This window comes from Acartia tonsa, chromosome 6 (genome assembly GCF_053477335.1).
Source record: "Acartia tonsa isolate MP-2025a chromosome 6, ASM5347733v1, whole genome shotgun sequence".
NCBI classification, from domain to species: Eukaryota; Metazoa; Arthropoda; class Copepoda; order Calanoida; family Acartiidae; genus Acartia; species Acartia tonsa.
This window is the reverse complement of record NC_137265.1, coordinates 52682611-52754699: the sequence shown is the minus strand read 5'-3', so window position 1 is coordinate 52754699 and position 72089 is coordinate 52682611. Positions and strand designations below refer to the sequence as shown.

The following is a 72089-nucleotide window of genomic DNA, read 5'->3' as shown; positions in this document are numbered from 1 at the left end:
TCCTTTCAAAGAATGGAGGGGAAGAATATTTTATCCTCTATAATCTATCCCTCCTCTCTGAGTTACAGGCATGTCTCTTCAAAGAATGGAGGGGAAGGATATTTTATCCTCCATAATCTATCCCTCCTCTCTGAGTTACAGGCATGTCTCTTCAAAGAATGGAGGGGAAGAATATTTTATCCTCCATAATAAATCCCTCCTCTCTGAGTTACAGGCATGTCTCTTCAAAGAATGGAGGGGAAGAATGTTTTATACTCCACTAATCTATCCATCCTCTCTGAGTTACAGGCATGTCTCTTCAAAGAATGGAAAATGTAATTTCCGTTTTCTAATTCTATTTTCATATTTCAGGTTTATCAGAGAATCAAGGATAGGTGAATTGGAGATAAATATAAATTGGCACATCCATAGATGGATGTATTTTGAATTTGTCACAAGTAGCCGAAGAATGATTTTAAAGATCACCTCCAATTTTTTTCTACATTTCTCCTCTTCGAAAACCAACACTTTTTACACCATTACAACAACCTTTGTCAGTAAGTTCTAACCGTGTAAGGTAACTAAATGCCCCTGTTTTTGTCCAAAGCCTTCTTCCAATCTAATTATCACTTGACATAATAGCAAATGGAATTAACTTTTGACTTCTAGAACTACAAATCAGTTTGACAAAATATTCTTTTATCTATCTTTATATCCCTGTTTTCTTTTCCTTTCTATTTCAATATTGATAGGTGTGTAATAGAAATATTTTAAGGTGTGCAGCTATTCTATAATCATTTTCCTATTCCAGTTTCTCAAGTAGGGAACATTGGATAGTTAATTAATCTCGTACCCAAAGTTTTATTAACATAATATATCAATCAAGAATTTGGTTACTTTATTTAAATCTTGATTTGGGGGTACAAACTTTAAGAGTCCATCAGTATCTTTAATTTATAGAAGGTATGATTTTGTATATCTTAAATGGGGATGTGGATAGATTTATCGTCCATGGTCTGATTACTTAACACCCCTACTTATACTGGAGATATGGACTTGATATTTAAAAAAAAAATACTTTAACTTTATGATAACATATGACAACAAGTCAACTTGCATTCGTCTCTAATTATTCAAAGTGGAACTTGATATAATCACTAGCGGCTTCGCCCCTAGCCTCTAGGGGATTTGCCCCAAGAGATGGTAAAAAAAAGTGTAAGGTGAAATTTGTAAAAAAAATAATAATAAGAAGGACCAAGGAAATCTTCCACAAAGGAAATATTCCACAAAGGAATCTTCTACAAAGGATCTAAGATATTTCTTACAAAAAAAAAAAATGGGGTGGATTTTTTTTTGTTTTTGGGGGGGTTGGGGGTGTCCCACCCTCCAAGAAAATAGCTTAAAACCACCACAGGACCAATAGGTAGATACCCTGAAGAGTAGAATCCGATCGGTTCAGTGGTTACCGAGATCTTAAGGGACGGACGGACAGACAGACGGACAGACATCGTTCTACTTTGTATTATAGATTCGATTTAAATAGTTCAATGTGCTTACCTTATTATCTGCATCCAAAATAATAGTAGGAGACATTGAAGACATTGGTCTTTTTCCAGGAGCGGCATAGTTACTAAAACACAAATTATATTAAGACTTTGTTGTATTTTCCATTTTAAGGACAATGTCTTTGCAGAGCTATTTTTCTGTCTTCTATTTTCTTATTCCAATACAAATATTCAACAAACAAAAAAACGCAAAAAATGTATGATCATTATTAAAATCTTGAAAGAAGCAAAATACAAAAAATCAATATATTTGAAAACGAAATAACAGAAAGCGTACGGACATGCTAATATGTAACTATATGGCTTTTTTGCTTAGGTCAGGTTAAAACTTTTGGCCCCTCAGGGTTAGGGACCATCGTATTGATTAGGCATAGAAAAATAGAATAACAACCTCTTAACTTATTGTCTATCTATTTATATAGTGAGGGGTGTATCCTGGGGGGTTTCAGTGCTCGAAAGGCACTTTAAGGGAAATCACCAAATAAACATACATTGTTAAAATGTCAATATATAAACAAAATTGCACAAAGCTAGACAAAATTAAATTTCTTTACACACTAACAAAAAAGAAAATAAAGTTTTAATACCATTTTACTACCTTAATATTCGATTTTAAAAAAATACTAACACAGGATAAGAAAATGGAATAGTCCAATTTGTAGTATCTAAGGGGAAAGTGGAAAAGGAAATTATGGAATAGCCCAAAAAAAATATTTACCTAGGGGAAGGTGGAGATCAAACCAATAATTATTTTATAATGGAATAGCCCAAAAATAATATTTACCTAGGAGAAGGTGGGAGATCGAAACCATTGCTGAAGCCAGGATAAGAAAAATCGTCCATTTGATCATTTAGTATAATTCCTGTTGATTTAGATAATAGGCTGGCACCAAATTCCTAAATGGATTGATATACATACTAATATTATGTAGAAAAGTAGATATATAGATAGATAGATTTATAAAAAGATAGTTTGATAAATAAATAGGTAGATAGATTTGCACATTTAATGTATCTTTGACTTCAGAGTTGTATTTAATGAAACAAAAAAACACCTTTAATAAGCTTTAATAAAATAGTTAATCTAGATATTTATAAATTTTTCAATAAATAAATAGTTAGATATATATATTGAATTAATAGATATATACATGAAAGATAAATTGATTAGATTGATAGATGGGAAGAAGGTTACTTCAGCCTTCCAAAGAAAAATTTACTCTAAAAATTTACCCACCTCCTATTTTTTAACTTAAATTTTAAAACCCCTTTACTTCTCTTTTAAGGGGATTTAGAGGCGTCTAGATGAGCAGCCGTTTCAATAAATATATAGATACCTGGTTTACAGTGCTAGTGACTGCTACGGCATCACCCGACTCAGAAATAACAGTCACATGAGATGTTCCTATACAAAAGTTGTATGGAGATTTAAACCATCCAAAGGATTAAATCTAAAAATAAAATAGCCTAAAACCTATGTGAAGCTTTACTGAAAAGGAGAACTACATCAGTTCTGAAATTATTGAAATCTTAAGCTTCAGATGAAAAACATGATAATAGTTTGTATGTAATTAATACTTTAATTTGTATACATATGATGAAGTAAGCAAAACAAGGGTATTTATTTACATAGATAGCGCAGTAACTTGGATAAATAATAAAAAAGAACAGTAAAATGTAATACAGAAATAATATTGTAGAGAATGGGATGCTCTAATAGTATATTTTATTTTTAAAACAAAATTATTAAGGACATAAAATAGATGTGATTTGATGCAAAAAGAGCAATATACTGTGTAAACAAGATAGTTTAATGAAATATCATTACTGTTACTTAAGGACGTTCAGTTGTACCTTCATAAATTAACTGCTTCAATAAAACTATATAATTGTCCTATTAACTTAAAACTTACCATGATCTTCAGGTATGATAAAATTTCCTCCGTAAACATTTAAATCTTCATACGTTGATTCATCTTGAATTTTGTCAGCTATTGATCTACATTTTTAAGAAAAAGTTGGAAATATTTCAATAGAAATTCCTAGGCTTGCCTTTTAAAAAACAACTCCGAGACAAAAACAAAAAAAAAACTCCGAGGCGAAACCCATGGAATTTTATTAATATAGACACATTATTTGTAAAAATGAAAACTATATAAAGTGTGCTGTTATACTGATTAATCCAAAAAAAGAACAGATTAAGACAAACTGAATTTTCTTATGGTGTATTGAGAAAGTGACCTAGAATCTATTTCTTATGTCGGTCAGAAACACAGACGTAAGGATAATCCTCTTAAACGATAGCTACGCTACTTTAAGATATTTTTAATTTAGAGTTTACCTTGCCCAGGGCATAGATGTCATCATTTCAACTAAAATAATATATGCAAATAAGAAGGAATTTATGTAAAAATTTGTTTTTTTATCAATAGAAATGTTTTGAGAAAATAATTATTAAATGATAAATCTATATAATAAAGTAACAGGATCCGTGTTTGTCTATCTGTTTGTCTAACCGCTGAACCGATCGGGTTCTGCTTAACAGGGTAGCTTCTCACAGGTCCCGGCAAGGTTTATGACTATTTTCGGGGAGGGTATCACCACCCTCCCAAGAGAAATCACAATACAATCATTTTGTTTTGCCTAAAGAGACTTTAACGCAACATAGCAAGGTACCGTAGAGACTTGAAAGCAACATAGATAGGTATCGTATTATTTTAAAAAACAAACATTTAAAGTGCCACTAGAGGCCACTATTTGAGTAGCCGCTAGTTTTACATAAAAATCTACCTGTTTCTTCAATAAGCTCCTGAAATTTTTCATCCTAATTTTAAATAGTTATTAATTACAATTTTCAAACTTTTAATACTATAGATACCATACGTTACATATATATAGATTTGATTGGCTACTAAGGTGAGTGTCAAATCATTTCAACTACTAACTGTAATCTACAGAAGTAGTTATTTTGTTATCAGCATTTGGGATGTATATCAATTCATCGGCTATTGTCTTTCCTTTAAGATATCTGCTATATTTACTGTTATAAATATCTGCTATAAGTAAAACTAAAGAGTCTAATGCTGACTTCATAAATAGTTTTATGTTGATTTAATAACTTCAAGAAAGTAAGTGTTTACTTACATTGGGATCTCCCAGAAGTGTTCTTTTAGCATAGGCAAACTTGAATGCCTCCACCAAGCGATGATAGAATAACAAATCATCCTAAAATAATTAAAATTAGATGTACCAAAAAAAAACGTATTTTGATACTTATACGTTTGGTTAAGTAAGGGTTTGAAGAGCCTGGCATGAATAGTACCCCTTAGAGATCGGAGCCCAGATAGAGGCTATAAACATATTTAAAAAAATATAAATGGGGGAAGCAGGCCACATTTACTAAAATTGGGGCTCGGCAGCAGCGCGTCATTAGCCTGTGATCCTCAGGGAAATAACCTTTTACAATTTTAAATATCAGCTGGAAGTCAAATCTTGAACAAGAACTAAAAAGCAGGTTTTATATTTGACGCTTCAAATTATTGAATATTAATGGTTGTCTTATTTCTTGTTAAGATGTCTAATTAATGTTCTGTTTTACCTTTATACTCTGTATAAATTTTTTAGTGTCCACACTTTTGAACCAAAATTGTAGCTATTTTGGATAAAAGCCAATTAATTTTTATTTTTTTTGTACCTTAAGATAGCTAAAATTACCTGATGATCAGGAAACTGATCCATAATGTTTACAATTGATAGAAGAACTGCTCCGCTGCCAGGAGGTGGCACACTGTAAGAAATAATATAAATTATTTCATCAAACAGTAGACAAACATAATCTATTTATTAGTGGCTGCAACTCTAGCAACTACAGGAGGACAGGATAAATAGCATAAAACCGCACCACTATATTTATACAGCTTCCCCTAAAAGTTATATAAATTTTCCGAGATCTTAAGCTTCAGACAAAAAAAAGCTTACTACTTTAGATTATAGGAGGATAACACTAGATGTACACTGAGACACAATAATCCTACCAAATGTAAAAGTAATTACTTGAAGTCGAAGATCAATATTTACAAAAACAAGGATGACAACATCCATAAGTAGCGAAGCCCAAAAATTCATGGATGGGAATACGGTTGTTTTCTTAAAACGACAGGAAATTCATTTTTTATATCCTTACCTTAAAAGTTTGGAAAATCGGACTATATATGTACATAAGAGAAATGGAAAAATAGGGAAAAAATTAAAAATAGCAAAAAACCTGCAAAAAGCCAGTTTGACTGTCATGGTTGTTTTCTTTAAACGACAGGAAACTTAATTTTGATATCTATAACTGAAAAAATTTTCGAAATCGGACCATAAACACCTTAGATATGGAGAAAAATGTGAAAAATACAAAAATAGCCTAAAACCTGTTTAAAGGTAGTCTGACTGTCATAGTTGTTTTAATGACAGAAAATTTAATTTGGATTTCTATAACTGACAAAATTTTGGAAATCGGACCATAAACACCAAAGATATGCAGAAAAATGTGAAAAATACAAAAATAGCCTAAATCATGCTAAAAAGCGGTCCGACCGCCATTGATGTTTTATAGTTAATTGTGCTCCTTACTAATAGGAATGTTGTCAAAAAATTTCAGCATTCTATCTTTTACAAGAGCTGAGTAAATCCCATTTCCCCCATAGCGTTACGGACTTACTGACTGACGGACGGACTGACTGACGGACAGACAAAGTGAATTATAGAGTAGCTTCGCTACTAAAAATTTAAATGCTATAATTTCCTTTATTAAGCTATGAGAAATGAAATTCACATATCTTATATAGGTGACTAATAACTGTGTATATTATAATATATGTATTTAATGAAAAAGAATACATATTAATTAACAAAGTGGTCGGAAAATTCCTACTTTGAGTGTCTATTGATCCATATAAGATTTTGATTGCTTACCCGTTTTTTAAAAAAATTGAAGCACATATACATACATACTTTTGAATAGATTTGTGCATTTTTTTCATATAAATTAAAATTACCTGTAAATTGTAAGATTATTCTTCAATGTAGTTTTAACAGGATCTGACCATTTTACCGAATAATTAGACAAATCTTCTAGGCTTAAAATTCCTCCTATAATTAAAACCAAAATTTAGGACTGTTCTTTATTCAAATAATTTGAAAAGTATCTAATAAAATCCTTCTAATAAAGAAACAGGATGTCTGTCTGTGCGTATGTTTGTACAGAAGGATCTCGCTAATCGTTCAACCGATCAGGTTCTCCTTTACAGGGTAGCTTTACATAGGTTGCCCCCCCCCACAAACAAAAAATCCCATTAATTTTTTTTTTACTTTTTCTTTTTAAATCTAAAAGAAGAAATTGGGTTATCAAATTAAACTCCTCCCTCCTCAAGTGCACATAGAGGCCTCTAGGGGCGTAGCCGCTAGTTATGTATAAAATATAGTGTTTGAAACGTTTACAAACAACCTAATAAACCAACCAATTAAAATTCAGTAAAGTCCCCAAAGTTGGTCAACGAATAAGAAAACGTTATTATAAAACTTTAGGAACTAGTGTAATAAACAGCTCATTTTCCCCTCTCTTTCTCTGAAAATATTTCATCTATGTTTTAATAAATGATGCATGTTTTGATATGTGTACTTTTGATTTCACTTAATTATTGATTGTTATCATGATTAACTTTTCTTAATCTTTGCGTGTTATTTCCGCATGTATTCTTGTTAATTAATAAACATGAATGTAGGTCAGGTATCTTAAGGGATAAGACAATGAACGATACATTTATTTACATGCCCAGCTATGATAAACTCTCTAAACTATGGATTAAAACTCTCATTAAAAAGTTAGGAAATTGGTAGTTTGATCCAACTTATCAAAATTAAAGTACTTAATTTTTGAGAAAAAGTGTTTGAGTACCAATTTCCTTTCCTTCCTCAACAAAAAAGACCCCACAATCAGAAAAGAATATTGCCCCTAGAGGCTAGGGGCGCAGCTACTATTTACATAAAATGTCCACACTTGTTAAGATGTTGTAACAAGATGTCCAGGTTGGGTAAAATTGAATAACAAAACTTTAAAAACTTTACACTTTCAAATATTCAATTTACAAACAATGGCAATTGTTGTAAGGATACTATGTGTAAGTTGGAAGGGAGGGATGGGACATTGGACTGAAAATCACAGTGGTACCCATAGTTTGATAACCACATTATCTGATCCTCATGGAGGAATGGATACTGATATTGCCCTATAAATAAAACTAGTACCATATTTTTTATAACTTTTCTTTATCATATTTGCTGGCTATAAACTTTGGGTACTTTTATAAAATTTTGATTAATTGATTCGTTTTAGTATTGTTCAAAATTTTCAACCAAATGATTATCATTCATAGAAGGGAAGTTTTGTTTATCATCAATGAGGATGTATATCAATTTATCATCCATTGTCTTATCTCTTTAGATCCGTTGGAATATAAACTTACATAATTCTTTGTTCTGTAGGACTTACAATATAGATCTACTATAGTAGAGATACATTGATAAAATTGGATTTTTATATTTAAAAAATGACAATAAGACTACCATGAAAATGGGGACTAATTCAAAACTCCTTTGAAAATATTAAACAATAGTCCCATCAGTTTACAAAATCTTACTGTACATACAAAACTAAAAACAGACATACATTCTCTTTTTTATCAAATATACGTAAAGAAGAGTGCATGGAAATAAAATATGTACACTTTTATGTAAAATTTACTGCATAATTCTGATCAAAATTGTACAAATATTTGTGTAGTTTACAGGATTCTAGGTATTGTTTCTTAACAAATATTCTATAAAATTGTTAGGGTTTGTCAAGCCTCCATACACTGCATATGTATGGCTTAAGAAACCAATTAACAATATGAAAAATATATTTAACTTTTCTGACCATACTTTATACATAGCTAATTTTTCAAGTCTAAATAAAACTAGGACTTTTATGTCAGATGGTAGCGAGACTTTTAAAATTAAGATAAGGGCATACATACATGGTGTTTCAAAATAAACTGCGTTTTCCGGTTTTGAGAAACAACCAGAAGGAATATGTAAAAAAGGATTATAGGTCCATATTCTATGTAAAAATGTACATCGGATTTAATTAAGGTGTTTTTTGATATCTCTAAAAATGCGGCTGTACTGATTGGTACATGTAGGTGAAAAATGCTTGATGTTGAATATGAGATATCAATTAGATTGATATAACTTGTATATTTCGCAACATATTGTTTCAAAAGCACAATATCAAAGTAGTAAAAGGTTGAATCAATGTCCCCCTATAATTTTTTTTACATATTTTCTTTTTTGGCTCCATGCAAAGACCTTTTTAGGTTCTTTAGAATTTAGTTTTTTCTATTTCTCTATGGCAAAGTCATTTTTAGAAAAAAAATCTCTATTAATAATTATTTCATTTCCATATCTTTAAAAATAAGCAAGTTATCATGGTTTACAATTGTCGGTAAAAAGTGCGTTTTCTTTAATTACTCATGTTTTTTAAGATGATCTCTTATAATCTGTCAATCAAAATTAAGAGATTAAGAGATTAAAGGGGGAGGGGCGAGGAAAAAATATGAAGAATTTTAATACTAAGAACTAAAATCCAAGCAAAAAGAATATTAATTTTTTGTTTAAAAAAAAAGGCATTTTAAATTAAGTTTTAAATGTAATTATTAGATTATTTTGATGTTATGTTATAATGTTGTTTTCAAGTAAAAAAAAGATTTTAATTTAATGTTATAGCATAAAATTCTTTAAGAATACAATAACACACACACCTTTTGTTGTTTTAAGAGATATTAAAAACCACCTGTAACAAATTTGATGCATATTTGTATAGAGAATATGGACATATAATTATTTTTTTGTACTCCTAACGGTTGTTTCCCAAATCTGAAAACCCAGTTTTCTCTGATCACCCTGTAGATAAAAAAGATAGAAAGAATTAAAAGTATATTAATCAAGAGAGGAGGGGGAAAATAGGCTGTTAATTACAATAGTTCCAAAAGTCTTATTCCCTGGGACTTGTATTGAATTTCGATTGATTGGTTTATTTAGTTGACTGTCCAAGTGTTTCAACCAAAAGTAGTAATTTTGTGTATAATTTATGGAGAATACATCAATTTCTTGATCATTGTCTTATTCCTGATATCAATCCCTTATCCATGGTATACTCACCCATGTCAGCAATGTCTTGAGCCAAATTGTTTCCAATTTGTCCAGAGTAGAATAATTTCTCCATATCCCAACCTGCTGTGGATAGTTCCTCTATAAATAATAATAATAATTTGTCCAGAGTAGAATAATTTCTCCATATCCCAACCTGCTGTGGATAGTTCCTCTATAAATAATAATAATAATTTGTCCAGAGTAGAATAATTTCTCCATATCCCAACCTGCTGTGGATAGCTCCTCTATAAATAATAATAATAATTTGTCCAGAGTAGAATAATTTCTCCATATCCCAACCTGCTGTGGATAGCTCCTCTATAAATAATAATAATAATTTGTCCAGAGTAGAATAATTTCTCCATATCCCAACCTGAGGCTGATAGCTCCTCTATAAATAATAATAATTTGTCCAGAGTAGAATAATTTCTCCATAACCCAACATGCTGTAGATAGTCCTCTATAAATAATAATAATAATTTGTCCAGAGTAGAATAATTTCTCCATATCCCAACCTGAGGCTGATAGCTCCTCTATAAATAATAATAATTTGTCCAGAGTAGAATAATTTCTTCATATCCAAACCTGAGGCTGATAGCTCCTCTATAAATAATAATAATAATTTGTCCAGAGTAGAATAATTTCTTCATATCCAAACCTGAGGCTGATAGCTCCTCAACAAATAATAATAAAATCATTATACTAAAACACTAGAGAGGGGGATGGGTTAAATAACTGTATGTCTCCATCCCAAGGACCTTGTACCGTCTCTCAATTGGGTGTTTGAAAATCCACCTATAGTGTTGGGGATATTAACACAGCCAAGTAAAAGAAAACAACTTGCTAGTAGACGAAAAAGGTCCTTGGAAAAGAGGGGCAGGTAGGTAACTGTATCTATACTTTAGATCTGTTATAAAATCGACTTAACACTTTTAAATTTAAAATTAAAAGTAAAAGAATATGGGTTTCTCTTGGGAAGGTTGAGGTATTCTCCCTTAAACTAGTTGACAACCTTCCATTAAACTATGAGCTCCGTCACTGTATAGGAGAACCATATTGGTCCCGCGGTTATTAAGATCTGAAGCAAAATATAGACAAACAAAGACATAGACATCTTTTTACTTTTATGTAAAGATATGCACATTCTTAAGTAATTTGACATTTGATCCTTCAGATCTATATTTCTTTTAAATAATTTCTTCATATCCAAATCTTGAATATAACAAACTCTAACTTTAGAGTAGCAGCATTTCTAAACAATTAATATTAATACAACAGATGTTTTACCCCAGATGGCCAATCGCATATAATAAACTCTACAGCCTAATAAGAAACTCCTGGCAGATAAATATTTTGGTTTTGGTTTGTATTTATGTCATATGTCAAATAAATATATGATCAAATCCTATAATACAAGAGAAGACATTTTAGAGAGTAAAATTACGTCTAGCAAAGCTTTATTGTTTTAAATTTATCTGTTGGCATATATATGGCTAAAATGTAAAAAATACCCTTTTCATAATATAGAATGTGACCTTTTTCTAAACAGCAAGAAAGTCGGCATGATTCCATTGGTCCAATAAGAGGATTGTTCATCTAGTCTTTCTACATATATTAATTCTTATTACCTAATGTTTTAGCTAGCAAAGGTCGTTTGTATGTTTCTCCTTCTTTGACCAACTGACCGGTGGATAGATTTATCAACATTGATTTAATTTCTTCAGATTTAAACTCATAATCTCTAAATAAAAAGTTTATTAAAAAAAACAAGCATGACAACATTCATATAAACGAAGCTCTAAAATAAGAATAAAGGACAAATGAACAATGACTCTTGTAGAGTTTGTTTATCTTTATTCCTTTTGATTCCATAAATTGATGTGACAATAAACGATAATAAATTGATGTATCCTTCTAATTCTGATAGAACAAAATAATCCCTTATACAGTTTACTGTTACTTTGTACAAACTAATGAAGATATATCAAAAGTTTTAAAGCCATCAATTGAGAAAATGAATCTTCGATTATCAATATGATTTAAAGGGAGTGTGAACGTAAAAATTTCTCATCTGATGATCAAATCTTAACATTTTCTAAGCACATTTCACTACACTGATCAACCAAAAACGTCCTATTATAAAAAATATCCAGGAATAATGCCTTGATTTTATGGTATTTTGGGAGGGAAAAAGGAAAAAACAGGGAAAATCTGAACGTTTTTGTTTCTTATAATGTTTGTAGGGATATTTAACTTGTCATATATAGTTGAAACAATTTACTTACTGTTAAGGATTTATTTTATGATATAAAATTGCCAATTAGTTTTTTTATAACGTAGTAATTAGATAATAAAGACTTATTTTAACTTCGTATTATTGACAACAAAATACCTCACTGTCTACAAAGGGTTGAATCTCATATGTTATTTAAAATAATAATATCCTTTTTTATTGTGTTGGACGAGAGATGGGCCATCTAAAGTTAATTGGATACTAATAAAAAAAACCTGTTTCTAGCTTTGTTATTGTATTTGGTTTTCAATAAAAAATATTGCTTATTTTATCAATTTCTAAGTAACTATACATTTTGGTTTAAAGCAAGGATTGGGTTAAAAGTCAGCTTAACCATTAGGAAAATCAAGAACCACATGAAAAAGTTTAATTTTAGCTTTAATGGGAGAAAAAAGCAATTTAATGCACTTTTTATATAATACGGAAAATTTCTTCCTTTCCCTTTACCTTATAAAAATCGTCGGAAAAAGCCGTTTTTAAGCAAACAAAAGCGCGTTTTTGAGATAATGTTAAGATTTGATATTAAGATGAGAAAAATTTACGTTCACAGTCCCTGTAAAGTCTAATGTTCCCTGACTCCATGATTTTTTTTCACTGATGTGTTTTGGGAAAAATAGAAATCATATTTAACCTCTTTCAAAATTGTACTTACTCAATAGTATCAGCAAATGATTTTGTAACAGGTATCCCATTTTTACACATATCTTTACACAATAATATAAATGGACTATCATTATTTTATAACTATGTCTATACTGCATTTGATAAAAGGTAGTTGCTACTGCTGCTATATCTGACACTTGATACTAAAAATAAGTGTAGAGAAATGTATTTGCCTTCAAACAGGCGCAGATCTTCGAAATACTCAATTAGGTATTACAGACAAAGGCTATTTAATTAAAGGGTTTTTAGTCTTTTAAAATATTTTAATCCTACTTTTCACTTATTAGATATTAGATATTAAATTATTACTGTTTTACAGTCTTTTTTAATGCTATATTGATTTGTTATTGCTATATTACATACTAGCTGTTGAGCCCCTATCATTTAGGGCCTCTGTATTTTAAGAAAGTCTTAATTCTGAAAATGAAATAGCCTAAACCCAAAACGGGAACTATTTGAAGATTGCCTAAAATAGAGAACCCAAACAGCTCAGTAATTATGAAGATCTTAAGAATAGACTACTGAAACAGATCATCTGACTGGATTTCAATTGGCATTACAGAGTAGCTTTGTTACTAAAATCTTTAAGTCCATTTTTATATTTCCTATGGTAGGCTGGATAATCTGGGCCCATGATACGGATTTATTTCCAAATCTTTCTCGTGCCTAGACAAATATCAGGGAATAAGGGATAAGACAATGTAATATAAAAGATTATGTCTGTCTGTCCTTACGCCTTTCTGTCTGTCTCTCTGTAATGCTTTCTTGAATAATCTGGGTCCATGATACGGATTTATTTGCAAATCTTTCTCGAGCCTAGACAAATGTCAGGAAATAAGGGATAAGACAATGTAATATAATAGCTTGTGTTTGTCTGTTCTTACGCCTTTCTGTCTGTCTCTATGTAATGCTTTCTTATATAGTCTACATTCATGATAAGGATTTATTTCCAAATCTTTCTAGCACCTAGACAAATATCAGGGACTAAGGGATAAGACAATGTAAAATAAATTATAAATGTATGTCTGTATGTCTCTCCGTCCTGCTGTCTGTCTGTCTGTAATGCTCCCTATTTGGAACTCATTCTTGTATAGTATGGGTCCATGATACGGATTTATTTCCAAATTGTGTACCCTCTCTTTTTATATTTATAATATTGGCCCATGAAATTAAAAAGTTTTTTTTTACCTATGCTTTCCCCCTGCAGGGGATCCCTGAAGTGTCCATAATTAATTTGTCCTAATCCTTTGGGGCTTAATAGTACCCGATTTAAAACTTAAGTTTTTTGATGGAATAAGATTTATAATTTTGATTAATTTAGTAAACAGAAAAAAAGCTAAAAATATTTAGAAATTTTAATAATGTTTGATGCGTTTTTTAAACCCCTAAAACAAAAGGGAGTGATTTATATTCCATTTTGCTAGTAATACAATCATAACTGTTAATAGATTTTAATCATTTTATGGAGTAATATCAATTTTCTATTTATAAATCCCTGTATTTCCTGGCCAATACCTTTTATCGGAAAAGCCATAAAAGATAGAGAACAAAAGATTAATTTAACTAAAATATATCTCTTCTAGACTTATATGTATATAGAGACATAGGGAAAAGACAATGGCAGATGAATAATCTATATTTTCCCCCATTTTTTATATGCTTACAAAAACAGAATTTATAGGCAAATTAATTTATCCTCCATTTTTCTTAATGTCCTATTAGAAATTTTAGAATATATAGGTAATTAATTAATAATCCCTAATAAGAAATCTACTCTAATAGTCATTGTGTCTGTATGTAATGTGACTTTGTGCCTTTTCTAGATATCTTTTTCTGTCGGTCAAATCCTTAACTTTTTATATCTTTCTGTGTTTTTTCTATTTATCTATCTTTCTTTCTTTCTTTTTTCTCTCTTCCGATCCATCTCTCTCTCTCTCTTATAAGACTTTAAGATATAGATATGACCATACTAAAACGTCTTTTTAAATAAGTAAAGCTCTATAAGTTGCATTTGTATGTCTGTGTGTTTACCTGTACATAGCCAGCTATTTCACCAGGCACTGCAACTGATAAAGGTCCCTAAAATATAGTGTCATTTAGAACATATGATAATTTTTTCTTGAAATTAGTAGATTTTTAAATATTTACTTATTAATGAACTAAAGTTAAATGAAATAACTAATGAAAATGTAATTAACAAAATAAGAAAATTTAATAATTGTTATTGCAACGCGACAAAAAAAACCTTCTTGTTTTTGTAATCACCTTATAAGCTAGATCACTATTGTTTCCAAACATATCCCTACTTGTTAAGGCCGGTGCTGTTTCTCTAAAATAAGAAAAAAAGGTTTAAAAAGTTTTTTTTATATCTAATTTGACTTACATAAAAATAAAAGTTTATATATTCCACTTTGAAATTTGTTTATAAAAACCCTTGCTTATGAACAGACAGACAGACGTACAGATACATCCTAGTTATAGATTAGCTTCGCTACAAATGAATCTCTACCTAACAAGTACCAAATTGAGTAGGTAGTTTAAGTAGAGTAGCTTTTCTGTAACCCTTAACAGTCGGGCCCCTTGCCGCACCTTAATCAGTCGGGGGGAGGGGGGGGCGTTCAACGCCCCCCCTTATTATCTCAGTTCCTATTAGAGCTAGAGGGCTAACAAATTTTGTGCATGGCCCCTGTGTTATGATGAATTTCCGACCTTTTATAAGTCTAAGTCAATTTTCGCTTCCTTCACCCTTTTATTTAACAACCTTTGTTTTTAGGTCCTTTTTTACTTAAAAATTTCAAACGGCTGTAATTTTTTTATTTTTGAAGCTAGAAGAACAATTTTTTGCCGAAAATGTTTATTTTCATGTAAATTTTACATTTGAAATATTAAACATAAATGTCAGCGGCCGCAGCTGTACTTGGCAGCTGCCAGCCGCCGCAGTCAGCGGTCGGCGGGAAAACGGCGGCGGATCTTTATGAAATTTTAATACATTATCTAGACATGTAAGAAAAGCTTAAGTTTAAAATTTGAAGTCTCTAAGTCAAAAATTGCGGCCACAGGAGCCTTTTTAAGATTTCTGGAGACCTGGAGGATCAGGACCTGCAGGATCATACCTGGAACCTAAAATTGACTTGAACACCTGTATTTAAGATGAGGATGTACTACTAAAGGATATTTTAGTAATTTGGTAAGATACAATGCTTTGTTTAAGTCCAAAAAATATTTTTGCTCTTTACCTGGATGACCCTGCCAGGTTTGCTGGCATCCTGTGCCCGCCAGGATGGAGATTTTCAAAAAAATTCAACTCTCAGTTATGTGTCATACCCATACTTAAAAAGTCAAGCAGTTTGGGCTCTTTATCTTTCACACACAGAAAATGAGATAGAAAAAACCGGATGGGGGGGCGTTCAACGCCCCCCCCCCCTTCCCCGACCGTTAAGGGTTAAAATATTCATTAAAAAGTTTAGACATCTAGTTTTAAAGCAAGAGAGACGAAACACTATGAACAGACAGACGGACACATCCTAACTAAAGATTAGTTTCGCTACAAATGAACCTGTATACCTGGCATTTAAAGTGTAAACTTGTCCAGATTTAGAATCAAAGATTGTCATTAAAAATCCTCCCCCTAAAATCAAATATGCAAGGTGTATGAATAAGTAAGGAATCTAGAGGGATAAGACAATGGACGATAAATTGATGTAAATCAACAATGATGATGCACAAAATTCCCTCTTATGTAGTTTACAATTATTGGTTGAAACGTTTGGACAAAACTCATGAAAATTCGCTTAAATTGTTAATTCAACGAATAAAAAACATATTAAAACCTTGGGGACTAGTGTAATAAACAGTCCAATGGGAGATCTTATTGGTTAAGATGATGGACGATAATTTGAGGTTTATCCCCAATTATGATAAACATTCTATAAATAACAATTAAAAGTTTAGACATTTCTAGTTTGTACCAAACAAACAAGATTGAATATAGTTTTGAGTGGCTTATTTTAATTTGTGTATCTTTGACTTTAAAGAAGTGTTTGGTAATATTATAAATTCTTGGCCTTTGAATTAAGAGAGGAAATGGACACTGAGCAGTAAATTACATTGGTACCCAATGTTTTATATCTACATCAGCTTATTAATCAGCTGAAAATCTTTGGTTAGTTTTATTGAATTTTTAACATTTTGAACATTGGTTGGTTAAAAACTTGACGTGTCCAAAATTTGTTTATCATGATTGGAAGTTTCTTATAATTATCTTCAAGAATCTTATTCTTTAAGGTCCCTTTACCCAATATTTCAACTACCAAAGAATATAAAATGGGGTGAGTATTAATTTATTTCACAACTTTTACAAATGTTACCTATGCCCATGCTCTCGCTATGGACAACTCCATTACAGAAAAGCGTTGCCACAGCCGCGTCTACGGCTGTGCCACCAGCTTCCAGGATGGATACTCCTACAGGGGCGCAGGGGGCTGCGTCTGCTGCTACCATACCCTAGAAATAGATAGATACACTTGAGTAGATTAAAACAATAGATAGATATATTTATTATTTATATAAAATCATATTTAGATAAATAGATATATTGATACATCGATAGGTATATTAATTTATTGATAGATAGGGAGATAAAAATATGGACAAAAGTTATGATAGATAGATTAATAATAATTAGATTCATAAATGGATAGATATACTAATGGAAGATAGATATATGATCAAATAGATGAATAAACAAATGGATTGATAATAAATAAAGAACACTGATAGAAAGATAAGCAAATATATTAAATCGATCAGTCAATATATGGATATTTATAAGTGGTTGGATTTATATTTATCAATAGATAGATAAATTCACAGTAAAAAAATCTTCTGCAAAGGTATAAATAGATATATAAACATAGGTAAGCTTTAAGATACTTTTATGAATCTGCATTCAATTGAAAAAATTACGTAAAAAAGATTGTAGTTATCTACAAATTAGAAATTTTTACTCAATCTGATAATAGAATCAGGAAGAAAGGCAAATAGCAATGAAAATAAAATCAAATTTCTTGAAGATAAACGTAAAGTTTTGACATACCCCCTCCAAAACAGCTAAAAAATGTATAATGTAAAAACTGATTTATCTGTGAATTATGCATCCGTCTATCCCTTGAAAACAACCTAACCAATCAAAATAAATTCTGTTTAAGGTAGATAAAAACATCCTATAATGCATAGAAAACTTCACTAACAAGAAGAACAGAGCGAGATATATCTCCCATTTATGTATCCCTATATCCCTGGAAACCAACCTAGCTAACCAATCAATATAAATCAAATTCTCCTTTTGTTTGCAAAAAAAGTAGGGTTATTACAAAATTCATAAATATTTGCTAGATTAAAAACAGTTCTGATAGTAAAGAAAATGTATATAGCTTTGATTAAACTAATTCTGTTGGTTGATTAAATCAAATTGGATATTTACGAAATTGTAATATTTTGTGATTTAATGACATTACCAGCTATACCTTATATTTGCTAAATTTGTTTATCTGGATCTTGTTGCGCTACTTATGTTGACATATATTGTGTTAAGCCTAGAGAAAGGGTTTTATAGACCGATTCTTAAAAATAAGAAGTGCTAGCGGAAACGCCCCTTGAGTTATCTAGGGGTATTTAATATAAGAAACAATACATATTATTTTCAAAAAGAAAAGTAAAAGAGTATTTTTGGTGCCGTCAATTTTTCCAGTGGTTATTTTTCTTGGGTGGGTGGTGGTAACCTCCCAAAAAATAGTTTTTAATAACTATCTAGGATATATGCCAAAGCTTAACTGTAAATGAAAACCATATTGTTCGAGCAAGATGCTTTGGTAAAGGTACACAGATATCCTATTACCTTTAAATAAAAGGACTATAGACTAAGGTTTAATCAATATTTTGTTAAAATATAAGGATTGAACCATTGTAATTCTGAAGGAATATATTTTTAATGATGTCGTAAACCTGAGTAAGTCAAATAGTAAAGATAGTAATCCCAAACCTCTAAACTAAACTAAATACACTAGAGTTCTTATTAAAATTGAAATGATAATGTTTAAGGATCGAACCCTTGTAATTCTGAAGGAATATATATTTGATGATGTCGTAAATCTGAGTAAGTCAAATAGTAAAGATAGTAATTCAATATATTTAAAGTCCTGGTCAAAAAAATCAAACATATAAAAGTAACAGGATGTCTAATTTATATCTGTTTGTACCGAAGGTTCTCGATAACTGCTAAATCGATATAATTCTTCTTTACAGTCCCTAGTCTTTTGAAATCACAAAATTAGTAGAATACTATTACAGTAATGTTTAAAGTTGATGATAGTCATTAAGTTTCAGAAAATTACTGTGCTTAAATTGTAATAGAATTTATTTGTGGTGTGAGACGTTTTTTTCAGAAAGGGGAAGAAAATATTAAAGGGGAATAATAATATATTAATAGGAATATAATTTTCTTTTCAGATAAACAACTAGATATCAGTTGACAAATTATTTACTTTATCTGACCTTTAACCCTTGTATTTAATCCCTTTTAAAATCCCCTCTATCCTTTCTTGACATTGTTCTTTGGTTGAATTTGTTCCACTGGCAAGAAATTTTGGTTTTTTGATAACCCGTTTTACCCCATCCCTTATCCTCTACCCCACTTTCGCTTTCATTACAAAATTCTTCCATCCTAACTTAACAACGCTACTCAAAAATGTAGCTCACCAAATTTACACATAAGGTGACGCTAACATGGGAAATACATATAATTATGAAAATAATATATCCAAGTGCGTCTGTCGATAAAAAGAGAAAGACGCAATTCCTCATTTAGCTGTTTGTTTTTATTTTTTTTAGTTTAAAACTATTGTACTCAGCTAATCCTTGGCTGATTTAGGCTTTTAATTATATCCTGGCTGAGATAAATTTAGATCCGTTGACTAATCAAAAATCGGTTCAGTTAGAGGGATACCCAACATCTCATTTTATTGCTACCCAAGTCTTATAACTACGTTGTAATAATATGTAACCCCCTAAATTAAGTTTAGATAAATTGTGTACTATATATATTTAAATCACGCCCCTACCGCGTGGGTTAGTTTGGCACTCCTTTGTCAACAACCTGTTCTTTCCCTTTTTAGAATTAACCCTTTAACTAACCCCTTTCCCCTAATTACCCACTCCTCCTTCTGGACATCGCCATTCTTCCCTTTCTTTAATTTGCACCCCCTCCCCTGCTTTATCCACCCTTTCCCACCTTTATCCACCATCCCCCTTTTAGCCGGCCCCCCACCCTTTATTGACCCTTTTTCTTTCCTCATCCCTTTATTTGGTTCAGCCACCTTCCCTTTTTCCCACAGTTTCCCTATTCTCTAATTCCACCCCTTCCACTAAAAATCCTTACCTCTACCCTATTTACATTCATCCACACACAAAAATAAACAATTAACATATATCAAAATATATTTTTAGTTCAAATATTTTTAAGTATGTTTTTTCGCTTTGGAAAAGATTTCTATAACACATAAAAACTGATATCATTGGTAGAATAAAATCAAATTTTTCTTATACAAAAAGATATAGGAATTAATTTCAAGATGTTATAAACCATGATGATTGCAAGTTTTCACTTTTTTCATAACTATCTAAAGTTTACAAAAAAAGGAAAAACCTTTGAATAGTTGGTTTATATGCATTTATTCAAAAGTATTCTTAAAATTGTTGAAAAGCAAAATTGTAAAAAAAATAAATAATATATCTAAGTTACTTATTCTAAACTTAGATAACAATTTATAATTTATACACCTTTGCATTTTTAGAAGCTTTCATGAAGTTAATCATTTCTTTGTTTCTTTGTTTGAGATATCTTCAAAAATTTCTGTCTTCTGTCTTGCTATGTAAAATGTTAATAGAAAACTGAGTGAATCTAAGTCTACAGAGGATTTATCATAATGTTTAAAGAAAACAGCTAAAGTTTCCAATCCTAGCTATATAAGACCAACACATTTCAAATAAATTATAAACCAACTTTTTTATAATCTTAAAATGAAAATTTTTTTTAGATTACTAATTGAATGTAATTAAAAATCTTAACCATTAATACTAAAAATACTCAAACATTTTTTTTGTTGCATTGTAAGATTTTTTCTGGATATTGTCCTACCCCTTTTTTTAAAAAACCCCAAACAAATTGCTGTCTATCTTCTTTCTTTCTAGTTGACCGTTTGCATTCCCTTTTTCTTTCCCCTACCCCATCTACCCTCTCCCATAATCCACAATAAAAGGGTTATTCTTTCTTGAAATAGTATAGATTACTGAAGAATGGGAATGGGAAAGCAATACTTCTTAATGAATAATAACTTTTAATAAACATAAAACGGTTCCATTGGAATTCAGCCCACACGGGATTCAACCCACGGAATTCAGCCCAGCGGGATTCAACCCAACAGTATTCAGCCCACACGGGATTCAACCCGCGGTATTCAGCCCACACGGGATTCAACCCACGGTATTCAGTCCATACGGGACTCAACCCACGGAATTCAGTCCATACGGGACTCAACCCACGGAATTCAGTCCATACGGGACTCAACCCACAGAATTCAGTCCATATGGGACTCAACCCATGGAATTCAGTCCACACGGGATTCAACCCATTATATATGTAAAATTACCAGTTTGAAAAAAAAAAAAAAATTTTAAATTTGAGAACAAAATTTTTAGAATTTTTTTTTAAAAAGTTTATGTAAATTTTTTTTATTTTTAGAAATTATTTTATAAAATATGCTTTATAAAAATTTGAGAAAAAAGAATTATTTTCTAAAAATTTGTTTCTCAAAGAAGTTGTATCAACTTTTTTGCTTTTTATTTAAGATAGCTAGCCGGTCCTTTCAGTAAGTAGTAGATGTAAAATTTTTCATAGAATTCAGATATGCAATCGGTTTTTTTGTAGACCTCTTATTTTTTAAGTAATTTAAGTTTTTTTAAAAAATAATTTAGTCGGTTTTAAGGTACTAAAACGCAACAAAATAAAAGAAGAAAATAGCCAGTATAAACAAAAATAGTAAGATCTTTAATTTGACACCTTACTTTTAAAATTCTGATGAGTAATTGTTGAAAAAATCTATTTTTTTAACCTCGGTTTAATCAAAACATTAAACCTAAATATTTTCTCATACAGACATAAAAAATATGGGTTCATATATACCATTAGAATGAGAAAAATAATATGAATCCATTGTAAGCAAAATTGAAAAAGTTTAAAAAAATTGTAATAAAAAATAGAAAAAATAAAAAAGTTATTTTAAGAATTGTAACTACTAAACTAGCCAATCACAAATCGCAAAAATTGACGAATCGGGAAGCTTAATCTATAAAATTAACCTATAGAATTGCCAGAAAAAAAGGAGAACGTTCATACAATATATACAATAGATACTACAATAAATATAGTCATATTAAAGAACATGTAAAGAATGAAAAATTATGAACAAATATGCATCAGTCTGTTTATAAACTTCAAAACAATGCAGTTAAAAATACATTATTGTTTCTTGTGTTTAAAAAATATCTGCTACATTGCATTGTCTTTTGTTTAGGTTTTGTTCAGGTTTGGTTCAAGCTAACCCTTTAAAGCCGAAAATTATGATTCTTAAAATAAACTTATTTTTTTTTATTATAGTTTTATAAAACTTTTTCAATTTTGCTTAGAATAGATTCGTAATATTTTTCTGATTCTAAAGGTATATATGAACCCATGTTTTTTATGTCTGTTTGAGAAAATATTTAGGTCTAAAGTTTTTATTAAACCGAGGTTAAAAAAATAGATTTTTTCAATAATTACTCAACAGAATTTTAAAAGTAAGGTGTCAAATTAAAGATCTTACTATTTTTGTTCATACTGGCCATTTTCTTCTTTTATTTTGTTGCGTTTTAGTACCTTAAAACCGACTTAATTATTTTTTTAAAAAACTTAAATTACTTAAAAGATAAGAGGTCTACAAAAAAAACCGATTGCATATCTGAATTCTATGAAAAATTTTACATCTACTACTTACTGAAAGGACCGGCTAGCTATCTTAAATAAAAAGCAAAAAAGTTGATACAACTTCTTTGAAAAAAAAAATTATTTGTTTTTAAAACTGAGAATTTCATATATATTTGGGTTGAATTTCGTGTGGACTGAATTCTCAGTTTTAAAAACAAATAATTTTTTTTTCAAATTTAAGGAACAAATTTTTAGAAAATAATTTTTTTTTTCTCAAATTTTTTTATAAAGCATATTTTAGAAAATAATTTCTACAGTAAAAAAAAATTACATAAACTTAAAACTTTTTTTTTAATTTTCTAAAAATTTAGTTCTCAAATTTAAAAAAAAAATATTTTTGCAAACTGGTAATTTTAGATATATAATGGGTTGAATCCCGTGTGGACTGAATTCCGTGGGTTGAGTCCCGTATGGACTGAATTCTGTGGGTTGAGTCCCGTATGGACTGAATTCCGTGGGTTGAGTCCCGTATGGACTGAATTCCGTGGGTTGAGTCCCATGTGGGCTGAATTCCGTGTGGGCTGAATCCTGTGGGTTGAATCCCGTGTGGGCTGAATACCGTTGGGTTGAATCCCGCTGGGCTGAATTCCGTGGGTTGAATCCCGTGTGGACTGAATTCCAATGGAACCACATAAAACATATTAAACAATTATGTTTAATAACTTTTAATCTGTAATTAAAATTAACACTAAAATGCAGCGTGGCTTATCTCATATGATTATTCTATATTCTTTTTAATTCTGAATTAGTTTACTAAAACATAATCTATTTAATGTGAATGTTTTCTTTAGATTATATCCTTTTTAATAGATTATACATAAGCATAACTATAAAATATAAGTTTATGATTTAAACCCACACTTTACATTTGGACAGCTGAAGAATATCATTAATAACTCTCTACATGGCCCATATGCATTTGATGTTTTTACAAAATTACAAAAAATCAAAATATCTATAGCTAATAATTTCAATATATTAAAAAATACTTCAATCATTTTATTAAATTTTTAACCAAAAAAGAAAACAATTTAATAATTTCTTTAGTCAATAAAAGAACTGAGAGTAAGTTTTGCTGTTTTATGACACCATCATAAAGATTGTACTATCTAATTTGAAATAATACTTACTTGGGTGTGAGGGGACCTTATCATTAAAGAGTATCTTCCCTTTTAAGCCTTTGTTTGTATACCCCAAAAATGTTTGTTTTTAGAAGATTAAGATATTCTAAGTAAAAGTATAAGGAAGAAAAATGCTTCTTTTTATTTCAACAACTAGGAATAATTTTCATTTTCTTTAGGGTATTGAAAAGTTTTTTTCTTTAAGTATTTCCTCATAAAGTTAACCAATTTTGAGATTTTTACTTTAAAATACTAAAAGTCTGATTACTAGTGGAATATTTTACATGCACTTTTCCATGTAAATTCATATTATAACAAGGATGACAACATCCATAAAAGCGAAGCACTGAAACGGTAGGACAAACGGACATTAATACTTGTATAGTGTCTGAACTGAATAATCAGAATATAAAAGTATAAGATTCGAAGCAAAAATGTAAGTAAATTTGTTGAAAAACTGCTTGATACAGGATAATGTTTATCATACTTACACTTTAGGGCTTGATTATAGAGTTGCTTCACTTGAAATATTGTTCTTTGTTGTCCCAGGAATCAATATACCAAATATCAGATCAAACGGATAATTAGATCATATAAAAATTTGTTGTTAAAAAAGTAGAAAAATCAACATGTTTAAAATGGACGTACGGACATTCTGGTAATGATTATAGAGTTGCTACGCTTTCTAAATCGTACCTAACTATTACAGGAATTACCATGCAAAATTTGAAATCGATAGGACAATTCTAATATGCCTAAATTAACGAAAAAAGCTATTTAAAAAAGTAAAAAAATCAACATGTTTAAAATGGACGTACGGACATTTTGGTAATGATTATAGAGTTGCTACGCTTTCTAAATCGTACCTAACTACTACAGAAATCACCATGCAAAGTTTGAAATCGATAGGACAATTCTAACATGCTTAAATTAACGAATAAAAGCTAACTATCTCGAACGGACGGACGTACGGACGGACGGACCGACCCTAATTATAGAAAAGCTTCGCTTTTAAAAACACGATTTCGGACTAAACAACTAGGGGTGTAGCATCCTTTAGGCCCTTAGAAGTTTATAACTATTTTAGGGAAGGTTACTATCACTCAAAAATCTGAAAAATCATCCTTATAAAAGGGTCGATCGATCCCCCCCTAAAGGCCTCAATAAGTTTATCCGATAGGTTAACCTAAAGTATTACAATTTTTTTGGAAAGCGAAGCTTTTCTATAATTAGGATCGGTCCATCCGTCCGTAACGAATAATTTAGAATTGTCATATAGCTTTCAAACTTTGCATGATGATTCTGACATCAGTTAGGTACAATTTAAGAAGCGTAGCAACTCTATAATCTTTAACAGAAAGTCCGTAATTGGAAGGTAAATTAAAAAAAAACCTCACCTTTGCTGAAAATTTGAAATCAGATAATGTATCTGAACTTTCATCTGGGACAAATTCTTCTGTGTCGTCGATTATCGTCAAAACAAGAACTGTTATCCTATTATATAGTAGTAGTAGGGATTTTTTTTGATCTACTTTTAGATTAAGATAACTACTGAACAATTTATGCAAGCTTTAAAAAAGGGTCCGGGTTGGTTTTAGGCATTTTTCTGCTTTCGAATACATACCTCCTATATGATATGGGCGCAGCCGCTTGTACTTGATAAAACTTTTTATATAAATCAGGTATTTGTCTTTCCTTTCTGTCTAAAAGATCTCTAAACCGGCTTATCAGTAAATTTTTTACTTCATAAAAGATTGGGGGAAAAAATAAAAATAAACATGATTTAAATGGACTATCGACTTTTATATTTGTAATGATTTTTTAAAAAGTTGATTCTATTTCCAATTTACAAATAATTGAAGAAAGGCGTTTTTTTATATCGAATTATTATTTTAACATTTATACATTATCTATTAAAGCTATCCGTTATGGACATACAAATAGATCGTAAATGTAGAGAAGCTTAGCATTCTAAAAATGACTTACCCTAAAGTAGCAAGAACAAAAATGCACAGTCCAGCCACAAACTTCTTCAGGGAAAATGCTTTTACAAGCCTGGATAATACAGAACATTAAAAAGCTAAGTATAGTGTGCAACGTAGAAATATTTTTCATATATTAAAGTATTAGAAACTTTACACCTAGTATAAGAGTAAAACAATAGAGAGGGAAGGGGTTAAATGATTATATGACTCCAACTCGTTGGTCTTGTGCCGACTATCAATTGGGTCTTGAATATCAACCAATAGGATCGTAAATATCAACACAGCCAATTTGCTACAAAAGAGCAGAAAGCAATTTGCTAGTAGACGAAAATGGTCCACAAGATGTGAGTTATATATCTATACGTATTACATTTTTTCCCCTGGCATCTAAAGACTCTTTTAATTGAATGAAATAAATACAAAAGCGTTTTCTAAAACTGTCAAGGACCCATGAAAAGCTTCTCTAAAATGTAGATCTCGATAAGGTCAGAGATCTTAGTGAACTTATAAAATACCTTATTGTCTTATATAAATGGATAATCAATAATATTCTTAACTCAAAAAATATACTCAATATTTACTATTAAATTTATTTTGAAAATACCTAGTGTTTTCTGATTCATTTCAAAGATGTATAACAATTTTAATTAATTTTTTACCATATAAGTTATTTATTAATTTACCTATTTCCCTCTGTCTTTATTGTACCATAGCTCGTCATTTTTAATCATTTAATTCACATAAATTAATATATTTTACTTTTTTATACAAATTAAGTTTGAATTATTATAATAAACTAAAGTATAAATCAAATAAAACTTAATGAAATGATATTGATTTCATAATATCTTTCAAATAACCACAAAATAATGTTTTATGATAACGCTGTTTAGATAATTAGCAGTTTCCTATTTTTTGTGTGTCGATTAAAATGCCCATTTAAATTTGGACACTTTAAGCTAACATACAAATTCATTGTTTTATATCGACTTTAGGGTTAAAAAGAAAAGTATTAATGCAGGAATAAGGTATAAATAATAAGCGAAATAAATCTAAAATAATGTTTGGTGGGCAAATGCAGAGGTTGTCAATTTTACTATGTGTTGTCCCCCATCGATAGCTGAATACACGTAGTTTTCGTGATTTTTTTTCCGAATTAATTTCATTGTTGGTATCAGATGGTATAAATATGAGATGATTGATGTGAACTAAACGTGGTTATGACTGACAAATTATAGATAATAGGTATTATAATTACAATCTGACGGCAGTCTTATGTTATAACTTCGTTGTCGGGAAGGTGATAGGTTCGAGTCTTGGCGAAACACCACGTCATAACTAAAGACGATAACGTCAGGTGCGCTTCAAAAATAGTAGGGGGAATGCCTTGGTCCAAAACAAACGCAACTTGTTTTCATGTATTTTGGACTTCCAGACAAAGGTTGTGCAATCACTTGGTTGGTTGTCTAAAAGGGCGTTTTTCAATATAATCATGCACATCATTAAACAAGATTTGGTTCATGGATACATTAAAATAAGATCTTTTGGTATATATATATCATTTATCTTATATGTAGGGAGTCTTAGAATAATATGATAACAGAATAAAAAAAAAGTAACGTTTGTAAGATATTTAAGAGGTGGGCATTATATTGGTTCACTTCTAAAATAAGGGGATACTGGAGTTAATCAATGTATTACAAATACGCTTTTATCACTTAATATAATAATGTACGTTTCTTAAAAAGGTGTTTTAATGTTATGAAATATATTTAAGTAGCGACGCTACTTAATAAATCAATTATATCTAAGAAGTGTCCTTTTTATCAGCATATTACTAGAGGTTCGTCCATACTTTTAGTAATGTCTTATTTTTATTACAACCCCCCACTAAATAGCCAAAAACTTTTCGTGGACCATTATAAAACATTTTAATCTTTTCATCTATTTTTATTTCCTTATAATATTCATTTCCAAGCAACAGGTATTCTGTATGTCTGTCTGTAGCTTAACAACTCACTGATCGCAGGACCAATATGTTTTTTTTTACAGTGAAGCTTCTTCTTATATGTTCATAAACTGTTTAAGACTATTTGGGGGATGGTTACAACATCAACAACCTCAACCACAAACGAGAGAAATTGCAATAGAAAAAAATATTTTTGCTAAATTTTTATACTTTATAATAATACTAGCGGCTTCGCCCCTAGCCTCTAGGGGCTTCGCCCTATGAAGTAATGGGAAGTCAACCCTCCTAAATAGAAATATTGGATCTACTGCAGTTCATGGTAAAATATTGCTGGTAACGAATGCTTCCTGGTTCCTGGCAATATTACAAGATTCCTGGATCCAGCAGCACGCAAATTCCACTAAATCCTAGGATCCTGTTAGCTGGCAATCTGCAAATTTTCCAAGTTACCAGCAATGACAGAAGATTACTGGCTTACAGGAGTTTTTACCCCATACCCTTTTTCACAATTTATTAGGGGGTAAACAGCAACAATTAAAAAGGGACAGTAATTTCAATTATTTTATGTGCATTCCTAATAGAGGTGGGGGAAGGATTTAAGAGAGTGGGATCTTTACCTTTAAATTTAACTGTTTCTATCTTAATATCCACTTTCGCGCCAAAATTTGGGCAGTCCTCTATATTTTTATAATAAATTAAAAAGGGGAGATATATTTGTAATTTTAAACATATTAATTAATAAATTAATTTTTTCTAAGTGAGACTCTGAAATCAAACAGTAAAACCAACGATTTTAAGCGCCTATGGAATGCAAAACTTAATACTAGCCCCTGTAACCTAAACTAACCTAATTATAAAAAAGTGCCGCGGCCAGGTTTGATGGTTTAGTTGGGGGGGGGGGGGGGGGGGGGAGGAGAAGAGAAGGTTTAACACTTGCGCGCCAAAATTTGAATGGCATCCCAACAACCTCACAACCAATCCCGTATCTTTATTTTTATAATAATACTCGTTATTGTTACGAATTAGTAAATTGAATCTTAATTTCGTCTTATAAAATATGGGGTTTTAATTGGTGGGTAATTGAGTTAAGATAAAGTAACCTCTTGACAAAAAAGCTAATTGGTTACCCATTTTTAAATTTAAAACGCACATTTATGTCCTGAATCTCTGATACTTTTGGCGGGTTTTTTAAATTCAAATTCTCTTCCCTCCTTTTTATGCTTGTAAACTCAAGTAGGCAAGGTTGACAATATAGCAATATTTGTTTGTTTCTCAATTAAGATCTCTCTAACCACTGATTCGATTGAGTTCTTAATTTTAGAGAAGCTTCACAAGGTCCTATAATGATTTTAGGCTATTGTTTAAGCTATTTATTGCCCAATTTCTTCCAATTTAAAAACGGAGCTTCATGATGCTAGGGGCGCATCTGCTATAATCTACAATATAAAGTAGCGAAGGATTTTAATTTAAAGCAAAATATTTAGGAAAAGTAAGTTACAATTTCATAATTAGTTTCATACTTATTTATAAGTAACAAAGTGTCCGTTTGTATGTGTGTTTGACTGTCTGTGTGCACAGAGGGATCTTGCTAAACGATAAACGATAATATTTTTTTCTAGTGGTGGTTTATCTTAGAAGGATTGTGGATGATACCCTCAAATCAACTAAAATAGTTGAAAACCTTCCCAGGACCTATTACCCTTAAAGTTTTTCCTGACTACTTTTATATTGTTACTTTTTACGCCTACGTAAACATTGTATTATTAACTGTTGATAAAAATCAGAAATACGGAATATTTAACATATTTGTCTTGTCTCACCCCCCACCCCCTCTCTCTCTAATTCATTATTTACATTTGATCAGTTTAAGGTTTTTAATTTACTATGAATTGTTGTAGAACAGAGCAAAATTTATACCTTATCCTAACTCCCCCAATTATTACATAGAAACACCACTACCCTCCCAACCCCTACCACATCAGACAACCATGCCAAAAAAGCCACTTCGAGTAGAGTGAATCTTATCAACCTCTAATTGTGGGGTAAGTGTAATAAAAGGGAAATGGGAATTAAAAAGGGAAATATTGCTTTTTAACAGGAATATTTCAAACATGCCAGTGGCCAGGAATATGCATAAATTGCCAGCAACCAGGAAAGTTAAACATTGGTAGCTCCAGAAATATTTCTTGTTATGCTAGATCCAGGAATCTTCTAATATTGCCAGGAAACAGGAAGCAATCGTTACCAGCAATATTTTACCATGAACTGCAGTAGATCCGAAATATTTAAAAAAATTATTCTTAGTTTAATTACTCTGTGGTAAAATTAAACCCAGGTTGTGCGTTTTATGCACAAAAATTTTAATTTGTACAAATTAAACCCAGGTTGTTTGCCGTATACACAAAAATTTCAATTCGTAAAAATTAAACCTAGGTTGTTTGCATACACAAAAATTAAAATTGCATTTGGGTTCCCCCACCCCAATTACTGGTTTTTGTTTACAAAAATTTAAAAAAAATAAAATTTTTGGAAGTGGGGATTTTTTCATTTTTTTGGGGGGTTGGGGTGTCCCACCCCCCAAGAAAATAGCTTAAAACCACCAGAGGACCAGTAGGTATATTCCCAGAAGGGTAGAGCCCATTTTGATCAGCAGTTACTGAGATTTTACAAAAAATATAAAAAAAAAAATTTTGGGGGGTGGTTTTTTTTTATTTTTGGGGGGGTTGGGGGTGTCCCTGAAGAGTAGAATCCGATTGGTTCAGTGGTTACCGAGATCTTAAGGGACGGACGGACAGACAGACGGACAGACGGTCAGACGGACAGACGGACAGACAGACATCGTTCTACTTTGTATTATAGATAACTTAATATTCATTTTATCTAATTGGATTGAAATATTTCTTTTATTCCAAAATATAAAAAAGATTTCTTTAAATTCTATCAGACAACCCTAAGAAAATTTGAAAAGGAATTTTGTGTTTTCTTTAATATCATTCTCAGATACAGGGATAGCTCAATAAAAGATTAATTTTTCTTTTATTTTTCAATAATTCGAAATAGCAAAGCTCTTCTACAATTATGGTCAGTCCGTCCACAATGAATATATCTTATCGTTAATTTAGACATGCTTGAAATGTCCTATCGATTTCAAACTTGGGATGAAAACTCAATTAACAATTAAGTAAAATCAAGAAAACATAATTGTATGATATTAACCTATTCCTTTTATACCTGTATCCAATATGATCAGGGATCTAAAGGGATAAGACAATGGCCGATAAATTGATGTACATAACCAATGATGATACACAACATTATCCTTTCTGTAGATTACAATTAGGGGTTAAAACGTTTGGACACTCCACTAAATAAACCAACCAATCGAAATTCAATAAAAGTCCCCAAAATTGTTCAGTGAATAAGAAACTATTTTTACAAAACATTTGGGACTAGTGTAATATACAGCCCATTGTCCCCTCCCTCCCTGTATATAATATAGTTTCTATATATATAACATTAATTTATAATCTAAATTCATAAGAGCATACCTAATTATATTCTATTATACTATCCATCATATATCTGTGTATCCTATATAATATAGTTTCTATATACAACATGAATTTATAATCTAAATTCATAAGAGCATACCTAATGGATTTTGCTCTGGGAGGTAAACACCAGTCTGATATAGGGGGAGGTGTACTATCATTTCCGCGCATTTAATAAACATCATATATAGGATTCGCTCACATCGTTATAACTGTATTTAGTTATTTAGTCAACCCACCTAATTATTTATCTTTTTTTTTTATAAAATTTGTGAAAATATCTTTATATAATACATAATTTGTGTAATTCTAAATATAAATAAAATAAAATTTGTGAAGTATAAAATAGATTTAGGAAATTTTATTGATATAAATAAAATTAAAAAGATAAATATCTAATGAACGATCAATTGATGTACACTCTAAATTACAATAATGATTATACAAATTTACCTCAACTGTAGATTAAAGTTATTGTCGAAAAAGTTAATTAAATGAAAGCTTGTACAACTTAATCAAAATTTTATAAAAGTCTCCAAAGGAGTTAAAGCTAATGAATGAAATAGCGTGTGCCCTTTTTTACAGTACCCAAAGTTTTATAAACATGGTTTCTAATTCGTTGGCTTTAAAACTTTCGGTACTTGAATTGAGAAAGGTTAATTCCAAACTGTTCAACCAATTAATTTTTAAATATAGAATGAGTAATTGTGTTTATCCTCCTTGGTGATGTACGTCAATTTATCGTCCATTGTCTTATCCCTTAAGATCTCTGTGCATAAAGTCTTAATTCCCAGGGATATAAGAAAGAGAAAAAAAATTTCCCTTACATTTGTATGGTAATCAAAGAAAGAGATGTAGATTATTTAGACACATTCCTTTCCTTCCCTGAAATATTCAAAGTTTTGTGTGATAAACAATGAAAAGAAAATTTATTTGTAAAAAGAATGAATGTTTGAATCTGGCATTATTAAAAGTGAAGATATTCTTTATAGGACGTTGTCAGTCAGTCTTTTTGTTCTTTTATCTATCTGATACGGTTCTAGTGTTAATTTTTTACATCAATATTGTCCAAATTTCTTTTGAATTTATTCCCTTTATATTGAATTGGTTTATATCCTAATACATTGTAATAATGAATGGGTTTATGATTGACATATTAACAGATCTGAAAATATTTCGAAACTATGTTAAACAAACAGGAAATAAAATGATTTACCAAGAAATTTGGCTATCCTAGTTTTTTACAACATTAAACATTAGTTTGCTTTGTCAAAAAAAAAGTTGTCTAAAACTTTTTCACATCAAGTTTTTTTTGTTTGTATGCATATTTCAGCAAGAATATAAACATCCACGAATTTAAACAAATCAGAAAAATAAGCATGCACGCCAATATTTTTTTTGGTTACAATTTTCATACTTTTAAAGAGGCACAAATATACAACTATTGGTCAAGTTTTTGTAATTGAACCATAAATCCTTGCGGCCTAATCTACTCCAAGTGTTTTAAAAAGTGCCTAAACATTATCTAAAGAATATTCTGTTTGCCTTTGACATGTACATGGTGTTTTTTTTAATGGAAGAAAATCTTAATTTCTTCATTGGGTTGTGGAGTTTTGTATGTGATAAAGAAATACTTGTCGATTTTCAACAAATTATGCCTTAAAAAATGGTTATTCCAAAGTAGCTATTTTTGGAAGATTTTAGGATAATGACCAATTTAAAGAGTTTGCAAAAATGCGTATATTCTTAAAATACGTTTAATAGTAGAAAAATGGTATGCATATTGTTAGAATCGTCATAAACTCAAGATTTTGGGAGTTTAAGAACTATTCCTGTGCTATGTATGGTCTAGAAGCTACGTGGTAAAATGTCCCATTTACTTAAAACTTTTCAACCTTTCTCACATTTTCCATCTTAGCTTCTATACTACAAATATCATGAATATGATACATATATTTCCAAAAACTAGAGTTTATGACAATTCCAACGGTATGCGTAACATTTTTCTACTATTAACACAAGCCACACAATTTGATTTTTAAAATGTACGCATTTTTGCACACTCTTTAAATTGGTCATGATTCAAAAATCTTCCAAAAATAGGTTTTTTGGAAAAACCGGTTTTTAAGGCATAATTTGTAGAAAATCGCTAAATATTTTTTACTTATACAAAACTCCCTAACCCAATGAAGAAATTAAGATGTAGATTATTAATTTCTGTCAATTGCAAGTGGGTTATATTAAGCAATACTTTTGTATTGGTGATAAAATTAATTTTGATGTGAATTTTAATTTTTTTATATTTGTGTGGCTTCCCTGTAAGCAATATTGTTACATTTTAGGAATTTGCAAGAGACAAAAAAAAAACAAGAAATAATTTGATAATTATATTTCAAATATTTTTACATTCTAAATTTATATATGAAAATATAGATGACAAGGAAACGACTTTTTAGTAATTTAGAAAAAAAAATTAAATTTGGTTTTTAAATAATTTGGAATTTTAATACATGAAGCTTACGATTTTCAGAATATATAGAATACATTTTAAAAGAATAAAATCTCATGAATAAAAATTATAATATAAATTAGAAATAAAATTTAAAGTATGCTGTAAATATCATGATATGATATTAACTAAACTTGAGAGATGATCCACATATTCAACAGTTTTTTTTACAGGCATTAGCAGCCGATTCCATACAATCAAAATTATCAGCTAATCCATAATAAGAACAGATCGATTGCATAGGTCCCCTAAAATATTCTCAGGATGAAATCAAAAATTAAAACTTTTATATTTTTTTAATATAAGTATTATGTTTGATATAATGAGTTTTAATTGTAAAACCCAATTTCATTTTATCTATAAATATGAAATATTGTTGAATTTCTTACCTCCTTGGAGAGGAAAATGCACAATTAAAATAATTTTACTTACACACATCCAGCCTCATCATAAGGATTAGTGTTATCTGTACAAAAGTAGTTTTTTCCTAAGTCATGACAGAAGGTGTTGTTTTGTCCGGCAGCACGGCATACTTCGGGTATTGATCGTCTATAACAAAAAACATAAATCTAGGAAACTAACATAAGAGATATGTAAAGTTGTTCATTATTAAAAATTTTGAAATTAAGTTTACCACCATGGCACTGCTTTTTAAGTAAAAAGTTGCATAATTTTGTCATTTTAATGGTCAGAAATTTTGTAACTGTATCTTTCATACAATTAAAACGAGTGGCATAATAACTTTACTTTCGGGAGCTTTGCCCCCCCCCCCCCCCCCACCCCACAATGATACAACAATAGCTGACTAAAAACGTTTGCACTTTTGTTATATATATTTTTTGCAGGGATTATTTTGTAAGAATGTAATTTTTTAATACTTACAAACAACAATTAACAACAGGTCGCTGGGGAAGGCCTGATCTTTCTAAAAAATAGCAAATTTTATATTGTTTGACCCTATACAAGTGTCTGTGGCTTTGGATCTCTGTCTGTTCTGTTTGTCTGTACCGAGGGTTCTCACTAATCTCTCAACCCCCCCCCCCCAAAAAAAAAAAAAAACCCTAAACAAACAAACTTTATGGTATTTTAAAAACAAGTTGGAGGAGGGTGGCAACTTTGCCCTTTTATCCCCTTTCTGATCTACAAAAGGTATTTCTTAGGGGCATGCTATTTAAAATTAAAAATATTTTACCTCGAAGTATGCACAATTTAGCTATCTGGATAAAATTTGACGTCATACAGTTTTTATTCTCCCTGCAAATCTTTTGGCATTCTTCTAGAGACTTGGCAAAAACAACCTTGGTTCCACCAAACACTCTTTGGCTTTCCACTAAATCAATTCAAATACTTTTACTTCTTTTATTACATATCAAAAGTTTAATAAATGTTGATATTTAAAATACTAACCTTTAGATAAGATCAACATTACTACAAAAGCACTAATAGTAGATGAAATCCAAAACTTTGCCATTCTGACATAAAAAAAAGTTAAAATTATGTTTAATAAATGACAAATAAAATCTAAACAAAGGGCATCCTGACTCCCTAAATAATATTTTTATGAATCAACGAAGTTACAAATATAAGAACAGACTAACAGCCATGTACAAGTACATGAATATTATTAAGCAAAATAAAAAGAACTTACCTTGAATTAGCCTTTGCTGATTGAGAAAAACAACTGATGTATAATTCAATAGCATATCGATATTTTAACAAATATACAAGTGTAAATTATAAGAAAGGAAAAAAAGAGTACATAAATTATCTCGATCCTATAAGATTATTATTAATTATAAACTGGATGCTAATCAGCCACCTATAGTTAGACTCAGCTAAGAAATTCAACCCTAACGGTTTCTTTCGGACATTCAGCCATACCCTTTAATTATAGAGTAGCTACACATCTAAAAGATATACAGTAATATACACAATGTAAAATGTTTATAAATCAAAATTTATGTATTATAATTGCAACTTGTGCTATAGGCGTACTAAACATTTTAAATATTGCATGGATTTGCATTACTATTATTCTGTCATAAAAGAACATAATCAAATATTTAAATTCTTAATTTTTGCATATCAAGCAGATCTTAACGCATTGTAAAATAAATCATGTGCACCAATAATTCGCTGGATGTTGACTGTTCCAAATTAAACTTGTGGGTTTGAGCTTGGTTATTTTCTCTCATTTGATGATCTATATGTTTTTACTTTTTTTTCAGTGCGGTTAAAAAAATATCAATTGGATTAGAAATGGTACAGATCCATACCAAAATTACTCAAAAATTAATTCCAATTTTGTAAGCCCAGGAACTTGGCCTCTTAAAGTTAAAAAGCTTATGTTTTTTTTTATTTATGCGATAAATAACCCTTCTTCTTTTTTGACAAATTTGATTTTTGTTTATTATACTTTCAATGAAATCTAAATAAAGTCTAGCAGTCCAAATAACTATATTTGTTAATCAATTGACAATTAAAGTTTAAGCTTTTAAAATATGATATAAACAATGAATATTTGTGTAATAACTTAATTTTTTATAAAATTTTGTACATATTTTAGTATTTTTCATAAAATGAAATACACAAGTGCAAAAATGTCAATTTTTATATTACACAACTACAAAAAGATTTATATCTTTAACCCTTAACGGTCGGTTTTTTCTATCTCATTTTCTGTGTGTGAAAGATAAAGAACCCAAACTGCGTGACTTTTTAAGTATGGGTATGACACATAACTAAGAGTTGAAATTTTTTGAATACCTTCATCCTGGCGGGCACAGGATGCCAGCAAACTTGGCAGGGTCATCCAGGTAAAGAGAAAAATATTTTTTGTCTAAAATATCCTCTTGTAGTACATCCTTATATAAAATACAGGTGTTCAAGTCACTTTCAGTCTCCAGGTATGATCCTGCAGGTCCTGATCCTCCAGGTCTCCAGAAATCTTTAAAAGGCTCCTGTGGCCGCAATTTTTGACTTCAAATTTTAAACTTAAGCTTTTCTTACATGTCTACATAACGTATTAAAATTTCATAAAGATCTGCTGCCGTTTTCCCGTCCACCGCCGACTACGTCGGCTGGCAGCTGCCAAGTACAGCTGCGGCCGCTGAAATTTATATTTTGATATTTCTTATGTAAAATTTACATAAAGATAAACATTTTCTGGAAAAAAATTGTTCTTCTAGCTTCAAAAAAAAGAAAATTACAGCCGTTTGAAAATATTAAGTAAAAAAAGACCTAAAAACAAAGGTTGTTAAATAAAAGGGTGAAGGAAGCGAAAATTGACTTAGACTTATAAAAGGTCGGAAATTCATTATCAAACAGGGGACTTGCACAAAAAAAAATTTGCCCTCTAGCTCAAATAGGAACTGAGATAATAGGGGGGGGGGGGGGCGTTGACTGATTAAAGTGCGGCAAGGGGCCCGACTGTAAAGGGTTAAATGAATGTGCATTTTTATTTTTCCTTTGATTAATCTTATTTTATTCATTTTTTCATAGAAACAAATAAGTACCTAGAAATATCTACGTAAAATGTCACAGAAAATAAACTATAGGGAAATGATAAAATAGTTAAAAGCTGAATAGCTCAGAAATGAATAAATCCAAGATGAATTTAATAGTGTCTAACCATAACTTAACTTTAGCTAAAGATTATTGAGTTTGCTTAAAAGCCTTGAATCTTTATTGCTGAAAATTTTTTATAAAAATTCACTATAGGATTTGATTATTAATATTTCTTTATTTTCTTATGCTTTCCTATCTTATGACTAGACTTGGCTACGCTGCTAAAAGCCTCTAGAGGCACTTTGGTCAACCACCCCTGAATTTGTAATTGTAGTTTTAACAAGGATGACAACATCCATAAAAGCCAAGCACATTTAAAAACGGAAAAGCAGTAACACAGTTGCGCCGCCTAGATAGACTTTGAATTTTTGGTATCCTTGATGATTTCTATTGGGAGGGTTGATGTAGATCCTGTTACTTTTATAAAGCATAAGGACTTGCGGTACGCCCCAATAGGCCTCTAGTAGCACCTTGATTGGGGAGGGAGGGGTGTCAACCCAATTTATATTTTAGATTTTTTTAAAAGTAAGTTATAACCCTTCCAAAAGACAATCTACCCTATACAGGAGAACCATATTGGTTAAGTGCTTAGCAAGATCCTTTGGTACAGACAAACAGACAGAGATTCTTTTTAATTTATTATAGGGATATTATTATATAAGATACACTCAACTCAAAAGAAAATTTGCTCATTATTCAAATTCAGAAAATCATACATATTTTCTATACGCGCCTGTTTTGGACCAAGGCATTTTCTCTGTTCTGACTGTTTATGTCGAGCACCTACCATTGCAGTTGGAACCAATTTTAACACCTTTAGTTATGATGCAGTTTTAGTCCTTAATTTAAACCTATCGCCTACCCGACAACGATTAATTTCAGTCACAAAAAGTAAGAAATAAGGCATACAACAACAAAAATTTTACATGTTGCTTAGAATAAAATACTTTTATATATTTATTGTTATGCAACTGTTTTTTTTTTTTAAATATTTTTTTATTGAAATGTCATTCACATGGATTTACATAATAGCAAATAAATACATAAATATATTATAATTTCTTAAATAATTATCTATCTTTTAATCATATGTTGGTCTTTATATTAAGGGATGCTTAATAAATATAGAAAAGGTATAAGCAAATTGACTATTGACTCTAAGGGCGTGGGGACGCTTTGGGTACAAGTCCTCTCCACGTCACCATTGGTCATTTTCTGCATTCTAAATTGCAATGTAAAGCTCTCAATCGCCTAGGGTATCAAGACAACCAATCCTTTGATTGCACGGCCTTTGTCTGTAAAGTACTAAGTGTGCATGGTACTGAGTTGCGCCTGTTTTGGGCCAATGTATTCCCCCTACTCTTACTATTAATGTTGCTCACTTGACAGTAGCAGTAGCAGTAGGAGTAGGAACCAGTTTTAACGTCTTATGACATGATGTTAAGCAAAGACTCGAACCTATCACCTCCCTGACTACGAGCGAGTGCTCTACGTGTTGAGCCACAATCATGAACTACTTAACATTTTGTAACAGAAAAAAATATTTCATAGTTTTCAACAAGTTATGCCTAAAAATAGGTGCCTTTAAAAATCTTGGAACAATGACAAAATAAAACGGTATGCAAAAAAAATGTACTTATTTTAAAATTCAAACTGCACAGCTTGTGTAATAGTAGAAAAATGTTATGCATAACGTTAGAATCATCATAAGCTCTAGTTTTTGGAAATTTAAGAAACCTTTTTGTGATATTTAAAGTTTAGGAGCTAAGTTGAAAAATGTGAGAAAGGTTGAAAAGTTTTAAGTTAGTTGGAACATTTTACCACATAGCACCTATACTATATGTGGCACAGTGTATTAATTTGTAGTAATTTGGGAAGCATTCTTTTAGTGTGCTTTCCATATAATATATAGATTTAGAGATACTTGTTAAATTATTCCTAAATTCTATAGAAATTTCCATTAGAATGTATAATGTTAATCAAGAGTTACTTAGCTTTCAAAATCCCTGATAATCCAGAAAATACGGACAAACTATAATTGTAGCATTGCTTTGTTTACCAATTTTGAAGTATGTCTGTCATTTTAACAATTAGGGGCTGTAAATGTATTATTCAAATTTATAGTTTAGTTTAACTAGGTAGGTTAGTTTTGTGTTTGGTCATTTCAACATAGGTAATTATAAAAAAAACCAGTCATATTGTATTTTAAAAGAAGGCTATCGGCTATCGAGGAACTTAATCAAAGGTATCAAATAAAACAAAGATGATTTCAGGATTGTATTTCAAATATTGGGTTACATATTCCAAAATTTAATATGTATGAAATAAAACATACTTATAATTTATACAGAAAATATGAAAGTAAAATTTTGCAAGGCTAAATTGGAGAAAGAATAGATATAATACTACCATATAGTGTTTAAAAAAAGATTTTAGGGAAAAATTTGATCTTTATTTATATTATTAAAAGTATGCCATACATATTTAACATTAAAGTGTAGTTTTATTTTAGTCCACAAGATTTAAAACAGCTGTTCCATATCAGATTCATTTGATAATGACTACATGGTTTGTCACCTTGGATAGTTGCACAAAGCCGTTGCAATGCACTCCTACGGTAATTTTTTTATTATTTTAATATCAGAATACTAAAACTAATATTTTAAAACATTTCATAATTCATTCTATGTATTTATCTGCTTTTGTACATATCGTCACTTTCGTCTAATTGAAAATAATATGAATTTTCTGCATAGGATAGAAAAATTGTAAAGATTTCAATCTGTAAAATATATTTATTTTTTAAATTGAAATTTAAAGTATCAAAATGAGAGACATTTAGTAAGATTGACGAGTATTTGTTGCAGAATTCATTGAACTATTATTAAAAAGAAAGTCTTACATGCAACCACTGGACTTATTTGGATTAGACAAATCTTCTGAACAATTAGCATCACCACGTTGTTTGCATATCATTTGGACGGTTGGTGAGATTCCGCTGCAAAAGGAGTTTACTGCATCACTATAAATTAAATAGTTATTAATTTTGAAAAATATAGATATCTTTTAAATAGAGATAATCTAGAGACATACTCTCTAAATCAGTCAATATGATAACAGTGGAGGTTTAAATTGCGTTGAGATTTTGGTAGGTAAGGGCAACATTGTTTCATTTCGTATGCATAATGAGTATGCTATTGTGGTATCCGCCGAGGATAAATGGCAGACACCGGAGTTCAATTAGATTACGGCAGTGTGACAGACGTGAACACCTTACTATAGAGAAGCTACGCTTCTCTAGCTTTCACTAGATAATGATCAACATCTATTTTCAGTTGTCACTTTATTGAAGGTTTAAAAGATACTGAAGCTATATACAACAAACAATAATTACATGGATAGGAATAAATAATCATAACATAAAAGCATAAATAATACATATACAATGGTCAGTTTGGGCAATAATGATCCCCCATCCCTGAAAAGGGTGGGGGAGAATTAAGAATACAGTTAACCATAATAAACATGACAGATTCAATCATTAATTCTAAGCGTAGGGAGGGGGTCACTAGACCCCTTCCCCAGGACTCGGGGGAGGGCCATTGACCCTCCACCGAACCCCAGATCAGGGGTGCCATAGGCATGGCTCACGGTTGCCGAATACCACAACTCTCCCCTCGGAAGGCTGGGAGGTGGCTTCCCTACCAGACTTCCGACAGTGGTTGAGGCCTTCGGTCCGCTCCTTAGGGCTAAAATATATACAAACGATAATGATTCAATGGAATCCTAGTGGTGAGTATCTTCTTAGGGTTGATGGGCTCCCAATGTGGGATAGAAGGCAGAGGCTGGCTTGGGTTGGACACGTTGGTCAGCGCCGGCAGGTATCAGGTTTGCTGGTGGCACAGTTGTTGCTGGAACAGTCAGCAGTGGGGCCTGCTGGTTGTTGTTGGCAGCGGCTGGGGCACTGGCTGCCAGGTTGATCGTCTGAGCAGCGGCCTGTCCTCCTGAGGGGCCGCGGGGTCTGCCAGAGGGCGGTCCTGGCCTACCTGGGCGGTCATGCCTGCTGTCAGTTGATTTCATAGACACCATTTCCTCGGCTGCTTCCCTGCCGATGGGAATGGCATCCCAGTCCACTGAAAAGTCCCGGGACTTGGCATGGTTGAGCCTGGCTCTAGCCAGCGCTTTCCTATATAAAGCTGGATGGTACAGGAACACTTGTGATATCGCATTCAGGGCTGCCCGGACTCCTCCCTGTGCTGCTGCCAGGGAAATGATGGTTAGGTCCCCCAGCAGTTTGAGGATCAACAACAGCAAACACAGTATGGCTGCGCCATCTCCCCACTCGTGGATGGCTTGTCTAAATCCAGCCCAGACATCCAGGGCTGCCTCTCCTTCCTCCGCCAGTCGGTCAATATTGTAGGACACTATCCCATGGTCTCCTGTGGCCGAACAGCTGCCTTGCTGAACGCAGGAGCCATAGGATAGGCCGGTCAGCATGGCACTCTTGTATGCTGGGAACGCCAGCAGTTGTTGCCAGTCGTTCAACTCAGCCTGCGAATACAAGCCACCTGAACTGAAGTCATCTAAGGGTTCTGTCAACAACTGCTTAGGCGTATCCAGCGGGGGTGGCCTCTTCTTGGGAGCGGGGGTTAACTCTATCCAGCCTTCCTCCGCGTGCACAGTCAGGGGGTAGGTGGAGGAGCAGGGAATCTTGGTGGCGTGTTCACTGTATACCCGTGTCACAGCGTCTACAAAACCTGTGGGCTCTACTGGCACTTTGTCCCAACACTCCTTGTGTTCGCGGACAACGTACTTGTGACGTTGGCAGGTCAGCTGCAGCAGGATGTCTCCCCTCAGTACCGAGAACGTGCTCCCCTGGACACGCACCGGGTGGGCCGGGTCTAGTTGCTGGAGCTTCCAGCAGTTGGCCGCTACTTCTTCTGCTGCGGTGCTTTTCATGCGCGTTTCCAGGGTAAACCCAATATAACCTGCATGTATCTGTGCTTGAAGGGGAACGTCAACATCCCTGGCCGACACTCTGGGCAGCGCAGCCGCGGCTGAGTCAGCTGCCACGAACAACGCTGGATGGTTTGTGGCATGGGCCTCGAAGTCGCAGTTCACAATCGAGGTGGGGTTGGTCATGTTGATGAAAAACTGGGCCTGATGGTCAACCAGATATGCATCCATCACCAGGCTGGGCTGGAGGCTGCGGATCAGCCTCAAGGGGCAATCTCTTCCCAGGTGGTCCCACACGTAGGTTGCTTCCCCAGTGATGCAGGACAGCTCAGAATGGGGACACTCTAGGGTCAGGTGGTCAGACTGGGACTCCACCCGTCCATCCTCCACCACATAGGTCTCCTCCTTGACCAGCAGCCGTCGCTCCTGGAGCACTAATTCGTTGCGGTATAGCTGGCCCTCGAAGTGGACGTCCTCCCCCTCGCAACCCACCCCCTCGGGGCTGTTGACGAGGGCGCCCACCATATCAATGGTGAAGAACAGGGGATGGTTCAGCTGGAACGTCAGTGGCTGGGTCTTGCCTGGCAACGTGTAGACTCGGTTCCTGGCCAGGTCTCGGCACGCTTCTGGGTCTATCTTGGTTGGCCTCATGAGGGTGGGGACCGAGGTCACCTTGAGGTGACCCCATACCCCACACCTGAATGTCCACTGGGACACGGTGAGCTGACAACTGTACCCAGTGGTTTCCCTCACCTTGACTTGCTGCAGGACGTGTACTTCATGGCCCAGGGGCACCTCCTGGTGTAGGGGCTCCGTGTTACACATCTTTTCTTTATTGTAAGACGTGACATGGGTGGGGTTGGCACAGTCCCACCCCACCAGGACGTAGCTGGTTGTAGGCCACACGGCTGCCAGCAGGAGGCCCCACAGGACCATCCACCAATGGGAGAGGCTTCCAGGCAACCATCTTCCTCGTACACGCGGCTGGGGATCTTCAGCTCTGGTCACGGCTGCTTCTTGGGACTGGACACGGCTGGGCTGCTCCTGGCTAGATACAAGTTTCCATTGAGCGTTATCTGTATGCGGCCGAGGCACCCCGATACCCTCCCCAATGACAGACTGGCAAGCGACTGGCACTTGCCTGGGTGTCGGCTCCCCTAGCCCTAAGTGCTCCCTTCCCTTGTCCAAAGCATGCCCAGTGGCATGGGGCTGAAGTGCATGTGGCACAGGCTCGCCCTTACTCACTTCCCTCCCCTGCCCTAGGAACTCAGGTGCATGTGGCACAGGCAAGTCCTTATTTTCCCAAATTTCAATCTCCCCAGCCTCTGGTGCAGGGGGCACAGGCAAGGCTGGGTTTTTACAATATCTTGGATACAACACATTTAACAAATTCAACTTATCCTGATGTTGAGCAGCTGGGTTCCCTTGGCTGGCAGGGGGCTCTGGATGGCATGTAGCTGGGCTCTCCCTGCAGGCTGGTGGCGCTGGCTGACTGGGGGTGACGGGTGTCACCCCTTCCTCTGGGACCGCTGGCTCGTTCCAGGACTCAGGTCTCTCGGTGGCGGCGACGGTTGTCGCCCCAGACATCAGGTTGGAGGCTGGCTCGTTCCAGGATCCAGGTATCTCGGTGGCGGCGACGGTTGTCGCCCCAGGCACCAGGTGGGAGGCGCTGGATAGCACCCCCCCATCATCCCAGGTGGCGACGCCGGGTGGCGTCCCATACATCGATGCAGAGGCGCTGGCTAGCACCTCCTGCCTCTCTCGTTCGGCGGCTGCCAGGAACTCCCCATACACCGTCTCAGGGACGCTGGGCAGCGCCCCTCCACTCTTGCTGGGTAGGCTCAGTCGGGCAGGTTCCATCATGTTGAGGCTAAAAGGCTGGGGCCTCAGCACCTCTGGCTCGGCTATGTTGTTGGGCTGTATCAGCTCTGGTCCCAGATGGTTAAGACTGAAGCCTAGGCCAACCCGGTTGGGTTCAGCCGCGCCGCCCAGTACGTTGATCCTAGCTGGGACAGTCCCAAACTGCGGCATCCCATCGGCTCGGTCCGCAGCTCTGGGGGCGGCTGCTTGCTGTGGTGGTGCTGGGGGCGCGCTCCCTTCCATGTGGGCCACTCTGCTGGGCTTCCCTGGAGGGGCACCCTTGTCGGCGGTGCGCCTGCGGCTGGCTACCTGGGCCCAGTCAGCTCTACAATCGGCCGCCGTGTGACCGTCATAGTGGCAACGCTCACACTTGGCAGAACGGTCACGGCGTGGCTGGGTGCGTCTCTCCTCTAGGCTAACTTCCACAGGCGTTGGGCAGTCTCGAGCTCGGTGGCCTCTCCCCTGGCAGCGGTAGCAGCGGCCTGGAACCTTGTCATCTGGAGCGACCTTCCCCATCTGGTGGAGACCCGGAGCCAAGGAGCCAATCTCCATTGGCTCCGACTCGTCATATTGGGGCAACTGGATGCAGGCAGATCCAGTCAGCCCGTCGGTCGAGTCCACTAAGCACACACCTTCCTTCAGTTGCTTAGTGACCATGGTCACGGTGAACATGGCCTTACGAGTGTACTCAGGTACACTCGTAATTTCATGGTTCATCATGAGGCGTTTTACATTGGCATTACGAATTCCACGATTTAATTCGTCCACCAACAACTCAAGATCCTCATGGTTGTAGGCGTCCCTATACAAGGCGCACTTAGTTGATATGTACGCTTGTATAGGTTCTGTCGAGTGTTGCTTGTAATCCCTAAACGCTTGTTTAAGCGTTTGGGATTCAAAAGCAGGGCGAAATAGCAATTCACACTCGGTCTTGACCTGTTCGTAGGTCAAGGCTTGGCCTGCCTCGCCAAACAGATGGGACGCCATTTCCGCCGCTTGCCCTACCAGTGACAGTAGGAGGGCGTTGCGGCGGTTGAGGGAATCATGAGGTGGCACGCGGTAAGCCGCCCATGACATCTCGAGTCTGCGGATATGTGCCGACCAGGATTGCTTGGGCGGCCCTCTAAACTCCGGCAGATTGCTCAGCATCAGCTTGCGGTACTCGGCTGGGGCCGGCTGAGGGTCATCCTGGAGCCATCCTGGGGCTTGGTCACCTCCTGGGGCTTGATGCTGGTCCATTGGGTCAACGGTGCAACGGCGGGCACAAAGTTATACAGTACTAAAATTAATGGTTTGTCACTTGAGGCTTCCTAGCCTAACAGCCAACACTGTTTGTATCACTAGGTTGGGAGTTTAGTTGCAAAGATATAACTTAGCTGTACTTATCACTAGTTAGGTGTTGAGGTTGTAGGGTAGGCTGGTAGAGGTAGATAGATGTTGAGGGTCTGAACTGCTGTCAGGAACTGATTGGGTTTTCCTTTATCACACTAGAGCTAGAAGGAAAGAAGCTTGTAATTCTGTATTTGCTAAAAATACCCCTGTTAAATGCTATGGAGTAGCTCCGCTCCGGTGTGAGTGTGTGTGTGTGTGTGTGCGTGGAATCTCCTGTCCTTGTAACGCGCGTCCGCGCCGTCAAATCCGCGCACACGGGGAAAACGCGCTCTCACCCCTCAACTCGCTCTCTCATTGGTCCGCTTCGTCCGTTGGATTTATGATATTTTCCGCACTCTGTTGCGCTACCCGTGAATGGCGCTCTGTGTGTCCGATCGCTAGCCCCACACTACAGACGGACTTAGTCTAGTGTGGGTAGGAAGGGGGAAGCGCGTGAGGGGACGGGGGTAACTCCGTCCGTTCCCCCTGTGAGGGAGGGGGGTAACTGTGTGCTGGTGTAATAGGGCCTTTTCTTCTTAATCCTAGGCTTATCTATTATATCATCCTGATTGTATTTGCCTTCAATGGAGAGGGGCTCCTCCCTTTCCCTTGGAATAAGGGGTGTATTGTTGTTGTGCTGTGGGCTTGAGATGTTTTGATTGTATATCAGGGTCTTGATTATATTACATCTAGCTTCTATTTTTGTCCTTATCACAATTGCATAACAGATTTGTTTACCAACTCTGTTCTATTTTTAGCTGTTATCACAATACACAATAATCCAAGCCTGTTCTATTCTTAGATTTATCACAACACAACAATTTGTTTGCCAAGCTTTGCTCATAAATCTATTGTTTGGCCATCACACCAGGGTGGTAATCCCTGCAATGTAACATAATATCTGTTTTTCTAGATGGGTGGCTGCGTTGTAGCTTCTCAGGATACTCGGAGTTGACGTAGTTTTTCTCTGTTCTGGTGCACTACACTCGTATGTTAGCTCGCAGCTTGCAGCTATGTGGCATGTTTCAGCCTATCGGCGGCAGGGAATGTCCCGTCCTGCTAGCGCCGCTGATCCAAATCCGGCTGATGGCGGCAGGGAATGTCCCGTCCTGCTAGCGCCACTGGTTCGGATCCTGCTATTTCTTGCAGTAAAGTTGGCCTATTTCCAGCCGTTTACACTTATTTGGCTTGTTTCAGCCGGTCCGCAGGCCTGTTTCAGCCCTTTTGGCGCTCAATTCTCCGTTAGATATCAGCGCTGCTCGCGGTTATTCGTCAAATTTCGCTGTCTCGCTTCCACAACTGCCGGATGCAGAGTTAAACTTTGCTGTCCAGGGTGGGTAATTCAGGTTGCTTGCGTCAGTTTTGCCAGATTCACTGCTGGGAGTACCTTAGCCTCAGATGCGCGTCTGCTCTACACTTGTGGTTCGCCGTAATCTCACACAGCTGTCACCAAAGTTGTGGTATCCGCCGAGGATAAATGGCAGACACCGGAGTTCAATTAGATTACGGCAGTGTGACAGACGTGAACACCTTACTATAGAGAAGCTACGCTTCTCTAGCTTTCACTAGATAATGATCAACATCTATTTTCAGTTGTCACTTTATTGAAGGTTTAAAAGATACTGAAGCTATATACAACAAACAATAATTACATGGATAGGAATAAATAATCATAACATAAAAGCATAAATAATACATATACAATGGTCAGTTTGGGCAATAATGATCCCCCATCCCTGAAAAGGGTGGGGGAGAATTAAGAATACAGTTAACCATAATAAACATGACAGATTCAATCATTAATTCTAAGCGTAGGGAGGGGGTCACTAGACCCCTTCCCCAGGACTCGGGGGAGGGCCATTGACCCTCCACCGAACCCCAGATCAGGGGTGCCATAGGCATGGCTCACGGTTGCCGAATACCACACTATAATTACCAAATTCTCAAGATTAGGCTTTCCTTTGGTAAATTATATCGTGTAAAATTTATTTACTTATATAGTGTGAATCACTTGCCATAGCCTATTAAAGTTAGCTATGAATAGTTAGATGCCTTAAGATAAAGTCCTCGACTTAACTCAAAAAATAAATAATGGTGTTTGTCTGATTTGGAATCCCTTTTTAGGTTTAACAAATGCGGGGTCATATGCATCATCTAGTTATATTATGTCTGATATCTTTTACTACCCCAACAGAAAAATTACTTACTAACAGCAAGGTTCCACATAAGCAGCAGTAGGTCGATTTTTTCCAACTGATTTTACTAATATCATAAAAAAAATTAATATGAATATAATGAAATGACAAATTAAGATAGTTTTACCTGTAAATAGGCATCTCTTTATTTTCTCCTGGAACCTAGATCCCCGACATTCTTTATTCTCAGAGCATAGCTTATCACATTCTTCTTTTGATACGGCAAAAACAGATTTGCCTCTTTGGCATTCCACTAGAAATAAATTATTTTTATTTAAATATAAATGTAGTAAAACTTTATTGTATTTAAAAATATTATGTATTTTTTGCTGTAATTGATACCTTTCTGCTCTGATATGTTTCTAAATTATTATATCAATATTTAATAACATTTTAAAATTTGTAATGTTTACTTTCTTTGTCCATAAATGGAACTGAGAAGAGAATATTTTTATATAGAAGGTTTGCCATGTGATCACTTATTGCCAGAATATTTGGAATACCCATTCCAGCATGTACAATTTTACGAAAATACAAAAAAAATAAATATCATCTAATTCCCATAAGCAGATATTTCATTTGATGTTGATATTGAAGATAATAACCTTTAGATAAAATCAGCACTAGTACAAACGCACTGACAGCAGTAGATTTCCAAATCTTATCCATTCTACAGTAAAAAAAAAATGCCTTATAACTGTAATAATCAAATTTGTATTGTACTTTTTAAATATGAAAATAATTTTCTTGTTTTTCTTTCATAAAAATCATTGTTTACACAGAGAACAACGCCCTCCCCCCTTTTAAAATAAATCTTATGAAATTGGAAGAGACAACCATCAAACCGTGGGGGGGGGGGGGGGGATGTACTCAAATTTTCAAAATTCAAAAAAAAATTTTAAGAGAATAATAAAAATAGTCCCCTAAATATTTTTTATGCTCAAAAATTGGTATAGTTGTCACAGATTAGGAATTAAATACTAGAGCACCTATTTCCACAACTTTGCTGAAGTAACTATAAAACGATTCTATATAGTTAGAGCAGGGGGGGGGGGGGAGGAATCCCCTAGAGGCTAGGCTGAAGCTAATAATAATTTTATAAAGTAAATTTAGATAACTTACCTTGAATTGTCCTTACTAATAGTGGGAAACAACTGATAGATCAGTTAAAAGCATTACAATATATAAACAAGTGTAAATTATTTCTAGGGAAGACAAAATACGTAAATTTATTATCTCCTATATAATCAATACTAGAGTTGGCTCAATATAACTATATCGCTATTGGCTAGTTTTCTATAAGTACATAAATATTTATCTATTTCTCAATAAATCAATTTTCCTCCCTCGCCATTACTATCTAAAAGAAAGAATTAAATATTTATTAATTTGAATGTTTTTAAAATTATTTTTTCAATTATATTTTTTTCACATTACCATCACCAAAGGGTTAATATTATTAAATTTTAGTTTTAATATTTTGACACAAAGGAAGTGTCATCACAATCGAATTCTTTTAAAATACAGTTTTCTTAGATTTACTCTATTATGAACGTATATTTTTTATTTATGAAAAAAGGATTAAATACTTCAATGTAATTCAAATATCTACATGAAGTGAAAAACTTAATTCATTCCATAAACAAATAGAATAAAGGTCTTATCACTTTTGTCAATGAGAGTTTAATGAGGATTATTGGAGCACTATGAGTTTTAAACACTTTACCATTGGAAGACTCGAGCTCATTTATAGACATTTATTTCCTAAATAGATCCGTCATGGATCTTGATGCAATAAAGCAGGCTGTTTTGTAAATGTTAAAAATTGGAAGATTTCATTAAATAAAAGTAATCGCAAATATACTTAGTAATAAATAAGGAGACTGCAGAAACAAAACTAATGGTGTCTGACAGTTTTTGTGGTATCAATTAATTTGTGGTCTATCCTAACACACATCTTGACAAACAGTATTAATTATATATACTAATAATGATGAAATATGGAATGGCTTTGTAGATCTGAACTTTTTATGGGTCAGTTAATTTGCTTTTGGTCTTTCTGGTAGCTTCTGCTCTGAGAAACAATTAGGCTGTGATTAAAAAACTCGTCTAAGCAACAAAGCGAACCACCACCAGCTAGTACATTTGAACAAATATTATATTTCATTAAATGCACTGTAAATCCCGTTTTAGGACTCGAACTTCAATAAATAACAATAATTTGTTTTAGGTATTCTAAGTGACTAAGCTTTCTGGGAGGAAAAATTTACTTGTAAAATTTAAAATATTTAAACTTACTAAATCATCAAATCTTAGATTGTAGAAATTTTTAGATTTTAGATTGTCCTAAACAATGCCCCCCCCCCCCCTATTAAAGTTATGAAAAATTAAACACAGCATTCTTATGCTATTAATACTTAGGTTATAATTTAAATTGAAAAATGTATTATAATCGATATATATAAAATAATCTAAAAGTAAAGAAACATTTAAGATTACCTAAGATACACAGATGCAACAATTGTTTATTAATTCTAAGAATATTTGCGTCAATTGCATTTTTTAGCATTTCTTTTCATGCCTTATTCAATAGGAAGGCAGAATCTTTTATATTGCCAAAACATACTACTACAACCAATTAATTTGTGAGAGGTGAGGGGGTTGTAAGTCCCTTGGTTTTAAATAAAGGACAATCTTGGAATAGAAAACTATTTTAACATGGTAACACTAGCAACATCTTTTTTGAGGGAAGGGGAAGGTAAAAATCTCAAAAGATTGATTTCAGGGGTTTTTCCCTTCTTCCCGAAATAATTGGAGGTGCTATTTTCACTATCAGACATCCATAAATATGATAACCTACCCATACAGTCTAATGAACCTCTAGCTTAGGCTAATAGGTCTTGTATTAGACTAGCTGTAAAATAACTTCAGAACTTTACCACATTGGGATATTTTCATTCCTTAGTTAATAATAAAAACTAATGTATTATCTATCTAAAAAAACGTTTTAATCTATTGAATCATTTAAAACAGCCAAACTGAATTTTGAGTAGATATCATTCTAGATATTTGCTCAAGGAAAATTTATGAGGTATCTCATATAGCGGCCGAGTAAATTGTATTCCCACATAACATGGATAAACTCTAAAGACCAGGATAAGTTACATTAGTCATTGTTTTAATGTATCTCTGAACCAAATCTTGCGTATGAAGTGCATGATAACGTGTTCAGACGTCCTAAAATAAAAAAAAAACTCTTTGATTGCACAACCTTTGTCTGAAAGCTGTTCCTGTGCATGGAACTTAGTTGCTCCTGTTTTAAATCAATGCATTACCACCTCATCTCTGACAATGTGGAGCACCTGCCGTTGTAGCAGTTTGAACAAATTTTACCTATTTAGTTATAAAGGGGTTTTAGGCCTTATTTTGAACCTTTCGCCTACCAGACAACTAGCGGGTTTCGGTACATGTTATGCCTCATTTAGGATTTTTTTGTCCCGTCATCAATCTAGGATTGGGATGGATCAATAGCCTTTTAAACTATTCATTCTAAATAAGGAAAAGTATGAAATGAAGCATACACCAAGAAAATTTTGACACGTTGCTTAAACTAAAGTACTTATAAATATTTGTTTGTTATGATTATGCAACTGTTTTTAGCAAAATATCAAAAGCGAAGCTTTTCTATAATTAGGGTTGGTCCATCCGTCCTTACGTCCGTCCGAGATAGTTAGCTTTTATTCGTTAATTTAGGCATGTTAGAATTGTCCTATCGATTTCAAACTTTGCATGGTGATTCATGTAGTAGTTAGGTACGATTTAGAAAGTGTAGCAACTATATAATCGTTACAAGAATGTCCGTACGTCCATTTTAAACATGTTGATTATTTTACTTTTTTTTAATAAAAAATTTTATGTGATAAAATCATCCGATCGATCTGATTTTTTTATTACTGATTTTTATTACAATAAGGTACAATATTATGAGCGAAGCATATCTATAATCAAGTAATAAAATGTCAGTATGTCCTTAAACAGAATTCTGTATTTAAGAAGTTTTGCAACAAATTTACGTATAATTTTGTCAAACCTTATATTTTCATATTTTGTATATTCAGTTCTGACACTCAACAAAAGTTAATGTTTGTCTGTCATATCGTTTCAGAGCTACGCTTTTATGTATGTTGTCATCCTTGTTTTTTCATTGAGATGTCATTTATAACATTCACAAGTGTAGATTTTCAGAATTTACGTAAATAGCAAAAAAAAATTGTTAAGGTGAAATCACTTTCCCTTTGATAAAATCTTTTATTTGTCTTTAGATCAGATCGAAATCTTTTTGAGCGGCGTCAAGAGATGGATATTATATTTCCTTTATTTAGATGTTAATAGCGGAGAGATAGACGAGTAGCAAAATTGGTTCAGTGGTTATACTCAAAAGAAAATTAACCTTAAATCTTATCTCTTGTTTTTCAGGATAATCAAAGAAGTAATGCTTCTGATACTATATCTCTTTTCCTTTCAGTAGAATACAGTAGGCAAGCACGAGTTCGGTCCTTAAAAAACAAAAGGGATGCACTACACTGTTAAAAATAATTTTTTTATTTAGTATCAAATGATACTCTGGAGAGTATTGGACCCGACAGTACGCTACAGCTATATAATTAATATATAACACTATGTAATACTGTATAACACAATAATTGTTACGATATAGAATAACAACATTTTTTAGTATCGATTGATACGCTCTAGGGTAATAAAGAATACGCTGTAGAAAAGTATATTAAAATAGTACTATTTTATACGTTGTAGGGTATCGGAAAATACGCTAATGAAATGTATATAAATTTAGTACTCTTTTATACGCTCTAAGGCACTGGAGAATACGCTACACAGAAATGTTTATAAATTTAGTACTATTTCATACGCTCTAGGGCATTGGAGAATACGGTACAGAAATGTGTATTATTATATAGTATAATTTCCTATGTTCTAGCATAAAAATCAATACGATGCAGAATTGTTTATTAGTAGCGAAGCTACTCTATAATTCACAATGTCGGTCCGTCGGTCCGTCCGTCCGTCCGTCTGTCCGTCCGTCCGTCCGTCCGTCCGTAATTAATGAATTGGGGGAAATGTGATTTTCTCGGCTCCTACAAAAGATAGAAAGCTGAAATTTTTTGACAACATTCCCATCATTAAGGAGCACAATTATAAAACATCAATGGCGGTCGGACTGCTTTTTAGCAGGTTTTAGGCTATTTTTTATATTTTCCAAATTTTCCCCATAACTTTGGTGTTTATGGTCCGATTTTCAAAATTTTTTCAGTTAAAGATATCAAAATTAAATTTCCCGTCATTTGAAGAAAACAACAAAGACGGTCAAGACTGCCTTTTTGCAGGTTTTTGGCTATTTTTATATTTTTCACATTTTTTTCCCATATCTTTGGTGTTTATGGTCCGATTTTCGAATTTTTTTCAGTTAAAGATATCAAAATTAAATTACCTGTCGTTTGAAGAAGACAACAATGATAGTCAGACTGCCCGTTTGCAGGTTTTTGGCTATTTTTACATGTTTGACGTATTTCCCCATATCTTTGGTGTTTATTAAAACTTTTTCCTGTTTTTTTTCTCCAATAAATCTATTCTTGATTTTAATAAATACACTTTAAATCTACTTCTACGTATTCCCATCCACAATTTTTGTGCTTCTAGTTTATAAATTATGGTTGGTCTGTCCGTACGTCTGTCCGTACGTCCGTCCGTCCTTACGGATAGCTTTTTAGGCATGTTAGAATTGACCTATCAATTTTAAACTTTGCTTGATGACTCCTATAGTATTTAGGTACCATTTTTTTGTAATCATTATCGGAATGTCCGTACGTACGTCCGTATAGCAACAAAATTTTATATGATCTAATTATCCAATCGGTCTGATTTTTAAAAGCGAAGCTTTTCTATAATTAGGGTCGGTCCGTCCGTACGTCCGTCCGTACGTCCGTCCGTAACGGATAGCTTTTTTCGTTTATTTAGACATGTTAGAATTGTCCTATCGATTTTAAATTTTGCGTGGTGATTCCTTTAGTAGTTAGGAAAGATTTAGAAAGCCTAGCAACTCTATAATCATTACCATAATGACCGTACGTCCATTTTAAACATGTTGATTTCTTTACTTTTATAGCAACAAATTTTTATGTGATCTAATTATCCAATCGGTCTGATTTTTGGTATACTGATTCCTGGATCAACAAAGTATAATATAAGCGAAGCCACTTTTTTTTCAGGTGGTTCCCCTCAAAATTCCAAGTGTTTCACGTTAAAATACATGCAGGATATCCCTGTAGGGTAAGGGTTCCCCGCAGGGGTCAATAATAAATAAAGAAAACTACATCCATGCTTATTTAAATTTTTAAAATAAGGTGGGAGGTGGGGTTTAACGGGTGCTCACTTGGTACTTTGACGAAAAGCACTTTTATAGATATTGTTTACCTGCTAACTGTTCTTGAATGAAAATGCCAATTGTTCCTGTGTAACCTAAAAAGAAAAAACACAAAGAATCTTTAGGCAAAAAAAAATTGGACAAAAAATAAAATTAATTAAAACAGTTTAATTTAACGAGATATGGAGAGAGAGAAAAAAGGCCGCAGGTTTACATATGGTCCTACTTGTTTAAGGTTTACTAACATTTGCCCTACACCTCATCCCCCTCCCCCTATTGAGATAATAAAATACTTATCTGAGGTCTAAACCTCCAGCCAAATTGCTGCAATATCATCATTCTTGAAACCTTAAAAATATTTGTAATAGTTATTTCTCGCATCGTATTATAAATGGCTTTACGCGGATATAAAAATGTAAAATGACTTTGGCACCTCAGGGCTAAAAAAACTGGTTTTAATATTATGCTCGTACATTTTTATATTCGTAGAAAACTGGATGTCATACGATGCTAGACATAGTTTTTTCGTATGGATGAGAACCGGTTCTAATCCACCGGATTAGAATCGGTTTTGAATGTATACGAGAATAGTTATTTCTCGTATCGTATTATAAACGGCACCACGGGGCTAAAAAAAACAGTTTTAATCTTATGATTGTACATTTCTATATTCGTAGAAAACTGGATATAATACGATACGAGAAATAACTATTTTTTTTTAACTTTTTGTTCGATTTAGGGATAATAGACCTACCAAGGATTACTCATGCAAAATTTTAGATCAAAATTCGAATTCTAAGTGCCATTTATACATTGATTACGAGATGGTTGCATTGAAAACCCCCCCTTTTTTAAAAGCCTTTTAAAATATTGCTAGAATCCGGAATCCGCAAGAATGCTCCATTTTATGGACGAATTCTTGTAAGACTTAGAATCCGGTCCAAAAATTTGACAGACTGCCATCTCTTATTAAAAAAAAAATTCCTAAATTGAAGCAAAATTAACAGAATTATGAGTTTCTGTTTTATATTAGAATTCTCGAAACATTGTGATCGTATTATAGACAGCTGTCCGCTGATATTTAAATAAAAGACTGTAATAATAAAACCAGTTTTGTTAGCCACGAAAAGGCCTAATTTCTTTAGATAAAAAAAAACTTGTATTGATATTATTATTTTTATTATAATATTCATAGACAATTGTCTGTAATACGATGATTTAATGATTTGGCTGTGAACCGGTTCTAATCCAGTAGATATAAATCGGTTTCGAAGCCATACTAGAGTAAGTATACCTGTATACTAACTGCTTAAATTCAGTAGAGTCTTGCTTGTTTCGCCCACTACTTTGATGGGCAACCCAGGAACGTCCTAAATAATAGAATATTTATTATTTCTTGCAACGTATTATGTACAGCTTTCCGAGGATATAAAATGTACAATTATAAAATTAAAACCAATTTTTTTTGTCTCGAGACGCCGAAGACACTGGCTAAAAAATAGTGTTATCAATAGAAAGAACCACTGACACTCACACATCATTCGAATCCAAACTAGAATATGTACCTAATTAAAACTTACACGAATAAGCGAGAAATGGGATTTTTCTTAATATTTAATATTGCTAGGTGAAAACTTAAACTACATGGAGAAGAATTTGCGAGAAGCGCCTAATATTAAAATACCTAAATGAAACTACTACAAAATTTTCTTACTTTTGCACTTTCTAATTCTTTTAAAGTTGAAAATGTATGAATATTGAAAAAATCATAAGCGATCAATGAAAATCTAATGAGAAAAGGGGGGGGGGGGGGGGTAAAATGTGGTGACTCGTGCTACGACATACCAGCAATTTTATTTTGGATACTACTCCCTTAGTTTTAGAGATAATTGGGTAAAATCTTTTGGGCTGGGTCACTAATAACCCCAAGTTTTGGTATCTTTCAAAAACAAGGCGGCGGGACCGCCGCTCCTGCCGTTCCCCGCCATTTTCCGCTGCTGCCAAATTTTTTTTTTAATTGCATTTCTCGCCGAATTAGGCAATTAGGAATCATTTTAGGTAGGTCAGTAAAACATATTTGAATAAAAAATGGCGGCGGTACCGCAGCTCCTGCCGTCCATCCCCGTTTTCTGCCGCCAAATTTTTTTATTGCTTCTCTCGCCGAATTAGGCAATTTGGAATCATTTAAGACCATGTTATTTTTTTTTCCCCCTGATAAATTTTTTTCAAATTCTCGTTTATCCAGGTATATCTTAAATTCAGTGCTTCTCCTGTGCTTTTAAAGATATTGAAAAAAATTCTTTTGAGGTAGGTCAGTAAAAAATATTTTTAAAATTCTCGTTTATCTAGATATATCCAGTTTTCCGCCGCCGTCAAATAACAATTTTTTATTGCGTTTCTCGCCGAATTAGGCAATTTGGAATCATTTGAGAACATGTTATTTTTTTCAACAATTTTTCCCCTTACAAGCCATCCTGCGGCGGCAGAAAACGCCGCCATTTTTTATTTAAATATTTTTTACTGACCTACCGTAAAAGATTTTGTTTCAATATCTTTAAAAGCACAGGAGAAGCACTGAATTTAAGAAATGCAAAAAAAAATTTTGGCGGCGGCGACGGCGGAAAATGACGGCGGGAGCGGCGGTACCGCTGCCATTTTTTATTTAAATATTTTGTACTGACCTACCTAAAAAATTTTGTTTAAATATCTTTGAAAGCTTAGGAGAGGCACTGAATGTAAGATATACCTTGATTAACGAAAATTTGAAAAAATGACTAAGTTCCCTCAGCAGGGTTGATTATAAGGGGAAAAATTTTTGAAAAAAATAACATGATCTCTAATGATTCCAAATTGCCTAATTCACAGGAAATGCAATAAAAAAATTTTTTTTGGCGGCGACGGAAAATTGCGGTCCAACCACCGTTTTTTTTCGAAAGATACCAAAACTTGGAGTAATTATCTTTAAAACTAAGGGAGTAGCATCCAAAATAAAATTGCTGGTATGTCGTGGCACAAGTCACCACATTTAACCCCCCCCCCCCCACAGTTATGGAGTCTCGACCATAAAGATTTTTTTATCCAATCTTAACAAGAGAGGTATTTTTGGAAAGAGGAATATACATAGAAAACGCCTATGTAAATTAGAAAATCCGCAGAAATCATATTTGCAAGTTATTTGGAAAAAATTGCAATAATAACTTAATTTCATGCTTTAAATGACCAATTTAGAAAAAAATCTTTTAATGAAAGTTGTTTATCTATAAGTTTCGAACATACTTAAGACAATAAAATAATATTTATCATCCTAAATGTGAAAATCAGATGCAGAATCCTTTTTAGAGTAAATATAGTGCAAAAAGTAACCAAGACATTTGTCCAAAGTATGAAAATCTAAAAAAATAGTTCTTTTTGATTTTGATATACATATCAGATAAATGTATATAAAATTAGTGATCAAAAACTATAAAACAAGTTATTACTTTTTTAAATCCTATCGTTGATTAAAATGCACTTTTAGGTTTACTCATTACCAAAGTAGCACATAAAAACTCTTGATATTTAACAAAATAAATTCAAATAAACAATTAGGCGTTTTTTATAATGCAGTAGACCATTTTGTAGTTATTTTTTTGGCATTTATTTTGATTAATTACTCCATAAAAAGAGTTTTTCTGCACTACTTTGGTAATTCTTAAACCTAAAAGTGCAATTTAATCGATGACAGTGATTAAAAAAATTATAACATGTTTTATAGTTTTTATCACTAATTTTATATACATTTAGGTGATATGTATATAAAAAGCAAAAAGAACTTTTTTCTTCAGATTTTCATACTTGGTTACTTTTTGCACTATATTGACTCTAAAATAGATTCTATATTTGATTTTAACATTGTCATTTAGGATGATATATTTTATGCCAATTATTGTGTTTAAATCAAGAAAGAACATATTTTTTGTTCGTATACCTTTTTTACTCGAGACCCCTTAGAGCTAGAGGGAGCTAATTTTGGATTTAAGCTTCTATAGGACCAAAGTTACTTTTAAAATTATCGTCGACACCCCACCCCCCCCCCCAAATTTTTTTTTTTTTTTGGGGGGGGGGGCGGGTGGATTATACTATAGGGTGTTTCTCAGAAACACCTTGAGATAAATGGAGCAAACCTTAGGATAAAACTTATGTAGGCCTATATTTGCTTTTAGAACTATCATTGACCACCCACCCACCCCCAAACCCCTAATTTAAGGGGGGGGGGGCAGGTGGATTATACTATTGGGTGTTTCTCAGTAACCACTTGAGATAAATGGACCAAACCTTGGGATAAAACTTTAGTTGGCATATAGTTGCTCTTAGAAATATTGTTGACCCACGCCCAAACCCTTAATTAAGAGGAGAAGGGGGGGTAGGTAAATTATACTATTGGGTGTTTCTCAGTAACCACTTGAGATAAATGGAGAAATCCTTAGGATAAAACTTTTGTATGCCTAAAGTTGCTTTTAGAAATATTGTTGACCACCCACCCAACCCCAAACCCTCTAAAATGAGGGGGGGGGGGGCAGGTTGATTTTACTATAGGGTGTTTCTCAGTAACCACTTGAGATAAATGGAGCAAACCTTAGGATAACACTTTTGTAGGCTTATAGTTGCTTTCAGAACTATCATTGACTACCTACCCACCCCCAATCCCCCTTAACTGAGAGGGGGCTGTGAGGCTGGTGTTTAATACTTTTATAAATATTGCTCACCCCCCACTCACACCCACCCCCAAACCCTCCTATGGCAAAGGAAGGAGGTGGGAGGCTGGTGTATAACTTAGAAACCACTTGAGAACCATGGAGCAAACCTTGGATTTAACATTAGTAGGCCTAATACTATTTTATACTAGTGTGTACTACTCATATACCACATCTGATACATGGATCAAACCTTAGTAATAAACTTTTGTAGGCCTAAAGTAGCTTTTGAAATATCATTGACCCTCCACCCAACCTCAAAACCCCTTAATCTGAAGGAGAAAGGGTTGGTGGTTAAAAAATATTCAAACTTTTGTTTAAAAAAAAAACACTAGAGATAGAACCCAAAAATTTTAAAATCTAGATTTTTCCATGATATTAGATGTATATTCTAGGGTACTACGTCAAACCCTAGATACGTCAAACAGTAGATGCGACAAACGCTAGACAGACAAACAGTAGACAGACAAACCCTAGACACAACATACGCTAGATACGACAAACACTAGAATGCGACAAACGCTAGAATATGAAAAACCCTAGATTTTTTCTAAAGGCGACAAACAATAGATACGACAAAGGCTAGAATTAATCCTATTATGTAAAGTAATACGCTTTTTTGTCTGTAGCAATGGATCTCACTAACCGCTAAACCGAAATTGTTCTCCTTAAAGTGAAGCTTCATATGTGTCCAGGGAAGGTTTTTAACTAATTTTGTGGAGGGTATCTACCCCCCCCCCCACAAAAAAAAATAATTTACCTTTTTAAAACTTAAAAAGAAAATGATATAAGCATTTTTGTCTGTAGCAAAGGATCTCATTATCCGCTGAACTGATATGTTTCTTCTTTAAAGTGACGCTTCATATAGGTCCAGAAGGTTTTTAACTAATTTTGTGAAATTTAAATTATATTGCCTATTACTGAATAAAATTATAAGGTGATTATTATTTAAAGTAGTGCCTGTGGTAGGGGTTTGTACCGAGGTGACAACACACCATTGAAATTTGAATTAGTATTGCCTGCCTTCCCCTATTTTCCCCCAAAATGACCCCAGATGAATCGCTTTAATGATTCAAAGACAAGGACAATAACATATTTTTCTTAGTTAATGGGGTAAATTACATTTAAATAGCATATATTTGAAATAAATTCAATTTTCTACCACGTAGTTTTTAAAATATCAAGACCTGATAATTGTCTTTTTGTGATATATGCAATTTAAAAAGACGATTTTCAAGTCTTGATATTTCAAAAACTATGTGGTAGAAAATTAAATTTTTTTCAAATATATGCCATATAAATGTAGTTTAACCATTTAACCAGGATAAAATATGCGGTTCACTAAATTAAGTTCAAATGCATTTCGTGAAACTACCCCTTTTGCATGAGTAATCCTTGGTGGGTCCATTTTCCCTAAATCGAAGAAAAAGTTGGAAAAGTAGTGGCTAACGGCTGGCGGCTCAGCCGTGTAGACATTTGTTGGGTATTTACAAGAGAAATAAGTCACGAAACCTCTCTCCACATAATGCTTTTTCCCGCTCCAAAACGTTTTCAAACGGTTCTAGCCGGTAGTTGCTGGTACTAGAAATCTAAAAAATGTTTTTTTTTTATCATTTCACATGATTTAAAGCAAAAAAGTTTGACAGATTTGCCCTAAAAATAGCTAAAAAACAGCTAAACGGCTGAGCAACCTCCAAGTTTTTGTAAAATGAAAGATATGGCATTCATTTATCGTTTGCAATTGGAGGCATTGTTCTAACTTGATTTTTTCATAATTTTTTTTTCATCAAAAAAAAAATCGTCTATTCCGGTCACTTTTTTTACTTTTTTATTATTGTATTTATAACTGTATAATACCCTAATGTTTAATTTGGGTGATCTGGAAGCATAAACAACCTAAATGCATGACCTAAGCTTTAATCATTGCCTTGCCTGTTGTGTGATGTACAATACTAGTCATTTTACTGCTTGTATTATGTCATGTTTTGTTGCCTAAGCTTTTCAATTTGTAAAGACATTAAAAATTTTTCAGACACATTTTTATAGTAATGGGAAGAGTATATCACCCAAGTAACGCATTAAATATTTGCCTGAAGATGTATCAGCTGCATTTGCTCATGTAAGAAGGGGTTAGAAATACCGCTAGAAGATTTAAAATTCCATATGAAACCCTTGCATCTTTTTTGTATGAGAGGGTTTTTGCGATTTTTGCGAGGTTGGGATTTTTTATGTCAAATCGACTAGAATTAAGCTAGAAAGGTGTTTAAGGTGTCTTAGAAAGCTCTTTGCATGACCTAACAAAAACTCCCCAGGATATGGGTTCTATCTCCAAGATTTAGAGTACATATCCAAGATTTTGCATTTTCAAAATTCCTGTTGCATAAAATGTGTTGAAATATTAGAGTTAGACCCCATATCATTTCGAGTTAATTGTCAGGCATGTAATTTTGCATCTTTAGACACCTTAACCACCCTTGTAGGTCAATACTAGCCAATTTGAGACAAGAAAAAATGTATCAAAAACTGCTGTCAAAACTGGCAGGATTTTTAAAATCAAAAATTTTTTGGGAAAAAATCACTTTTTTAAAGAAATTCCAAAACTTGTGAATCAGAAATTGACTCTAATTTATGTATAAAGCTTAAAAAAACCTAATCATATAATAAAAAGTACGATTTTTAAAAAAAAGTTTGCATGAAAAAAATTGATGTTTTTTTTGCAATTTTATCGACTTTTTTAAAATGGGGAAAATGTTGTCAAAAAATTGTCTGATCTGCATGCGACTAGTACCGTTAGAAAGCTAATGACCTCAGCTTTCTACTCATAGTCTAAAATGTTAAAAAAAAATATTTTAAGGGGGTCTTCCACCCCCTCAAAGTCAACTGAACGAAATAGCCCCACTGGTGGGGTTATTCCAGTATAGGCCAACCACGGCCCTGTAAACCGATTTTTGACCGACTTCTAATTGCGAGATCTTAACGGGACCAAGACAGGCTTCTTTGTTATTGCTATATCTTTCATTTGCACTCTTAAAAATCGGAAAAAGTTTTTGGGAATTTTTTTTTTTTAAGTTGAAGCAAAAAATTTACCGGAATAACCCTGCACTACCCTACCTGCATTAATAGAAATATAAATTTAGTATTAATGTACGAAAAAATGTTTTATAAGTTTAAATTCTAGCGTATGTCGCTTCTAGTGTTTGTCGCACTTTACAAATTCTACTGTTTGTCGCGAAATGGCAAAGTCTACTGTTTGTCGTAGTCTAGCGTTTGACGTATCTATCATTTGTCTGTCTAGCGTTTGACGCATCTACTGTTTGGCTGTCTAGCGTTTGACGCATCTACTGTTTGACGTATCTAGTGTTTGACGTAGTACCATATTCTACAAGAATGACAACATCCATTAAAGTGAAGCACAGAAATGGTAGGACAAATGGACATTAACCCATGTATAGTGTCAAAACTGAACAATCAGAATATAAATGTATAAGAGGATAATCCAAATTGTAAGCAAATTAAATGAAAGACTGCTTGATACAGAATAATGTTTATGGACATACTAACATTTTTAGGACTTGATTATAGAGTTGCTTTGCGTTTTCCCAGGAATCAGTATACCATACATTAGATCAATCAGATAATTAGATCACATAAAAATTTGTTAGTAAAATGTAGAAATCAGCATGTTAAAAATGGATGTACGGACATACCAGTAATGCTTATAGAGTTGCTACGCTTTCTAAATTGTACCTCACTACTAATGGAATCACTATACAAAGTTTGAGATTGATAGGACAATTCTAACATGCCTAAATTAACAAACAAAAAAGCTATCCGTTCTGGACAGATGGACCGACTATAAGGGAGGGAAGTTTGTACACTTAAAGGAAATTAAATTCATTAGGTATCAAATTTTGGGAGGGACGTGTATGCTTATTTTTTTTGTTATCAACCTAATTCTTTTTTGTAAAATCTCTTATGTGACTGAATGTATAGGTAAAACTTAGAAAATTGAATTTTTTAAAAGAAACTTTATCAAAATTACTGAACTAAATAAGCCAGGGTTTCGGATCCGGATCCGCAAGGATCCGCATATTTTTGAGTCCAAGGATCCGGATCCGGATCCTTGGACTCAAAAAAATGCGGAAAAAATAGAAAAATCTACCTAAATTTATATAAAACCTCAGACAATCTCTTGATGAGAGCCAATCTTTAAGATTTAGGGTCAGACTTGAAAATTAAAAGTATTTTTGACTTCAAATTAAAGAATAAATATTTTTGAAAAATTTGGTGATTTAATTTCATTGTCAAGGATCCGGAACCGGATTCGCTAGGATCCGGATCCGCAAAAAATCAATGCGGATCTGAAACCCTGATTAATAAGCATTACACATTTTATTTTGGGACTTTCCTTCATCATTTGCCTTTTGGAGAAAAGACCCCATAAAACTAAAAATAGGAGTTCTAAGCTTATATTAAAGATAACAAAGAAAAGTTATTTCTCGCATCGTATTAAACTGCTTTCCGCGGATATAGAATGTACAATTATAAGATTAAAACTTGTTTTTTTAGCCCCGAGGTACCTAAGGGACCAGCTAAAAAAACTGGTTTTAATCTTATGATTGTACATTTTTAAATTCAAAGAAAGCTGGATATAATATAATGTTAGACATAGTTTTTTCATATGGATGAGAACCGGTTCCTATCCACCGGATTCAAATAAATACAAGAAAACTTTTTAAAAATAACTAAACTAGGTAACCTTAACAGATTTGGTTGTAATGAAATGTGTAATGGTAACTTAGTTCAGTTATTTTTAAAAAGTTTTCTTTGAAAAAATCAGGTTTAGGTATATCTTTCAAAATAACTCCTATTTTTAGTGTTGGGTCCACAAGCCCCACGAAGGAAAGACCCAAAATAAAATGTGTAATTTTTAAAGTAACTTTGGCCCTACAGAAGCTTAAATCCAAAATTAGCTCCCTCTAGCTCTAAGGCTTCTCGAGTAAACCCTTCCCCCCCCCCTGCCCAAATGGTTATTTTCCACATCCTCCTTTAAAGTTTATTGCCAACTACATTCATTTGTGAATTTGTTTTAATCAAATTAATATTTTTCATATGATTTTTGTATCATTTTTTTACGTTCTATATAGGCCCGGCTCGGCACATGGGATAGGAGTCCGAAATTTCCTGTGGATGCCACTAGAGCAAAAAAAAAATGGAAGTTCCTTTGACTTTTCATTTTGGTTTCTAAAAGTGCCTCCATATTTTGTAATAATGAATAGTAATTTATTGCATCGTATTATAGACAGCTTTCCGCTGTTATTAAAATAAAAAAATTTGAGATTAGACCCATAGATGTTAACCAAGAGGGATATAAGGCCCAGGCTTACTTTATTAATTTTATGATTTTTATCCTTATGTCCATGTTGTGATTTTTCACATGCCTGAACGAAAATTCTTTTTTTTTAAGGACCTCTTATTTCCGGTTGTGTTATACTTTTATTATGTAATAATTTTAAAGGGTATAAGGCCAAATCTGCTCGTAATCGCAAGGACGTCCAAGCTTTTTAATATGGTAATGGGTTGTGGTAAAAAATTAAAAAGGGGGGGGGGGGTAATGACATCTATTCTTAATCCGTGAGCAAAATGGTCTAAATATTGAGCTAGACCCTTCAAACTTGGTATATAAGCCTAGTCCTATAGGTATTACATCTAAATGGCAAAAAAAATCCAAAAATTTTATTTTTTGGTATATATTGATGTGGAAACTTACCTTAAATTGTGTTTTCTTAGGGTTTTAACTAAAATACACTGTGTCTATTAATAAGGACATCATTTAAGATGATTCAGCAAGTTGGGGACCGACCCCAGGGGGCTAGGTGAATGGCCCGCAAGGGTTAAGTGCATTTTTTCCAATATACATGTTGTGACACATCAAATTTTAGGTTTTTTTATAGTATGGCTTTAAAACCGATTAATATCCGCTGGTTAAAACCCAGTTGTCAACCCAACTGAAAAAACATGTATGGCATCATATTACAGACAATTTTACACGGAACATTAAAATAAAAATCATAAAATGAATACCAGTTTTGTTAGCCTGGGCCTTCTACCCCACTGGATTAACAAAACAGACAATTTTCCATGAAAATTAAATTAAAATCTAAGATTAGAGCCATTTTTGCCTAAAAATGTCCGGCTACTTATAAAAAGCTTCCATAAAATTTAAAACTCCCATCAGTTCATGTGGTCATGGAAATCTTAAGGTACAGACAAAAAAACCTTACTACTTTATAATACTGGCGGGGCGGCAATGCCCCACTAAGGGCACTTATCCGGCCAAATTACCAGATATCCGGCCGGATAACCGGCCAAATTACTACATATTAAAGTATCTAAAAAGGATATTGTCCCTTTCGTGGCAACGCACCTTAAGGGGTGATTCGTTGACTTTTTAAAATTGCTTTTAATAGGTTATTTTAGGTTAGGTTATGTTATATTTGGTTAGGTGATTATCCCGCAGGGTTAGGCAATTAGCCCCGCAAGGTTAGAGTACCCTGCGAGGAGCTAGAAATAGGGGGAAAGCTACTGTGAAAATATGCATATAATCACTCCTTAAGGGGCGTTACCACGCAAGGGACTATACCCGCAAAAAAAAATTCTTCATAAACTGGTGTTTATATTATACTAGCGGCTGCGTCCCTAGTATCTAGGAATATTAGAAGGGACATGAAAGTGCAGAAAAATAACTTAAAACCTTACAACGATTTGTTTATAAAAATTAAACAGTCTAAGACCACTCTGGGACCTATAAGAAGCTTCACTCTAAAGGAGAACCATATCAGTTCAGCGGTTAGCGAGATCCTTCGCTACAGACATAAAAGCTTACTACTTTATATAATAGGATAAAATTAAGGTTAAAACTTAAAAATTAAGTAACTATTAAATGATCTTTCTTCTTAGCAAATAAATCTAATTAACTATTACTACCCTCAATCTGTAATATCAACCCCTAATGGTTGGAGGATGGGCGGGGAGGTTGCGTAGAATGCCTGCCCCCCCCCCCCTTGTTTTTTTTCTATCCTATTTTCTGTGTATAAAAGGTAGAGGGCTATAACTGAGTGACTTTTGAAATATGGGTATGAGACATAACTGAGAGTTGAAATTTTTTAATACCTCCTTCCTGGCAGGCACAGGATGCCAGCAAATCTGGTAAGGTTATTCAGGTAAAAAGTAAAAATATTTTTTTACTTAAACAAAGCATCTCATGTTATCTAATACTAAACTATCCTATAATCGTACATCCTCATATGTAATATATGTGTTCAAGTCGATTTCAGGTTCCAGGTATAATCTTGCAAGTCCTGAACCTCCAGGTCTTCATAAATCTTTAAACGGTTCCTGTGACCGCAAATTTTTAATTGAAGATTTCAAATTTTAAACTTTTTTATCTTCATGACATATTAAAATTTCATAAAATCCGTTGCCGTTTACCTGCCAATCATCGGTTTGCGGCTGGCAGCTGCCAAGTACTGCTGCCACCGCCAAAATTTATGTTTTGAGACTTCTAATATAAAATTTACATAAAGATAAACATATTCAGAAAAAAATGTTCTTCTAGCTTCAATAATAAGAAAATTAAAGCCATTTAAAATTTAAAAAAAAAGATTTTTTTTGTGAAATATAAAAAATTATATTGTCGGATATCCGGCCGGATAGTTTCAATATCCTGTATCCGGCCGGATATTGAAAATGGCCGGATATCCGGCCACACCGGATATCCGGCCCAACAATAGTAAAACCTTCCCTTGAACTATAAGAAGCTTCACTGTTAAGAAAAACCATATCGGTTCAGCAGTTAGCCAGATCCTTCGCTACAGACACAAAAGGTAACTACTTCCTTTGATAGGATAGGTTTTAAAAAAGACTACATCAGGGAGGAAGGGAACATTGGGCCGTAAATTTCACTGGTTGAATTATTCGTTAAATAAAAAACTCCTACTTTTATTTAATTTTCATTTAAAAATTGTATAAATATACACCAAATTACCCCTTCTGTAGATTATAACTAATAGTTGAAACCAGGGTGTCGGAGCCGTTTAATTTTGATGCGGCTTCGGCTCCACGGAGCCGTATCTGAAAATACGGCTCCAGCTCACCGCGCTTTAAGCAAGCACTTCTACTGTACTATAAAATTTGAGTCAATACAAATCATTTTGCATCTCTAGAGTCACTTTACATCAAATAATCACAGTATGTTAAAGAACATATTTTTCCTAATCCTATTGTAACTTCTGAACATTTTAAATGTTTAGGATCAGCTGTTATATCAGCTGTACACAGAGTACAGCCAGTAATAGTATATAACATGGTTGCCATGCAATTTGGAAACTTTTTCCCCTTGAAAAATAATATTCATTAAAATTTTGGAAATACATTTTTTTGTATTGGTAGCTTCTAAAGAACAAATTAAAACTTTAAATATGGTTGTGAAAATCTGCATTTGAGCATAAGATATCTAGCTATACTAAGTGAGGTAGTGGTTAGTACCGTCTTACCCATAATTTGTGCCTTCCTTCTTAGCTCAAAGCAATGGATTGGTTTCTACTATAGGCTTGCTTATCTCAGTTATGCTTGGGTCCAACTAGGACATTGTTTTTACTCATTGAGCCTTAAAGTTTTTCAAAATTGTCTAATTAATTAAGAACAAGCTAAATTTTTTTCAGGGGATTACCAGTTTTCGGCGGCAACAGCAGTTTTGCAGCCATTTCTTAACAATTCCATATTGTATGATATTAGAGCAACTGCCATTTCAAATTTTAGCATTCTACTCCTGTATTACAGTCTTAAAACACATACCTTAACGAAGATAATAATGACCCCATTTTAAAAAAAGTAACAGACAGTTGGTTCTAGTGATCAGAATGAAAAGAAATTGCTAGGGTATGTTTAAAAATGTATTTTCTTTTAAATACTTTCCAGAAAATGATTAGGTATAAAAGCTCAATTTTAAAAATTATCAGACTTTAAAATTCATAAACTTTAGTCGTCAATTTTGATAAATTTTATTTATAAAGCAGTTAATTTAAGAATTAATATAATTAAATAAACTAGTTTTCTCTGTCTTTAGCTATAATTTAATTTCAACAATCGTTTTATTACATATAAAAAATCACTCTAAACTTTGGGGAAATATATCGACAAAATGTGGCGACCCTGAAATTTAATGGTAATATTTGTGACACACCAGAAATCCAATTAGTTTTGATTTAACGCGCCGTGAGCTCCGGCTCCTACCCTTAAAATTAATATATCAATTTTTGTTCATTATTGAAATTGATAAAATAAAATAAATAATATAAAATATTTTGCTTTTATTTGATTAAAGCTATATAAAAGTAGAAGGATGTGTGTCTATTTGTAAAGTAACAATAGTTTTTTAGTTTATTATATGGAAATAGACCGTTGCCAAATCATATTATTACTTTAAAAAATCACATTTAGCTAATCTGGAGCCGGAGCCGTTTTTAACGAAAAATACGGCTCCGGCTCCAAAACACTGGTTGAAACGTTTGGATACTCAACTTATTATACCAGACAATCAAAATTCATTAAAGATCCCAAAGTGTCTGTGTGTTTCAAAGGATCTCACTAATTGATGGACCGATATGTAACAATTCAAAGTCTTGATATTTTTTTTGAAAACTTTGTACATAAAGAACTGATTTCCTAACCTGCAAGTAACAGCAAACCATTTTAATTCTTGTTTCTTGGCTGGCATTTTGAGTGTATGGTTGTCTGAAATGTAGCCCTTTTATAAATTTTGCCAATATTTGGTTAATTCCGAAACACAGGTGAAAATAATAATTTGAAAAGAAAGGGAGATAGGCTAAGCTTTTCTACAATTCTGGCCGTCCATAACAGATTTTTATTAAAACTATGATATAAGGTAGGAAGTTTTTTTTGTCTGTTGCTTAAGATTTAATGACTACTGACCCGATTGAGTTCTCCATTTAATGGATGGATCTTATAAATCTCTGGATGGTTTTAGGCTATTTAATTTTTATTTTTTTTTAATTTTAAGTTTTTTTTAGGCTACTTAGGATACTAGGAGCGCATCCGCTAGTATTTAATGTTGTTAGGTGAAAACTTAAACTACTTAATGCAAAGGAAAAGAATTTGCGAGAAGCGTGTGATTTTAAGATAACTAAATAAAACCAACTATATTTTCTAGATCTTAACGCCTAAAACATTTATAACTTAACCTTCTTGAAGAAGAATTTGCTTAAAATAATACTAACAACAAATTTACATTAATTAAAAATCAGGCATTCGTGTATTCTTGAACACACAAATATGCGCGCCAATATTTTTTGAAGTAATAAAAAACAAAACATTTTTTAGAAGAATACTTTTTTTTTAAATGCTTTTTTTTAATTTGTATCCTATCTTCTTCAATTTACTGATTACAAAAAACAATTTTAAAATTTTTAATCAAAACTTCTACTTATTTTTATATGTATTTTTTTCAATCACTAATATTTATCGCCATCGGAGCTGTAGTAAAATCAGCTATTACCATCGCCATGGGACAATTTCTGTGTGATGAATATTCCCTTATGAATGAACAAAAATTCTAGGACTAATTCACCAATGTTGGAAAAATTTATTTTAAAACCCACATGCTGAATAAATTATAATTCCTTTACATAACAATAAAATAATATTTAATATAATATAATATATAAGTGATTGAAGATTGGCGAAAAAAAATTGTTAGAGAAATTTTAGTCGACAGTGAGGGGGGGTTTAGATAAGAGAGTGTTAATTTCCATGAGCGTAATAACAATTGCGATGGAGCGTAATGAAAATTTACTTATACCATATTCAATTATATTCCCAAGAGCGTATTAGACAATACTATACAGACAAATACATTATTTAGTACTACCTGTTACTTCACAAAACATTACCTAATACTTAATAATGCATTGAAAACTTCCTTGTATCGTAATGACGTTTTTTTCCTACTACGTACGGATTGATACTATACATTAATGTGAAGAATATAGAGTATCACCTGATGCTAAAAAAAAAAATTATTTTTAACAGTGTACTGCCACTAATGCGATTATTGGGTTAATTATATCTGATGTTATTTTGTTGTTTAGGTACAAGAGCACGGGGACGAGTACCGGGTTTGAGTCGAGTCCTTAAATGCGAAGCGCGAGAATCAACAAACAACCTTTTCTTATTCTGAATGGCAATGGTAGGATGGATCGAATGAAAAACAATTATTTTTCCTGAAGAGAGAGGTTTTCTCTTATATATCGGATATAATAAAAAAAGGCAAGTTATTCAAAATTGTTTTCTTTTTGATTTATTTTTACTTATCAGTTATGCAAGTGAAAATGCTGATATGAAAAATAAAATCGACACTTAATATTACAAGACAATAATAATTTTTTTTTTTCTTTAAATACAGAATTTAAAAATAATTATAAGTGCAATCAAAATAGATATTACAATAGGAAGACAATATAACATGTATTGTAATGTTACCTTATAACTAAAGTTTGATCCTTAAAAACTAAACTAAATATCAGGGTTCGGAAGCCGCGCTATCAGCCGCGCGGCTGCGGCTGCGGCTGAATCCTAATTTGCGGCTGCGGCTGCGGCTGCGGCTGCTTAAAGTTATGGAAGTGGCTGAGGCTGAGAGTGGCTGAGGCTTAGTGCGGCTGAGAGTGGCTGCGGCTGAATGCGGCTGAGGCTTAATAAGAATTGGGGTGGCTGAGGCTTACAGTGGCTGAATTGGAATTTTGTGGCTGAGGCTTCGAGCGGCTGAGGCTTACAGTGGCTGAGGGTGGCTGAGGCTTACAGTGGCTGAAGGATTTGTGGCTGAGGCTGCGGCTTACTGAAAGCCGCGCGGCTCATAGCGGCTGCGGCTTACAGTGGCTGATTGGAAAATTAAGCCGCGCGGCTGAGTGAGGCTGAGGCTGAGAGTGGCTGATAACATAATTAAGCCTCGCGGCTGATTCTGAGGCTGCGGCTTACTGAAAGCCGTGCGGCTGAGGCTGTGGCTGAATTAAATTCAGCCGCGCAGCTGAATGCGGCTGCGGCTGAATACAATATTAAGCCTTGCGGCTGATCTTATGGCTGATTATAAAATAAGCTTTGCAGCTGAGGCTTCGGCTAAATTGGATTTTTTAAATGCATTCTAGGACATTTTTTGGAGAGTTGAGGGTGGTTAGGGGTTGTGAGAATAAGAGTGGAGGGAAGAGGGGGGAGGACAGCAGGATTTTTTCAAATGCTTAATTCAGAATTAGTACCCAAATTTTATACTGGTACCCAAAGTTTTATACTGATACCCAAAGTTTATTCTGGTACCCAAAGTTTTATACTGGTACCCAAAATTATATACTAGTACTCAAATTTTATTCTGGTACCCAAAGTTTTATTCTAGTACCCAAAGTTTTATACTGGTACTCAAAGTTTTATACTGGTACCCAAAGTTTTAGTCTGGTACCCAAAGTTTTATAATGGTACCCAAAGTTTTAGACTAGAACCCAAAGTTTTATACTGGTACCCAAATTTTACTGGTAACCAAAGTTTTATACTGGTACACAAAGTTTTATACTGGTACCCAAAGTTTTATACTGGTACCCAAAATTTTATACTGGTACCCAAAGTTTTATTCTGGTACCCAAAGTTTTATACTGGTACCCAAAGTTTTATACTGGTACCCAAAGTTTTATACTGGTACCCAAAGTTTTTTACTGGTACCCAAAGTTTTATACTAGAACCCAAAGTTTTATACTGGTACCCAAAGTTTTATACTGGTACCCAAAGTTTTAAACTGGTACCAAAAGTTTTATACTGGTACTAAAAATTTATACTGGTACCCAAAGTTTTTTACTGGTACCCAAAGTTTTATACAGGTACCCAAATTTTATACTGGTACCCAAAGTTTTATACTGGTACCCAAAGTTTTATACAGTTACCCAAATTTTATACTGGTAC

General features: G+C 33.5%; 2 protein-coding genes and 1 long non-coding RNA gene across 6 annotated transcripts in view; all 3 read right to left on the bottom strand.

Annotated features, from left to right (window-relative positions):
• LOC145322920 (scoloptoxin SSD14-like) overlaps positions 1-26747 on the bottom strand; it is a 31259-nt gene extending 4512 nt beyond the window's left edge. The window contains exons 1-21 of one of the 4 annotated variants that reach the window (XM_080165281.1): positions 26603-26747; positions 25921-25989; positions 25332-25428; positions 17103-17238; positions 16300-16363; positions 15001-15064; positions 14767-14814; positions 13343-13401; positions 12725-12778; positions 11408-11520; positions 10365-10382; positions 9789-9860; positions 6587-6680; positions 5259-5331; positions 4689-4769; positions 4335-4368; positions 3886-3916; positions 3458-3543; positions 2882-2949; positions 2329-2441; positions 1537-1609 (exon numbers count right to left, since the gene is read on the bottom strand). In XM_080165281.1, the coding sequence (XP_080021407.1) occupies positions 1537-1609; positions 2329-2441; positions 2882-2949; positions 3458-3543; positions 3886-3916; positions 4335-4368; positions 4689-4769; positions 5259-5331; positions 6587-6680; positions 9789-9860; positions 10365-10382; positions 11408-11520; positions 12725-12778; positions 13343-13401; positions 14767-14814; positions 15001-15064; positions 16300-16363; positions 17103-17238; positions 25332-25428; positions 25921-25989; positions 26603-26640 (1485 nt within the window). In that variant the 5' untranslated portion in view covers positions 26641-26747. Of the gene's footprint in view, positions 1-1536; positions 1610-2328; positions 2442-2881; positions 2950-3457; positions 3544-3885; positions 3917-4334; positions 4369-4688; positions 4770-5258; positions 5332-6586; positions 6681-9788; positions 9879-10152; positions 10171-10294; positions 10313-10364; positions 10383-11407; positions 11521-12724; positions 12779-13342; positions 13402-14766; positions 14815-15000; positions 15065-16299; positions 16364-17102; positions 17239-25331; positions 25429-25920; positions 25990-26602 lie in introns of all 4 variants that reach the window. The other 3 variants (XM_080165284.1, XM_080165282.1, XM_080165280.1) reach the window with 3 other exon arrangements.
• Positions 26748-34018: 7271 nt separating this feature from the next.
• On the bottom strand, positions 34019-49047 carry LOC145322919 (uncharacterized). The gene is made up of 10 exons (XM_080165279.1): positions 49020-49047; positions 48503-48567; positions 48025-48150; positions 47910-47964; positions 40418-40537; positions 35356-35420; positions 35141-35278; positions 34831-34873; positions 34381-34497; positions 34019-34196 (listed from the first exon to the last, which is right to left on the bottom strand). Exons 2-10 carry the CDS (start codon positions 48564-48566, stop codon positions 34103-34105), a joined length of 822 nt encoding a protein of 273 aa, XP_080021405.1. The 5' UTR covers position 48567; positions 49020-49047; the 3' UTR covers positions 34019-34102.
• A 5585-nt stretch (positions 49048-54632) lies between these two features.
• On the bottom strand, positions 54633-69069 carry LOC145323428 (uncharacterized). Its single transcript, XR_013880970.1, has 3 exons — positions 68804-69069; positions 55634-55709; positions 54633-54687 (listed from the first exon to the last, which is right to left on the bottom strand). It is a non-coding gene; the product is annotated as an uncharacterized LOC145323428 (long non-coding RNA).
• Positions 69070-72089: the final 3020 nt, after the last annotated feature.

Excerpts from the sequence above, each read along its gene's own strand:
- LOC145322919 (XM_080165279.1), bottom strand. The coding sequence starts at position 48,566 with ATGGATAAGATTTGGAAATCTACTGCTGTCAGTGCGTTTGTACTAGTG. Across the intron at positions 40,538-47,909 it reads TATGTGGAACCTTGCTGTTA|TGATGCAGTAAACTCCTTTT; the intron begins GTAAGTAATTTT and ends TTTAATTTATAG. Across the intron at positions 35,421-40,417 it reads AATAAGTCCAGTGGTTGCAT|AATGGCAAAGTTTTGGATTT; the intron begins GTAAGACTTTCT and ends TTTTTATGTCAG.